At 36.9% G+C, this 62,547-nt stretch overlaps 4 protein-coding genes and 1 long non-coding RNA gene across 5 annotated transcripts; 4 read left to right on the top strand and 1 right to left on the bottom strand.

Moving 5' to 3' along the window:
• Positions 1-9,041: 9,041 nt before the first annotated feature.
• On the top strand, positions 9,042-12,940 carry LOC118312733. Its single transcript, XM_047331597.1, has 6 exons — positions 9,042-9,466; positions 10,171-10,427; positions 11,150-11,340; positions 11,624-11,717; positions 11,910-12,109; positions 12,362-12,940. The coding sequence occupies exons 1-6, from the start codon at positions 9,377-9,379 to the stop codon at positions 12,547-12,549; spliced, it is 1,020 nt and encodes a 339-aa protein (XP_047187553.1). The 5' UTR covers positions 9,042-9,376; the 3' UTR covers positions 12,550-12,940.
• A 474-nt stretch (positions 12,941-13,414) lies between these two features.
• LOC118292572 lies at positions 13,415-14,815 on the bottom strand. Its single transcript, XR_007030592.1, has 3 exons — positions 14,688-14,815; positions 13,983-14,491; positions 13,415-13,614 (listed from the first exon to the last, which is right to left on the bottom strand). It is a non-coding gene; the product is annotated as an uncharacterized LOC118292572 (long non-coding RNA).
• An 11,599-nt stretch (positions 14,816-26,414) lies between these two features.
• LOC118292573 lies at positions 26,415-29,111 on the top strand. Its single transcript, XM_047331607.1, has 5 exons — positions 26,415-26,658; positions 27,273-27,401; positions 27,596-28,104; positions 28,473-28,677; positions 28,759-29,111. Exons 3-5 carry the CDS (start codon positions 27,979-27,981, stop codon positions 29,064-29,066), a joined length of 639 nt encoding a protein of 212 aa, XP_047187563.1. The 5' UTR covers positions 26,415-26,658; positions 27,273-27,401; positions 27,596-27,978; the 3' UTR covers positions 29,067-29,111.
• An 8,456-nt stretch (positions 29,112-37,567) lies between these two features.
• LOC118312387 lies at positions 37,568-38,946 on the top strand. The gene is made up of 3 exons (XM_047331618.1): positions 37,568-37,939; positions 38,308-38,512; positions 38,594-38,946. The coding sequence occupies exons 1-3, from the start codon at positions 37,814-37,816 to the stop codon at positions 38,899-38,901; spliced, it is 639 nt and encodes a 212-aa protein (XP_047187574.1). The 5' UTR covers positions 37,568-37,813; the 3' UTR covers positions 38,902-38,946.
• Positions 38,947-47,627: 8,681 nt separating this feature from the next.
• On the top strand, positions 47,628-49,085 carry LOC118312388. The gene is made up of 3 exons (XM_035636924.2): positions 47,628-47,775; positions 48,144-48,348; positions 48,430-49,085. The coding sequence occupies exons 1-3, from the start codon at positions 47,650-47,652 to the stop codon at positions 48,735-48,737; spliced, it is 639 nt and encodes a 212-aa protein (XP_035492817.2). The 5' UTR covers positions 47,628-47,649; the 3' UTR covers positions 48,738-49,085.
• The last annotated feature ends 13,462 nt before the right edge of the window (positions 49,086-62,547 follow it).

The raw sequence follows: 62,547 nt of genomic DNA, 5'->3' as shown, positions 1-62,547 counted from the left end.
AAACGCTAGTTTTGACACAATAGGTTCAAACTGTGATACTGTGTCAAAACGAGCGTAACTCAATGAGAAAACGCTAGTTTTGACACAATAGGTGATACTGTGTCAAAACTGTCGTATTTCAATGAGAAAACGCTAGTTTTGACACAATAGGTTCAAACTGTGATACTGTGTCAAAACGAGCGTAACTCAATGAGAAAACGCTAGTTTTGACACAATAGGTGATACTGTGTCAAAACTGTCGTAACTCAATGAGAAAACGCTAGTTTTGACACAATAGGTAACTGTGATACTGTGTCAAAACGAGCGTAACTCAATGAGAAAACGCTAGTTTTGACACAATAGGTGATACTGTGTCAAAACGAGCGTAACTCAATGAGAAAACGCTAGTTTTGACACAATAGGTGATACTGTGTCAAAACAACGTAACTCAATGAGAAAACGCTAGTTTTGACACAATAGGTGATACTGTGTCAAAACTGACGTAACTCAATGAGAAAACGCTAGTTTTGACACAATAGGTGATACTGTGTCAAAACGAACGTAACTCAATGAGAAAACGCTAGTTTTGACACAATAGGTGATACTGTGTCAAAACTAGCGTAACTCAATGAGAAAACGCTAGTTTTGACACAATAGGTGATACTGTGTCAAAACTGTCGTATTTCAATGAGAAAACGCTAGTTTTGACACAATAGGTTCAAAATTGATACTGTGTCAAAACGAGCGTAACTCAATGAGAAAACGCTAGTTTTGACACAATAGGTGATACTGTGTCAAAACTGTCGTATTTCAATGAGAAAACGCTAGTTTTGACACAATAGGTGATACTGTGTCAAAACGAGCGTAACTCAATGAGAAAACGCTAGTTTTGACACAATAGGTGATACTGTGTCAAAACGAGCGTAACTCAATGAGAAAACGCTGGTTTTGACACAATAGGTGATACTGTGTCAAAACGAGCGTAACTCAATGAGAAAACGCTAGTTTTGACACAATAGGTGATACTGTGTCAAAACGAGCGTAACTCAATGAGAAAACGCTAGTTTTGACACAATAGGTGATACTGTGTCAAAACCAACGTAACTCAATGAGAAAACGCTGGTTTTGACACAATAGGTGATACTGTGTCAAAACTAGCGTAACTCAATGAGAAAACGCTAGTTTTGACACAATAGGTGATACTGTGTCAAAACGAACGTAACTCAATGAGAAAACGCTAGTTTTGACACAATAGGTGATACTGTGTCAAAACTGTCGTATTTCAATGAGAAAACGCTGGTTTTGACACAATAGGTGATACTGTGTCAAAACTGACGTAACTCAATGAGAAAACGCTGGTTTTGACACAATAGGTTCAAACTGTGATACTGTGTCAAAACTAGCGTAACTCAATGAGAAAACGCTAGTTTTGACACAATAGGTGATACTGTGTCAAAACTGTCGTATTTCAATGAGAAAACGCTAGTTTTGACACAATAGGTTCAAACCTGTGATACTGTGTCAAAACGAGCGTAACTCAATGAGAAAACGCTAGTTTTGACACAATAGGTTCAAACTGTGATACTGTGTCAAAACGAGCGTAACTCAATGAGAAAACGCTAGTTTTGACACAATAGGTGATACTGTGTCAAAACGAACGTAACTCAATGAGAAAACGCTGGTTTTGACACAATAGGTCAAACTGTGATACTGTGTCAAAACTGACGTAACTCAATGAGAAAACGCTAGTTTTGACACAATAGGTGATACTGTGTCAAAACTGCGTAACTCAATGAGAAAACGCTAGTTTTGACACAATAGGTGATACTGTGTCAAAACTGACGTAACTCAATGAGAAAACGCTAGTTTTGACACAATAGGTTCAAACTGTGATACTGTGTCAAAACTGAGCGTAACTCAATGAGAAAACGCTAGTTTTGACACAATAGGTGATACTGTGTCAAAACGAGCGTAACTCAATGAGAAAACGCTAGTTTTGACACAATAGGTGATACTGTGTCAAAACGAGCGTAACTCAATGAGAAAACGCTAGTTTTGACACAATAGGTGATACTGTGTCAAAACTGACGTATTTCAATGAGAAAACGCTAGTTTTGACACAATAGGTTCAAAACTGTGATACTGTGTCAAAACAGCGTAACTCAATGAGAAAACGCTAGTTTTGACACAATAGGTGATACTGTGTCAAAACTGTCGTATTTCAATGAGAAAACGCTAGTTTTGACACAATAGGTTCAAACTGTGATACTGTGTCAAAACGAGCGTAACTCAATGAGAAAACGCTAGTTTTGACACAATAGGTGATACTGTGTCAAAACCAACGTAACTCAATGAGAAAACGCTGGTTTTGACACAACAGGTGATACTGTGTCAAAACCAACGTAACTCAATGAGAAAACGCTGGTTTTGACACAATAGGTTCAAAACCGTGATACTGTGTCGAAACAAGCGTAACTCAATGAGAAAACGCTAGTTTTGACACAATAGGTGATACGGTGTCAAAAGCAACGTAACTCAATGAGAAAACGCTGGTTTTGACACAATAGGTTCAGAACCGTGATACTGTGTCGAAACAAGCGTAACTCAATGAGAAAACGCTGGTTTTGACACAATAGGTTCAGAACCGTGATACTGTGTCGAAACAAGCGTAACTCAATGAGAAAACGCTAGTTTTGACACAATAGGTGATACGGTGTCAAAAGCAACGTAACTCAATGAGAAAACGCTAGTTTTGACACAATAGGTGATACTGTTTCAAAACCAACGTAACTCAATGAGAAAACGCTGGTTTTGACACAATAGGTGATACTGTGTCAAAATGAGCGTAACTCAATGAGAAAACGCTGGTTTGATACTGTGTCAAAACTGTCGTATTTCAATGAGAAAACGCTAGTTTTGACACCATAGGTTCAAAACTGTGATACTGTGTCAAAACAAGCGTAACTCAATGAGAAAACACTACTTTTGACACAATAGGTGACACTGTGTCAAAAACTGTTTTATTTCAATGAGAAAACGCTAGTTTTGACACAATAGGTGATACTGTTTCAAAACTATCATATTTCAATGAGAAAACGTTAGTTTTGACACAATAGGTTCAAAACTGTGATACTGTGTCAAAACAAGCGTAACTCAATGAGAAAACGCCAGTTTTGACACAATAGGTTCAAAACTGTGATACTGTGTCAAAACAAGCGTAACTCAATGAGAAAACGCTAGTTTTGACACAATAGGTGATACTGTTTCAAAACCAACGTAACTCAATGAGAAAACGCTGGTTTTGACACAACAGGTGATACTGTGTCAAAAGCAACGTAACTCAATGAGAAAACGCTGGGTTTTGACACAATCAAAACCGTGATACTGTGTCGAAACAAGCGTAACTCAATGAGAAAAACGCTAGTTTTGACACAATAGGTGATACGGTGTCAAAAGCAACGTAACTCAATGAGAAAACGCTGGTTTTGACACAATAGGCTCAAACCTGTGAAACTGTGTCAAAACTGTCGCATTTCAATGAGAAAACGCTAGTTTTGACACAATAGGTGATACTGTTTCAAAACGAGCGTAACTCAATGAGAAAACGCTACTTTTGACACAACAGGTGATACTGTGTCAAAACTGTCGTATTTCAATGAGAAAACACTAGTTTTGACAACATAGGTTCAAACCTGTGATACTGTGTCAAAACGAGCGTAATTCAATGAGAAAACGCTACTTTTGACACAATAGGTGACACTGTGTCAAAACTGTCGTATTTCAATGAGAAAACGCTAGTTTTGACACAATAGGTGATACTGTGTCAAAACCAATATCACTCAATGAGAAAACGCTAGTTTTGACACCATAGGTTCAAACCTGTGATACTGTGTCAAAATGAGCGTAACTCAGTGATAAAACGCTGGTTTTGAAACAATAGGTGGTACTGCTTCAAAACTGTCGTATTTCAATGAGAAAACGCTACTTTTGACACAATAGGTGATACTGTTTCAAAACCAACGTAACTCAATGAGAAAACGCTGGTTTTGACACAATAGGTGACACTGTGTCAAAATGAGCGTAACTCAATGAGAAAACGCTGGTTTTGACACAAAAGGTGATACTGTGTCAAAACTGTCGTATTTCAATGAGAAAACGCTAGTTTTGACACCATAGGTTCAAAACTGTGATACTGTGTCAAAACAAGCGTAACTCAATGAGAAAACACTACTTTTGACACAATAGGTGACACTGTGTCAAAACTGTTTTATTTCAATGAGAAAACGCTAGTTTTGACACAATAGGTGATACTGTTTCAAAACTATCATATTTCAATGAGAAAACGTTAGTTTTGACACAATAGGTTCAAAACTGTGATACTGTGTCAAAACAAGCGTAACTCAATGAGAAAACGCCAGTTTTGACACAATAGGTTCAAAACTGTGATACTGTGTCAAAACAAGCGTAACTCAATGAGAAAACGCTAGTTTTGACACAATAGGTGATACTGTTTCAAAAGCAACGTAACTCAATGAGAAAACGCTGGTTTTGACACAACAGGTGATACTGTGTCAAAAGCAACGTAACTCAATGAGAAAACGCTGGTTTTGACACAATAGGTTCAAAACCGTGATACTGTGTCGAAACAAGCGTAACTCAATGAGAAAACGCTAGTTTTGACACAATAGGTGATACGGTGTCAAAAGCAACGTAACTCAATGAGAAAACGCTGGTTTTGACACAATAGGCTCAAACCTGTGAAACTGTGTCAAAACTGTCGCATTTCAATGAGAAAACGCTAGTTTTGACACAATACGTGATACTGTTTCAAAACGAGCGTAACTCAATGAGAAAACGCTACTTTTGACACAACAGGTGATACTGTGTCAAAACTGTCGTATTTCAATGAGAAAACACTAGTTTTGAAAACATAGGTTCAAACCTGTGATACTGTGTCAAAACGAGCGTAATTCAATGAGAAAACGCTACTTTTGACACAATAGGTGACACTGTGTCAAAACTGTCGTATTTCAATGAGAAAACGCTAGTTTTGACACAATAGGTGATACTGTGTCAAAACCAATATCACTCAATGAGAAAACGCTAGTTTTGACACCATAGGTTCAAACCTGTGATACTGTGTCAAAATGAGCGTAACTCAGTGATAAAACGCTGGTTTTGAAACAATAGGTGGTACTGCTTCAAAACTGTCGTATTTCAATGAGAAAACGCTACTTTTGACACAACAGGTGATACTGTGTCAAAACTGTCGTATTTCAATGAGAAAACGCTAGTTTTGACACCATAGGTTCAAAACTGTGATACTGTGTCAAAACAAGCGTAACTCAATGAGAAAACACTACTTTTGACACAATAGGTGACACTGTGTCAAAACTGTTTTATTTCAATGAGAAAACGCTAGTTTTGACACAATAGGTGATACTGTTTCAAAACTATCATATTTCAATGAGAAAACGTTAGTTTTGACACAATAGGTTCAAAACTGTGATACTGTGTCAAAACAAGCGTAACTCAATGAGAAAACGCTAGTTTTGACACAATAGGTTCAAAACTGTGATACTGTTTCAAAACGAGCGTAACTCAATGAGAAAACGCTACTTTTGACACAACAGGTGATACTGTGTCAAAACTGTCGTATTTCAATGAGAAAACACTAGTTTTGACAACATAGGTTCAAACCTGTGATACTGTGTCAAAACGAGCGTAATTCAATGAGAAAACGCTACTTTTGACACAATAGGTGACACTGTGTCAAAACTGTCGTATTTCAATGAGAAAACGCTAGTTTTGACACAATAGGTGATACTGTGTCAAAACCAATATAACTCAATGAGAAAACGCTACTTTTGACACAATAGGTGATACTGTGTTAAAACCAACGTAACTCAATGAGAAAACGCTGGTTTTGACACAACCGGTGATACTGTGTCAAAAGCAACGTAACTCAATGAGAAAACGCTGGTTTTGACACAATAGGTTCAAAACTGTGATACTGTGTCAAAACAAGCGTAACTCAATGAGAAAACGCTAGTTTTGACACAATAGGTGATACTGTTTCAAAACCAACGTAACTCAATGAGAAAACGCTAGTTTTGACACAATAGGTGATACGGTGTCAAAAGCAACGTAACTCAATGAGAAAACGCTGGTTTTGACACAATAGGCTCAAATCTGTGAAACTGTGTCAAAACTGTCGCATTTCAATGAGAAAACGCTAGTTTTGACACAATAGGTGATACTGTTTCAAAACTATCGTATTTCAATGAGAAAACTTTAGTTTTGACACAATAGGTGATACGGTGTCAAAACCAACGTCACTCAATGGGAAAACGCTGGTTTTCACACAATAGGTTCAAACTGTGATCCTGTGTCAAAACAAGCTTAACTCAATGAGAAAAACGCTAGTTTTGACACACAGGTGACATTTTGTCAAAACTGTTTTATTCAATGAGAAAACGCTAGTTTGACACAATAGGTGATACTGTTTCAAAACTATCATATTTCAATGAGAAAACGTTAGTTTTGACACAATAGGTGATACGGTGTCAAAACCAACGTAACTCAATGAGAAAACGCTGGTTTTCACACAATAGGTGATACTGTGTCAAAACCAACGTAACTCAATGGGAAAACGCTGGTTTTCACACAATAGGTTCAAAACTGTGATACTGTGTCAAAACAAGCTTAACTCAATGAGAAAACGCTAGTTTTGAAACAATAGGTGGTACTGCTTCAAAACTGTCGTATTTCAATGAGAAAACGCTACTTTTGACACAACAGGTGATACTGTGTCAAAACTGTCGTATTTCAATGAGAAAACACTAGTTTTGACAACATAGGTTCAAACCTGTGATACTGTTTCAAAACGATCGTAATTCAATGAGAAAACGCTACTTTTGACACAATAGGTGACACGGTGTCAAAACTGTCGTATTACAATGAGAAAACGCTAGTTTGACACAATAGGTGATACTGTGTCAAAAACCAATATCACTCAATGAGAAAACGCTAGGTTTGACAAACAAAGGTTCAAACCTGTGATACTGTGTCAAAATGAGCGTAACTCAGTGATAAAACGCTGGTTTTGAAACAATAGGTGGTACTGCTTCAAAACTGTCGTATTTCAATGAGAAAACGCTAGTTTTGACACAATAGGTGATACTGTGTCAAAACGAACGTAACTCAATGAGAAAACGCTACTTTTGACACAATAGGTGATACTGTGTTAAAACCAACGTAACTCAATGAGAAAACGCTACTTTTGACACAATAGGTTCAAACCTGTGATACTGTGTCAAAATGAGCGTAACTCAATGAGAACACTCTAGTTTTGACACAATAGGTGATACTGCGTCAAAATGAGCGTAACTCACTGAGAAAACGCTGGTTTTGACACAAAAGGTGATACTGTGTCAAAACTGTCGTATTTCAATGAGAAAACGCTAGTTTTGACACCATAGGTTCAAACCTGTGATACTGTGTCAAAACGAGCGTAACTCAATGAGAAAACACTACTTTTGACACAATAGGTGACACTGTGTCAAAACTGTCGTATTTCAATGAGAAAACACTAGTTTTTACACAATAGGCTCAAACCTGTGATACTGTGTCAAAACTGTCGTAACTCAACGAAAAAACGCTAGTTTTGACACAATAGGTGACGCTGTGTCAAAACTGTCGTATTTCAATGAGAAAACGCTAGTTTTGACACAATAGGTGATACTGTGTCAAAACCAATGTCACTCAATGAGAAAACGCTAGTTTTGACACCATAGGTTCAAACCTGTGATACTGTGTCAAAATGAGCGTAACTCAGTGATAAAACGCTGGTTTTGAAACAATAGGTGGTACTGCTTCAAAACTGACGTATTTCAATGAGAAAACGCTAGTTTTGACACAATAGGTGATATTGTGTCAAAACGAACGTAACTCAATGAGAAAACGCTACTTTTGACACAATAGGTGATACTGTGTTAAAACCAACGTAACTCAATGAGAAAACGCTGGTTTTGACACAACCGGTGATACTGTGTCAAAAGCAACGTAACTCAATGAGAAAACGCTGGTTTTGACACAATAGGTTCAAAACTGTGATACTGTGTCAAAACAAGCGTAACTCAATGAGAAAACGCTAGTTTTGACACAATAGGTGATACTGTTTCAAAACCAACGTAACTCAATGAGAAAACGCTAGTTTTGACACAATAGGTGATACGGTGTCAAAAGCAACGTAACTCAATGAGAAAACGCTGGTTTTGACACAATAGGCTCAAATCTGTGAAACTGTGTCAAAACTGTCGCATTTCAATGAGAAAACGCTAGTTTTGACACAATAGGTGATACTGTTTCAAAACTATCGTATTTCAATGAGAAAACTTTAGTTTTGACACAATAGGTGATACGGTGTCAAAACCAACGTCACTCAATGGGAAAACGCTGGTTTTCACACAATAGGTTCAAAACTGTGATACTGTGTCAAAACAAGCTTAACTCAATGAGAAAACGCTAGTTTTGACACAACAGGTGACATTTTGTCAAAACTGTTTTATTTCAATGAGAAAACGCTAGTTTTGACACAATAGGTGATACTGTTTCAAAACTATCATATTTCAATGAGAAAACGTTAGTTTTGACACAATAGGTGATACGGTGTCAAAACCAACGTAACTCAATGAGAAAACGCTGGTTTTCACACAATAGGTGATACTGTGTCAAAACCAACGTAACTCAATGGGAAAACGCTGGTTTTCACACAATAGGTTCAAAACTGTGATACTGTGTCAAAACAAGCTTAACTCAATGAGAAAACGCTAGTTTTGACACAACAGGTGACACTTTGTCAAAACTGTTTTATTTCAATGAGAAAACGCTAGTTTTGACACAATAGGTGATACTGTTTCAAAACTATCATATTTCAATGAGAAAACGTTAGTTTTGACACAATAGGTGATACGGTGTCAAAACCAACGTAACTCAATGAGAAAACGCTGGTTTTGACACAATAGGTGATACTGTGTCAAAACCAACGTAACTCAATGAGAAAATGCTGGTTTTGTCAAATCCTTGTATCATTCGTTCATTCGTTTTTGAAAATAAAACCAAAAATAAAAAAAATGAAAATGACTTGTTTTCCCAATATTCGTTTCCAAACCCCAATTGAAAAAACGGATAACGACTCGTTTTTCCAATTCCCTTTTTTCTGCTCAAATAAAAAAAAGGAAAAAATGGTTAGGGAGCGTTTCATCCAATTTTGGTATTTTAATTTGACGCATGTTGCGTGACCCGGAAGTGACCTGTGACCAGAAAGTACCCTTTACTCGTGGGACAACGACACGCCTAGCAACCATCACGTTGGCTAACCGTTGCATCAACACAAATGGACATTTTTGTGCTCTTCAGTGGAAGTAAGAGGGTTACTCTGAAGCCGGAAGACATGACCACAGAGAAAATATCTGTTATTTTCCAGGTATGTATTTTTTATTTAAAACAATAAAGCGATATAGACCTATGGTATTTAAAACTATACTCGTGGGAGCGCACACAGCTAAAACGCTACCTAACATTGTTATGATTTCTACAAGTCCTGCTTGCAAGTGTTCCAGTAGTCATTGCAAACAGTAATTATAATGTATCCTATGGCTATAGTTTATGAACTTTTAAAGTTATTAGAGTGTTAGCGCTGTTTGATCGCCCCCCCTTGTGGGGATTCTTCAGAACGGCATTTCATCAGACAAGAACAAGAACCACTAGCAGTGCTGCAAATTCAACAATATTTTCCTCATGAAATCCGAAAAGCGCTCTAACATCACTGTACAACATAGGTTTACATTTATGTTTTAAGGAGTTTTCAGTTTTATTGAACTGTTTAAAAAATTTGCTGGAAAAGTGATGTAATGTTAAAAGTAACATTACTTTTAACTTAACTTTCGTTTTTGTCCTTGCTCTTTGGAGGTCTTAAGGACAGGGGATGTCGCACATTGTACAGATTGTAAAGTCCCCCGAGGCAAATTGTGATTTGTGATTTTGTGCTAAACAAATAAAATTTGATTTGATATAATTTATAAACTGGCTATATATATATGTTTGTATATATGGCCAATATGTGTACGGATTTATTAATATGAATGAGAACAGTGTTTATAGCTTCTCTTCTTTATACATCTGTCATAGGTCCAAAAGGAAACTGTTTATTTGACAGACGACACCAACGTGGCCATATTTCCCCGATCCGATGGGGACTTCAATTGTTTTGACCTCATCGCCAGAGGCCATTATGAGGTGCATGGTGACAGCACCACTGTGGAAAAATCAGCAGGGGCACCTCACTCAGGCCAGCCTGTCCGTTTCTCTTTCCACCGCCCAACCAGCACAGCCACAAGCTCCTCCTGTCCAGTTCCAAGGAGCACCACAACAAGAACTTTTGTGAGGTGATGAAAGTAAACTTTTACATTTTTGCTAAAACATTATTATTTGCAGAGGTGTGACCAACTCTGTTAGCTGGTAATCCCCTATCCTGCATATTTTCATCTCTCCTGCTCCACCTACAATTTATCAGCAAAGTTAAGCTTGTTTAACCGACAGTCTCATGACACCTACATTAAGTGGTTATTGCTATCACTGTATATTAGGGTTCAACAATTAATCCAAATATTATCGCAATTGCAATATGGCCAAATGCAATATCCAAATCCCAGGAGCTGCAATTTTTTGATGAAGGTAAAATGTGTCATAACATCCCATTCTAAGTGAAGCATTGGTTATAGGAGACGCCCCCAGCCTAAAGATGTGAAGGAACATGAGCCTAACAAACACCTCATCATCATCATTTTTGTATTTTATTCAGTGAAAATTAAATTTCACTTCAATTACCATCATACCATCTTTCAATTAACCTTGGCTTATGATTTAGTGGGAATGGTGATCTCAGGGAGCAGGATTGTGCACCCCCTGCTATAGTTATATAAAAAATAACATCACTAAATAAATAAAAGCCTCACCATGTTTCATTATACAGATTAGTTACTTGTTACAGTCTTTCCTAGCATGAAAACAGTGTTTGACATTGCACCTTGCATCATATAACATATTGGTTATTTCTAATATACTTGACTTTGTATTAAAAAAAGTGTATGTTCCCATCAATATTCAGGAATGTCTTGATTGCTGAAGTCCTGAATGGAAAGCTGGAGACCAGCAAGATGGTTACAGTCCGCTTCTCCGAGTTTGAAGCTTGTGTCGCAACAATCACCAGTAAGGTGAAAGAGGCCCTTGGACAGCAGGAGTCAATGATTTTGACAGATAGTCAGGGCAACGAAATAATTGACTCTGATGGAACTCGGGGTATGTTTGAAATGATTGCTGTGTAAATGCTATTTTCTGCTCACTTTAGGAGTTTATCTGCACAAACAGTTCGCACACTTAACAACTGAATGAGGTGCATACACCTAAATATTATTCTCACATGAAAGTACATTTTGCATTCATAGCTATCTTGGGTGCTTCAGTTTTTTGTGTCCTATTTTTGAATTCTTTACCCACCTATAGGATATAAGTTATCAACAATACAGCAAATATTAGGATGAAAGATAATAAAATCATCATGTCCAATTTTCTTTAATTGCAGGGTCAGCATACTGGAAGCAAAATTCAAGAAAAGTATTTGCGGTGCCTGAACAACAGGTTGAGCTGGTACAAGTGCACAAAAGGAGGAGATCGAGGTAACTGAACTGAAGATTATTATTTTCTTACTTTTTTAATTTTTCAATTCATTTTTTTTGCACACCATTCATATGGTTTCTTTTGGACGACATGATGTCAGCAAGGCTACAATGATTCTTAATATAGCTGTGTGTGAAGTCATTATTAAGGTTTAATTAAAGGTTAAATTGTACATTTTAAATGTTTTTCAGTCGAAGAGAAGATACTGGCCTTCAAGACGTTTTAGCTGACATCGAAGAGGTTGTCGAAGCAGCCCAGGGACTCAAGGAAGTGACGAAGAAGCTCAAGGATTTGAGTGGATTTGCACTTTCCACAAAGACAACAACCCTGTCTCTTTCAGAGGCTGAAGTAGATTCCTTAAGAGTGGTCTTCGCCTGTCTTGTCTGCAAAGGTTGGTACTGTTTTACTATGGTTCAATAGGAAGAAGGAATGAGAGATCAGAGGCCCTATACACTACACTTCTCTGTATGTTTGTGTTCTAATAAATCTCAAATGCTGTGTGTTGACTTTATATTTGGTCATCTTAATACAGTTGTTGTGGGTTGGCCTATGTACAGATAGCTTCTTTACTGCTAGATCGGCCATCTACTTAACACTGAAAATAAATGATAAAGTACAAGTTTTTTTTTTTTTTAATCTACAGGTCCTGTAGATAAGCCAATGTTCGCAACCTGCTGCAGAAGCCTAATCGGGTGTAAGGCATGTATTGCGGAGTGGAACAACAGCCACAGTTACTGCCCGAAGTGTCGTGCTGTGGATTTGGGCACATACATCCACGAAGTGGCTGGACTCACCGAGGCGCTGGCAGCACTGGAAAAGTTTTTCCTTTAGTCTATTCTTCCTGCTATGGAAGCAACACATGTTTGATTAGTCAGTTCTTCATAACATTGTGCTTTATAATTTAACAATGTCAAATGTTCAATTTTAAAGCACTTTTTTCAGTATTACTGTCACATATTAAATTATTGTGGCACTCAGTACAGGGTTTACAAGATTTTGTATTTGTTATACTTGTATTTACTGCATGGTCTGATACGCATACTGTCATACCTTGCCAGTTCTTCAGAGCATTGTGTTTTGTAATGTAATAATGTATAATGATAAAGCTTAAAGCACTTTTTTTGCAGTATTACTGTCACATGTTTAGTTATTGTGGCACTCAGGGTTTACAAGGTTTTATACTTTTATATACTTGTATTTTTTGACAAAATAAATATGCAGAGTTTTGAACAAACTTGGTATTTATTCTTCTGAAATTGTGCTTACTAAATCACTTTCTCATAAAACTACTGTACAAATATATACACATGGCTAGTTTATCTTGCATGTCTCTCAGTAACATTGATCAGGTAGAACAGTGCCTCCTGAAACATACTATGGTCATTGTTGACCACTGTTCCAAAAAGAAGCGCCATGTCTGGGAACCTCTCTCGGAACAGCTGCTCAGCACGACATCGGTCTTGCTCCGACGGAAATGGGTCAGAGCCAAAGGCAGATACCCAAGTCAGGGAGGACCCAAACTCCTGCTGCCTCAGCAACATTGGGCAGCAGCTCTGTGGGAATTCTTGCTGGACAACTACCAGCTGCAAGTTGGTTTGGTATCCCTCTGCCTAAAATGGGTAGAGAATTTTTTTAGTTTTGGACAAAATTTTGTTTAAAGCTCCATACATACAAATAATATCATACCTTTCCTGGTATCCTATGGGCATTCCAGGACTGCACAACTCTGCCAAGTCCAATCTGACTCACTTGACATGCCAGGTTGGAGACACAAAATTTCGTTACATTATCTTGCATGTCGAGTAGCTCTTGATCCAGCAGGTGAACCAGGGCCTGTTTTATGGGATAGTTCACCCGATTATTGACCTCTGGCCAAATTCTTTCCACACGAAGGTTCTGTTTAAACACAAGAAAAACTTTGAGACTGATTGAAAACACTTCAGATCAGAAAACTTTTTTTTACAACCAAAAAGCAGAAAAAGTTGGTCTGGTGTGTAAAATACAGGTATTTAGGCTTTATTTACAGCAGTGATTTGTAAATATACTTTGATCTTGAATTTTGTTTCAGACAGTATGAAGTCAAGATATTTCAGCTTCAATTCCTGCCTTTCAACCATGCACCTCATCCCAAGATGTTGGGCCAGACAGGAACATTTTGTACAAGCGATGAGGTGAAGCATTGAACATTGCACAGCTGATGTTAGTTAAATTTATTTAGAAAGTTAATTATTATCTTTATATGTAATCACTATTACAAAATTTACCCTTGAAGAGGTTGTCTGCACATAAGGTAGCCTGTTAACATTATGTCTGTGATGAGACAGCTTTTCCTGCATGTACAGGGTCAAGTAAAACTCCCTGCCATGATCCACTCTGACTTGGTCCCACATGCCATTGTTAGCAACTGCTTTCCTGTAATAGAAAAATATTTAGATTATATGGATACTTATGTGGATATGATAGATACTGATTAATTTCACATTCAAATGCATGTAGCAAATACTGATTGTATTGTAATAATACTGATATTGTACATTAATTCCACATAGTGGAAGTCAAGTAACCTTGATTGGACTTGCCTGTAAACTTCCTTATAAATAACAAGGTTGTTCTTTATTGGCATTGTGGAATCAGCAACAATTTTACTGCTGAATCCATCAATAGCCAAGACGTGTGTCACTCCAAACATTCCCAGCTTCTCATTTTGGTCGAGGTGGAGTTTGTGGCCCATATACTCCGCGTGGTAAGGAACTGGGTTTAGATTACGTGCTCCCTAAAACAAGTATAATTCAATCAATGCAAAGTGCAATAACATTAAGTTAGCTAAGATGTTCAAATAATATACAAACTTAATACATGCATGGACTACTAATATGCATACTTTAAGTCTAAATTTAACATTTCATGAGGTCACTTATTTAAAAAATTAATCTTTTTGTTGTTGAATATGCTTAATGTAGGTGACTTACCTGGCGACGCAGCTCATTATATGGCTGGTGCACTTCTCTGAGAATCTTTCCCACTCGAGGTTCTCCTACCCTCACCCCCACTGATGACAGGTATCCTGTCATGAATTTCCGTCCATAAGATGGCCCTGTCTATCAAGATGGGGTGATACTGTGTCAAAACTGTCGTATTTCAATGAGAAAACACTAGTTTTGACACCATAGGTTCAAACCTGTGATACTGTGTCAAAACGAGCGTAACTCAATGAGAAAACGCTACTTTTGACACAATAGGTGATACTGTGTCAAAACTGTCGTATTTCAATGAGAAAACACTAGTTTTGACAAGATAGGTTCAAACCTGTGATACTCTGTCAAAACAAGCGTAATTCAATGAGAAAATGCTACTTTTGACACAATAGGTCATACTGTTTCAAAGCCAACGTACCTCAATGAGAAAACGCTGGTTTTGACACAATAGGCTCGAACCTGTGATACTGTGTCAAAACTGTCGTAACTCAATGAGAAAACACTAGTTTTGACACAATAGGTGATACTGTGTCAAACCAATGTCACTCAATGAGAAAACGCTAGTTTTGACACCATAGGTTCAAACCTGTGATACTGTGTCAAAACAAGCGTAATTCATTGAGTAAACGCTACTTTTGACACAATAGGTGATACTGTGTCAAAACTGTCGTATTTCAATGAGAAAACGCTAGTTTTGAAACAATAGGTGATACGGTGTCAAAAGCAACGTAACCCAATGAGAAAACACTAGTTTTGACACAATAGGTGATACTGTTTCAAAACCAACGTAACTCAATGAGAAAACGCTGGTTTTGACACAATAGGTGACACTGTGTCAAAACGAGCGTAACTCAATGAGAAAACGCTAGTTTTGACACAATAGGTGATACTGCGTCAAAATGAGCGTAACTCAATGAGAAAACGCTGGTTTTGACACAAAAGGTGATACTGTGTCAAAACTGTCGTATTTCAATGAGAAAACGCTAGTTTTGACACAATAGGTTCAAAACTGTGATACTGTGTCAAAACAAGCGTAACTCAATGAGAAAACACTACTTTTGACACAATAGGTGACACTGTGTCAAAACTGTTTTATTTCAATGAGAAAACGCTAGTTTTGACACAATAGGTGATACTGTTTCAAAACTATCATATTTCAATGAGAAAACGTTAGTTTTGACACCATAGGTTCAAACCTGTGATACTGTGTCAAAATGAGCGTAACTCAGTGATAAAACGCTGGTTTTGAAACAATAGGTGGTACTGCTTCAAAACTGTCGTATTTCAATGATAAAACGCTAGTTTTGACACAATAGGTGATACTGTGTCAAAACGAACGTAACTCAATGAGAAAACGCTACTTTTGACACAATAGGTGATACTGTGTTAAAACCAACGTAACTCAATGAGAAAACGCTGGTTTTGACAAAATAGGTTCAAAACCGTGATACTGTGTCGAAACAAGCGTAACTCAATGAGAAAACGCTAGTTTTGACACAATAGGTGATACTGTTTCAAAACCAACGTAACTCAATGAGAAAACGCTGGTTTTGACACAATAGGTGACACTGTGTCAAAACGAGCGTAACTCAATGAGAAAACGCTAGTTTTGACACAATAGGTGATACTGCGTCAAAATGAGCGTAACTCAATGAGAAAACGCTGGTTTTGACACAAAAGGTGATACTGTGTCAAAACTGTCGTATTTCAATGAGAAAACGCTAGTTTTGACACCATAGGTTCAAAACTGTGATACTGTGTCAAAACAAGCGTAACTCAATGAGAAAACACTACTTTTGACACAATAGGTGACACTGTGTCAAAACTGTTTTATTTCAATGAGAAAACGCTAGTTTTGACACAATAGGTGATACTGTTTCAAAACTATCATATTTCAATGAGAAAACGTTAGTTTTGACACCATAGGTTCAAACCTGTGATACTGTGTCAAAATGAGCGTAACTCAGTGATAAAACGCTGGTTTTGAAACAATAGGTGGTACTGCTTCAAAACTGTCGTATTTCAATGATAAAACGCTAGTTTTGACACAATAGGTGATACTGTGTCAAAACGAACGTAACTCAATGAGAAAACGCTACTTTTGACACAATAGGTGATACTGTGTTAAAACCAACGTAACTCAATGAGAAAACGCTGGTTTTGACAAAATAGGTTCAAAACCGTGATACTGTGTCGAAACAAGCGTAACTCAATGAGAAAACGCTAGTTTTGACACAATAGGTGATACGGTGTCAAAAGCAACGTAACTCAATGAGAAAACGCTAGTTTTGACACAATAGGTGATACTGTGTTAAAACCAACGTAACTCAATGAGAAAACGCTGGTTTTGACACAATAGGTTCAAAACCGTGATACTGTGTCGAAACAAGCGTAACTCAATGAGAAAACGCTAGTTTTTACACAATAGGTGATACGGTGTCAAAAGCAACGTAACTCAATGAGAAAACGCTGGTTTTGACACAATAGGCTCAAACCTGTGAAACTGTGTCAAAACTGTCGCATTTCAATGAGAAAACGCTAGTTTTGACACAATAGGTGATACTGTTTCAAAACGAGCGTAACTCAATGAGAAAACGCTACTTTTGACACAACAGGTGATACTGTGTCAAAACTGTCGTATTTCAATGAGAAAACACTAGTTTTGACACCATAGGTTCAAACCTGTGATACTGTGTCAAAACGAGAGTAACTCAATGAGAAAACGCTACTTTTGACACAATAGGTGATACTGTGTCAAAACTGTCGTATTTCAATGAGAAAACACTAGTTTTGACAAGATAGGTTCAAACCTGTGATACTCTGTCAAAACAAGCGTAATTCAATGAGAAAATGCTACTTTTGACACAATAGGTCATACTGTTTCAAAGCCAACGTACCTCAATGAGAAAACGCTGGTTTTGACAAAATAGGCTCGAACCTGTGATACTGTGTCAAAACTGTCGTAACTCAATGAGAAAACACTAGTTTTGACACAATAGGTGATACTGTGTCAAACCAATGTCACTCAATGAGAAAACGCTAGTTTTGACACCATAGGTTCAAACCTGTGATACTGTGTCAAAACAAGCGTAATTCATTGAGTAAACGCTACTTTTGACACAATAGGTGATACTGTGTCAAAACTGTCGTATTTCAATGAGAAAACGCTAGTTTTGAAACAATAGGTGATACGGTGTCAAAAGCAACGTAACTCAATGAGAAAACGCTAGTTTTGACACAATAGGTGATACTGTTTCAAAACCAACGTAACTCAATGAGAAAACGCTGGTTTTGACACAATAGGTGACACTGTGTCAAAACGAGCGTAACTCAATGAGAAAACGCTAGTTTTGACACAATAGGTGATACTGCGTCAAAATGAGCGTAACTCAATGAGAAAACGCTGGTTTTGACACAAAAGGTGATACTGTGTTAAAACCAACGTAACTCAATGAGAAAACGCTGGTTTTGACACAATAGGTTCAAAACCGTGATACTGTGTCGAAACAAGCGTAACTCAATGAGAAAACGCTAGTTTTTACACAATAGGTGATACGGTGTCAAAAGCAACGTAACTCAATGAGAAAACGCTAGTTTTGACACAATAGGTGATACTGTGTTAAAACCAACGTAACTCAATGAGAAAACGCTGGTTTTGACACAATAGGTTCAAAACCGTGATACTGTGTCGAAACAAGCGTAACTCAATGAGAAAACGCTAGTTTTTACACAATAGGTGATACGGTGTCAAAAGCAACGTAACTCAATGAGAAAACGCTGGTTTTGACACAATAGGCTCAAACCTGTGAAACTGTGTCAAAACTGTCGCATTTCAATGAGAAAACGCTAGTTTTGACACAATAGGTGATACTGTTTCAAAACGAGCGTAACTCAATGAGAAAACGCTACTTTTGACACAACAGGTGATACTGTGTCAAAACTGTCGTATTTCAATGAGAAAACACTAGTTTTGACACCATAGGTTCAAACCTGTGATACTGTGTCAAAACGAGCGTAATTCAATGAGAAAACGCTACTTTTGACACAATAGGTGATACTGTGTTAAAACCAACGTAACTCAATGAGAAAACGCTACTTTTGACACAATTGATGATACTGTGTCAAAACTGTCGTATTTCAATGACAAAACGCTAGTTTTGACACAATAGGTGATACTGTGTCAAAACGAACGTAACTCAATGAGAAAACGCTACTTTTGACACAATAGGTGATACTGTGTTAAAACCAACGTAACTCAATGAGAAAGCGCTACTTTTGACACAATAGGTTCAAACCTGTGATACTGTGTCAAAATGAGCGTAACTCAATGAGAAAACGCTAGTTTTGACACAATAGGTGATACTGCGTCAAAATGAGCGTAACTCAATGAGAAAACGCTGGTTTTGACACAAAAGGTGATACTGTGTCAAAACTGTCGTATTTCAATGAGAAAACGCTAGTTTTGACACAATAGGTGATACTGTTTCAAAACTATCATATTTCAATGAGAAAACGTTAGTTTTGACACAAAAGGTTCAAAACTGTGATACTGTGTCAAAACAAGCGTAACTCAATGAGAAAACGCTAGTTTTGACACAATAGGTGATACTGTTTCAAAACCAACGTAACTCAATGAGAAAACGCTGGTTTTGACACAACAGGTGATACTGTGTAAAAAGCAACGTAACTCAATGAGAAAACGCTGGTTTTGACACAATAGGTTCAAAACTGTGAAACTGTGTCAAAACTATCGCATTTCAATGAGAAAACGCTAGTTTTGACACAATAGGTGATACTGTTTCAAAACGAGCGTAACTCAATGAGAAAACGCTACTTTTGACACAACAGGTGATACTGTGTCAAAACTGTCGTATTTCAATGAGAAAACACTAGTTTTGACAACATAGGTTCAAACCTGTGATACTGTGTCAAAACGAGCGTAATTCAATGAGAAAACGCTACTTTTGACACAATAGGTGATACTGTGTCAAAACCAATTTCACTCAATGAGAAAACGCTAGTTTTGACACCATAGGTTCAAACCTGTGATACTGTGTCAAAATGAGCGTAACTCAGTGATAAAACGCTGGTTTTGAAACAATAGGTGGTACTGCTTCAAAACTGTCGTATTTCAATGATAAAACGCTAGTTTTGACACAATAGGTGATACTGTGTCAGAACGAACGTAACTCAATGAGAAAACGCTGGTTTTGACAAAATAGGTTCAAAACCGTGATACTGTGTCGAAACAAGCGTAACTCAATGAGAAAACGCTAGTTTTGACACAATAGGTGATACGGTGTCAAAAGCAACGTAACTCAATGAGAAAACGCTAGTTTTGACACAATAGGTGATACTGTTTCAAAACCAACGTAACTCAATGAGAAAACGCTGGTTTTGACACAATAGGTGATACGGTGTCAAAAGCAACGTAACTCAATGAGAAAACGCTGGTTTTGACACAATAGGCTCAAACCTGTGAAACTGTGTCAAAACTGCCGCATTTCAATGAGAAAACGCTAGTTGTGACACAATAGGTGATACTGTTTCAAAACGAGCGTAACTCAATGAGAAAACGCTACTTTTGACACAACAGGTGATACTGTGTCAAAACTGTCGTATTTTAATGAGAAAACACTAGTTTTGACACCATAGGTTCAAACCTGTGATACTGTGTCAAAACGAGCGTAAATCAATGAGAAAACGCTACTTTTGACACAATAGGTGATACTGTGTCAAAACCAACGTAACTCAATGAGAAAACGCTACTTTTGACACAATAGATGATACTGTGTCAAAACTGTCGTATTTCAATGAGAAAACGCTAGTTTTGACACAATAGGTGATACTGTGTCAAAACGAGCGTAATTCAATGAGAAAACGCTACTTTTGACACAATTGATGATACTGTGTCAAAACTGTCGTATTTCAATGACAAAACGCTAGTTTTGACACAATAGGTGATACTGTGTCAAAACGAACGTAACTCAATGAGAAAACGCTACTTTTGACACAATAGGTGATACTGTGTTAAAACCAACGTAACTCAATGAGAAAACGCTACTTTTGACACAATAGGTTCAAACCTGTGATACTGTGTCAAAATGAGCGTAACTCAATGAGAAAACGCTAGTTTTGACACAATAGGTGATACTGCGTCAAAATGAGCGTAACTCAATGAGAAAACGCTGGTTTTGACACAAAAGGTGATACTTTGTCAAAACTGTCGTATTTCAATGAGAAAACGCTAGTTTTGACACCATAGGTTCAAACCTGTGATACTGTGTCAAAACGAGCGTAACTCAATGAGAAAACACTACTTTTTACACAATAGGTGATACTGTGTCAAAACTGTCGTATTTCAATGACAAAACGCTACTTTTGACACAATAGGTGATACTGTGTCAAAACTGTCGTATTTCAATGACAAAACGCTACTTTTGACACAATAGGTGATACTGTGTCAAAACCAACGTAACTCAATGAGAAAACGCTACTTTTGACACAATAGGTTCAAACCTGTGATACTGCGTCAAAATGAGCGTAACTCAATGAGAAAACGCTGGTTTTGACACAAAAGGTGATACTGTGTCAAAACTGTCGTATTTCAATGAGAAAACGCTAGTTTTGACACCATAGGTTCAAACCTGTGATACTGTGTCAAAACGAGCGTAACTCAATGAGAAAACACTACTATACAATAGGTGACACTGTGTCAAAACTGTCGTATTTCAATGAGAAAACACTAGTTTTTACACAATAGGCTCAAACCTGTGATACTGTGTCAAAACTGTCGTAACTCAACGAGAAAACGCTAGTTTTGACCCAATAGGTGACGCTGTGTCAAAACTGTCGTATTTCAATGAGAAAACGCTAGTTTTGACACAATAGGTGATACTGTGTCAAAACCAATTTAACTCAATGAGAAAACGCTAGTTTTGACACCATAGGTTCAAACCTGTGATACTGTGTCAAAACGAGCGTAACTCAATGAGAAAACACTACTATTGACACAATAGGTGACACTGTGTCAAAACTGTCGTATTTCAATGAGAAAACACTAGTTTTTACACAATAGGCTCAAACCTGTGATTACTGTGTCAAAACTGTCGTAACTCAACGAGAAAACGCTAGTTTTGACCCAATAGGTGACGCTGTGTCAAAACTGTCGTATTTCAATGAGAAAACGCTAGTTTTGACACAATAGGTGATACTGTGTCAAAACCAATTTAACTCAATGAGAAAACGCTAGTTTTGACACCATAGGTTCAAACCTGTGATACTGTGTCAAAACGAGCGTAACTCAATGAGAAAACACTACTATTGACACAATAGGTGACACTGTGTCAAAACTGTCGTATTTCAATGAGAAAACACTAGTTTTTACACAATAGGCTCAAACCTGTGATACTGTGTCAAAACTGTCGTAACTCAACGAGAAAACGCTAGTTTTGACCCAATAGGTGACGCTGTGTCAAAACTGTCGTATTTCAATGAGAAAACGCTAGTTTTGACACAATAGGTGATACTGTGTCAAAACCAATTTAACTCAATGAGAAAACGCTAGTTTTGACACCATAGGTTCAAACCTGTGATACTGTGTCAAAACGAGCGTAACTCAACGAGAAAACGCTACTTTTGACACAATAGGTGATACTGTGTCAAAACCAATGTCACTCAATGAGAAAATGCTAGTTTTGACACCATAGGTTCAAACCTGTGATACTGTGTCAAAATGAGCGTAACTCAGTGATAAAACGCTGGTTTTGAAACAATAGGTGGTACTGCTTCAAAACTGTCCTATTTCAATGAGAAAACGCTAGTTTTGACACAATAGGTGATACTGTGTTAAAACCAATGTAACTCAATGAGAAAATGCTAGTTTTGACACCATAGGTTCAAACCTGTGATACTGTGTCAAAATGAGCGTAACTCAATGAGAAAACGCTACTTTTGACACAATAGGTGACACTGTGTCAAAACGAGCGTAACTCAATGAGAAAACGCTAGTTTTGACACAATAGGTGATACTGCGTCAAAATGAGCGTAACTCAATGAGAAAACGCTGGTTTTGACACAAAAGGTGATACTGTGTCAAAACTGTCGTATTTCAATGAGAAAACGCTAGTTTTGACACCATAGGTTCAAACCTGTGATACTGTGTCAAAACGAGCGTAACTCAATGAGAAAACACTACTTTTGACACAATAGGTGACACTGTGTCAAAACTGTCGTATTTCAATGAGAAAACGCTAGTTTTGACACAATAGGTGATACTGTGTCAAGCCCAATGTCACTCAATGAGAAAACGCTATTTTGACACCATAGGTTCAAACCTGTGATACTGTGTCAAAATGAGCGTAACTCAGTGATAAAACGCTGGTTTTGAAACAATAGGTGGTACTGCTTCAAAACTGTCGTATTTCAATGAGAGAACGCTAGTTTTGACACAATAGGTGATACTGTGTCAAAACGGGCGTAACTCAATGAGAAAACGCTAGTTTTGACACAATAGGTGATACTGTGTCAAAACGGGCGTAACTCAATGAGAAAACGCTAGTTTTGACACCATAGGTTCAAACCTGTGATACTGTGTCAAAACAAGCGTAATTCAATGGGAAAACGCTAGTTTTGACACAATAGGTCATACTGTGTCAAAACTGTCGTATTTCAATGAGAAAACGCTAGTTTTGACACAATAGGTGAAACTGTGTCAAAACTGTCGTATTTCATTGAGAAAACGCTAGTTTTGACACAATAGGTGACACTTTGTCAAAACCAATGTCACTCAATGAGAAAACGCTAGATTTGACACCATAGGTTCAAACCTGTGATACTGTGTCAAAATGAGCGTAACTCAATGATAAAACGCTGGTTTTGAAACAATAGGTGGTACTGCTTCAAAACTGTTGTATTTCAATGAGAAAACGCTAGTTTTGACACCATAGGTTCAAATCTGTGATACTGTGTCAAAACAAGCGTAATTCATTGAGTAAACGCTACTTTTGACACAATAGGTGATACTGTGTCAAAATGAGCGTAACTCAATGAGAAAACGTTACTTTTGACAGAACTGGTGATACTGTGTCAAAACAAGCGTAATTCAATGAGAAAACACTAGTTTTTGACACCTGAGGTTCAAACCTGATATACTGTGTCAAAACTATCGTATTTCAATAAGAAAAAACTAGTTTTGACACCATAGGTTCAAACCTGTGATACTGTGTCAAAACGAGCGTAACTCAATGAGAAAACGCTGGTTTTGACACAATAGGTTCAAAACTGTGATACTGTGTCAAAACTGTCGTATTTCAATGAGAAAATGCTAGTTTTGACACAATAAGTGATACTGTGTCAAAACGAGCGTAACTCAATGAGAAAAAGCTACTTTTGACACAATAGGTTCAAACCTTTGATACTGTGACAAAACTGTCGTATTTCTATGAGAAAACGCTATTTTTGACACAATAGGTGATACTGTGTCAAAACCAACATAACTCAATGAGAAAACGCTACTTTTGACACAATTGATGATACTGTGTCAAAACTGTCGTATTTCAATGAGAAAACGCTACTTTTGACACAATAGGTGATACTGTGTCAAAACCAACGTAACTCAATGAGAAAACACTGGTTTTGACACAATAGGTTGAAAACTGTGATACTGTGTAAAAACGAGCGTAACTCAATGAGAAAACGCTGGTTTTGACACAATAGGTTCAAACCTTTGATACTGTGAAAAAACTGTCGTATTTCAATGAAAAAACGCTGGTTTTGAAACAATAGGTTCAAAACTGTGATACTGTGTCAAAACTAGCGTAACTCAATGAAAGAATGCTGGTTTTGACACAATAGGTGATACTGTGTCAAAACTAGCGTAACTCAATGAGAAAACGCTACTTTTGACACAATAGCTGATACTGTGTCAAAACGAGCGTAGCTAAATGAGAAAACTCTACTTTTGACACAATAGGTGATATTGTGTCAAAACGATTGAAACTCAATGAGAAAACGCTGGTTTTGACACAATAGGTGATACTGTGTCAAAACCAACGTAACTCAATGAGAAAACGCTGGTTTTGACACAATAGGTTAAAAACTGTAATACTTTGTCAAAACTAGCGTAACTCAATAAGAAAACTTTAGTTTTGACACAATAGGTTCAAAACTGTGATATTGTGTCAAAACTAGCGTAACTCAATGAGAAAACGCTACTTTTGACACAATAAGTGATACTGTGTCAAAACGAGCGTAACTCAATGAGAAAACGCTACTTTTGACACAATAGGTGATACTGTGTCAAAACTGTCGTATTTCAATGAGAAAACGCTGGTTTTAACACAATAGGTTCAAACCTGTGATTCTTTGACAAGACTGTCGTATTTCAATGAGAAAATGGTAGTTTAGACACTATAGGTGATACTGTGTCAAAACCAACGTCACTCAATGAGAAAACGCTGGTTTTGACACAATAGGTTCAAAACTGTGATACTGTGTCAAAACTAGCGTTACTCAATGAGAAAACGCTACTTTTGACACAATAGGTGATACTGTGTCAAAACCAACGTAACTCAATGAGAAAACCCTGGTTTTGACACAATAGGTTCAAAACTGTGATACTGTGTCAAAACTAGCGGTACTCAATGAGAGAACGCTAGTTTTGACAAAACGGGTTCAAAACTGTGATACTGTGTAAAAACCAACTTAACTCAATGAAAAAACGCTAATTGTGACAAAATAGGTGATACTGGGTCAAAACTGTCGTATTTCAATGAAAAAACACTAGTTTTGACACAAGAGGTGATACTGTGTCAAAGCCAACGTAACTCACTCAGAAAACGCTTGTTTTGACACAATAGGTTCAAAATTGTGATACTGTGTCAAAACTAACGTAACTCAATTAGAAAACACTAGTTTTGACACATGTGATACCGTGTCAAAACTAGCGTTTTTTCATTGAGTTATGCCCGTTTTGACACAGTATCACAATATTGAGCCAATTGTGACAAAAACAGCATTTTCTCATTGAAATACGACAGTTTTGAAACAGTATCACAGATTTGAACCTATTTTGTCAAAACCAGCTTTTTCTCATTGAAATACGCTCGTTTTGACACAGTATCACAGGTTTGAACCTATTGTGTCAAAACCAGCATTTTCTCATTAAGTTACGACAGTTTCGACACAGTATCACAAGTTTGAGCCTATTGTGTAAAAAACTAGTGTTTTGTTATTGAAATACGACAGTTTTGACACAGTATCACCTATTGTGTCAAAACTAGCGTTTTCTCATCGAAATGCGACAGTTTTGACAGAGTATCACAGATTTGAACCTATTGTGACAAAACCAGCATTTTCTCATTGAGTTACGTTGGTTTTGACACAGTATCACCTACTGTGTCAAAACTAGCGTTTTCTCATTGTTACGCTCGTTTTGACACAGTATCACAATTTTGAACCTATTGTGACAAAATCCGTGTATCATTCGTTCATTCGTTTTTCAAAATAAAACCAAAAAATAAAAAAACACAAAATGACTTGTTTTCTCAATATTCGTTTCCAAAACCAAAATGAAAAAACGGATAACGATTCGTTTTTCCACTTTCCGTTTTTGTGCTCAGATGAAAAATGGAAAAAACGGATAACGAGCGTTTCATCCAATTTTGGTATTTTCATTTGACGCAAGGTGCGTGACCCGGAAGTGACCTGTGACCAGGACGCTTTAAGGGGGACTGCAAAAAAGTCATGGCCGGACTAGAGCAATGTTCAGAATATTCTGACATAATTAGGCAGCATTTTGAGGAAGGCAAAACTCATGCCGAGATTTCCACCGCGCTGCAGCAGTTAGGTGTCCAGAGATGCTCCGAAATGTCCATCAGACGATTCTGTGTTCAACACCAGCTCAGGCAGAAAAGACGTGTCAGACGCAGAACTGGAAACGGCAATCATGTCATCAATAGATCAGGTAAGTGTTCCCATTTTAACATCGAACAACACGTACGCTATTCATATTTATTTGTGTTTACATATCAATGTTTACACAATATTTTGCACCCTCACTCCTTTTCGTATCCTTGGAATATTTATTCAGTCCTGTGCGCTGTGCCAAATTTATATTTATCAATTTTATATGTATCTATCTATTTATTTATAATTTACCTTATTATGCTGAGGGTAATTTTGTAAACGATACGTTTCATGTAACTTAAATCACAGTTTTGTTATATGCGTTTGAATGTAAATCTTTATTAAGGTTGGAGTCTTAATTACACGGCTAGGCAGATTTTTTTGAGTTGCAATAGTGTCCTGGCCGCGGCCTGTAAAAATGATGTCATAGCGTCCCTCGCGACCCATAGAGCAACCGTCTACCTGCTGCTTCTCAACTGATGCCCGAGGAAGCAATTACGAGCAGTGTAATGTTTACGGCTTTGTTGCAAAACTTACAATCATACTGTAATCAAGCTTCATATGTGGATTTTTTTTAATCCAAGACTACTAATTAGTGAACAATTAAAAAAATTAGATATCAAATTGAATTATCGTTTAAATGAATTGATTACATATGTTATGTCTTGATAGACAGGGCCATCTTATGGACGGAAATTCATGACAGGATACCTGTCATCAGTGGGGGTGAGGGTAGGAGAACCTCGAGTGGGAAAGATTCTCAGAGAAGTGCACCAGCCATATAATGAGCTGCGTCGCCAGGTAAGTCACCTACATTAAGCATATTCAACAACAAAAAGATTAATTTTTTAAATGTGACCTCATGAAATGTTAAATTTAGACTTAAAGTATGCATATTAGTAGTCCATGCATGTATTAAGTTTGTATATTATTTGAACATCTTAGCTAACTTAATGTTATTGCACTTTGCATTGATTGAATTATACTTGTTTTAGGGAGCACGTAATCTAAACCCAGTTCCTTACCACGCAGAGTATATGGGCCACAAACTCCACCTCGACCAAAATGAGAAGCTGGGAATGTTTGGAGTGACACACGTCTTGGCTATTGATGGATTCAGCAGTAAAATTGTTGCTGATTCCACAATGCCAATAAAGAACAACCTTGTTATTTATAAGGAAGTTTACAGGCAAGTCCAATCAAGGTTACTTGACTTCCACTATGTGGAATTAATGTACAATATCAGTATTATTACAATACAATCAGTATTTGCTACATGCATTTGAATGTGAAATTAATCAGTATCTATCATATCCACATAAGTATCCATATAATCTAAATATTTTTCTATTACAGGAAAGCAGTTGCTAACAATGGCATGTGGGACCAAGTCAGAGTGGATCATGGCAGGGAGTTTTACTTGACCCTGTACATGCAGGAAAAGCTGTCTCATCACAGACATAATGTTAACAGGCTACCTTATGTGCAGACAACCTCTTCAAGGGTAAATTTTGTAATAGTGATTACATATAAAGATAATAATTAACTTTCTAAATAAATTTAACTAACATCAGCTGTGCAATGTTCAATGCTTCACCTCATCGCTTGTACAAAATGTTCCTGTCTGGCCCAACATCTTGGGATGAGGTGCATGGTTAAGAGGCAGGAATTGAAGCTGAAATATCTTGACTTCATACTGTCTGAAACAAAATTCAAGATCAAAGTATATTTACAAATCACTGCTGTAAATAAAGCCTAAATACCTGTATTTTACACACCAGACCAACTTTTTCTGCTTTTTGGTTGTAAAAAAAAGTTTTCTGATCTGAAGTGTTTTCAATCAGTCTCAAAGTTTTTCTTGTGTTTAAACAGAACCTTCGTGTGGAAAGAATTTGGCCAGAGGTCAATAATCGGGTGAACTATCCCATAAAACAGGCCCTGGTTCACCTGCTGGATCAAGAGCTACTCGACATGCAAGATAATGTAACGAAATTTTGTGTCTCCAACCTGGCATGTCAAGTGAGTCAGATTGGACTTGGCAGAGTTGTGCAGTCCTGGAATGCCCATAGGATACCAGGTAAGGTATGATATTATTTGTATGTATGGAGCTTTAAACAAAATTTTGTCCAAAACTAAAAAAATTCTCTACCCATTTTAGGCAGAGGGATACCAAACCAACTTGCAGCTGGTAGTTGTCCAGCAAGAATTCCCACAGAGCTGCTGCCCAATGCTGCTGAGGCAGCACACATGTATGAGCAGGAATTTGGGTCCTCCCTGACTTGGGTATCTGCCTTTGGCTCTGACCCATTTCCGTCAGAGCAAGACCAATGTCGTGCTGAGCAGCTGTTCGGAGAGAGGTTCCCAGACATGGCGCTTCTTTTTGGAACAGTGGTCAACAATGACCATAGTATGTTTCAGGAGGCACTGTTCTACCTGATCAATGTTACTGAGAGACATGCAAGATAAACTAGCCATGTGTATATATTTGTACAGTAGTTTTATGAGAAAGTAATTTAGTAAGCACAATTTCAGAAGAATAAATACCAAGTTTGTTCAGAACTCTGCATATGTATTTTGTCAAAAAATACAAGTATATAAAAGTATAAAACCTTGTAAACCCTGAGTGCCACAATAACTAAACATGTGACAGTAATACTGCAAAAAAAGTGCTTTAAGCTTTATCATTATACATTATTACATTACAAAACACAATGCTCTGAAGAACTGGCAAGGTATGACAGTATGCGTTTCAGACCATGCAGTAAATACAAGTATAACAAATACAAAATCTTGTAAACCCTGTACTGAGTGCCACAATAATTTAACATGTGACAGTAATACTGAAAAAAGTGCTTTAAAATTGAACATTTGACATTGTTCAATTATAAAGCACAATGTTATGAAGAACTGTATAATCAAACATGTGTTGCTTCCAAAGCAGAAAGAATAGACTAAAGGAAAAACTTTTCCAGTGCTGCCAGCGCCTCGGTGAGTCCAGCCACTTCTTGGATGTATGTGCCCAAATCCACAGCACGACACTTTGGGCAGTAACTGTGGCTGTTGTTCCACTCCGCAATACATGCCTTACACCCGATTAGGCTTCTGCAGCAGGTTGCGAACATTGGCTTATCTACAGGACCTGTAGATTAAAAAAAAAAACAACTTGTACTTTATCATTTATTTTCAGTGTTAAGTAGATGGCCGATCTAGCAGTAAAGAAGCTATCTGTACATAGGCCAACCCACAACAACTGTATTAAGATGACCAAATATAAAGTCAACACACAGCATTTGAGATTTATTAGAACACAAACATACAGAGAAGTGTAGTGTATAGGGCCTCTGATCTCTCATTCCTTCTTCCTATTGAACCATAGTAAAACAGTACCAACCTTTGCAGACAAGACAGGCGAAGACCACTCTTAAGGAATCTACTTCAGCCTCTGAAAGAGACAGGGTTGTTGTCTTTGTGGAAAGTGCAAATCCACTCAAATCCTTGAGCTTCTTCGTCACTTCCTTGAGTCCCTGGGCTGCTTCGACAACCTCTTCGATGTCAGCTAAAACGTCTTGAAAGCCAGTATCTTCTCTTCGACTGAAAAACATTTAAAATGTACAATTTAACCTTTAATTAAACCTTAATAATGACTTCACACAGCTATATTAAGAATCATTGTAGCCTTGCTGACATCATGTCGTCCAAAAGAAACCATATGAATGGTGTGCAAAAAAAATGAATTGAAAAATTAAAAAAGTAAGAAAATAATAATCTTCAGTTCAGTTACCTCGATCTCCTCCTTTTGTGCACTTGTACCAGCTCAACCTGTTGATCAGGCACCGCAGATACTTTTCTTGAATTTTGCTTCCAGTATGCTGACCCTGCAATTAAAGAAAATTGGACATGTAGATTTTATTATCTTTCATCCTAATATTTGCTGTATTGTTGATAACTTATATCCTATAGGTGGGTAAAGAATTCAAAAATAGGACACAAAAAACTGAAGCACCCAAGATAGCTATGAATGCAAAATGTACTTTCATGTGAGAATAATATTTAGGTGTATGCACCTCATTCAGTTGTTAAGTGTGCGAACTGTTTGTGCAGATAAACTCCTAAAGTGAGCAGAAAATAGCATTTACACAGCAATCATTTCAAACATACCCCGAGTTCCATCAGAGTCAATTATTTCGTTGCCCTGACTATCTGTCAAAATCATTGACTCCTGCTGTCCAAGGGCCTCTTTCACCTTACTGGTGATTGTTGCGACACAAGCTTCAAACTCGGAGAAGCGGACTGTAACCATCTTGCTGGTCTCCAGCTTTCCATTCAGGACTTCAGCAATCAAGACATTCCTGAATATTGATGGGAACATACACTTTTTTTAATACAAAGTCAAGTATATTAGAAATAACCAATATGTTATATGATGCAAGGTGCAATGTCGAACACTGTTTTCATGCTAGGAAAGACTGTAACAAGTAACTAATCTGTATAATGAAACATGGTGAGGCTTTTATTTATTTAGTGATGTTATTTTTTATATAACTATAGCAGGGGGTGCACAATCCTGCTCCCTGAGATCACCATTCCCACTAAAATCATAAGCCAAGGTTAATTGAAAGATGGTATGATGGTAATTGAAGTGAAATTTAATTTTCACTGAATAAAATACAAAAATGATGATGATGAGGTGTTTGTTAGGCTCATGTTCCTTCACATCTTTAGGCTGGGGGCGTCTCCTATAACCAATGCTTCACTTAGAATGGGATGTTATGACACATTTTACCTTCATCAAAAAATTGCAGCTCCTGGGATTTGGATATTGCATTTGGCCATATTGCAATTGCGATAATATTTGGATTAATTGTTGAACCCTAATATACAGTGATAGCAATAACCACTTAATGTAGGTGTCATGAGACTGTCGGTTAAACAAGCTTAACTTTGCTGATAAATTGTAGGTGGAGCAGGAGAGATGAAAATATGCAGGATAGGGGATAACCAGCTAACAGAGTTGGTCACACCTCTGCAAATAATAATGTTTTAGCAAAAATGTAAAAGTTTACTTTCATCACCTCACAAAAGTTCTTGTTGTGGTGCTCCTTGGAACTGGACAGGAGGAGCTTGTGGCTGTGCTGGTTGGGCGGTGGAAAGAGAAACGGACAGGCTGGCCTGAGTGAGGTGCCCCTGCTGATTTTTCCACAGTGGTGCTGTCACCATGCACCTCATAATGGCCTCTGGCGATGAGGTCAAAACAATTGAAGTCCCCATCGGATCGGGGAAATATGGCCACGTTGGTGTCGTCTGTCAAATAAACAGTTTCCTTTTGGACCTATGACAGATGTATAAAGAAGAGAAGCTATAAACACTGTTCTCATTCATATTAATAAATCTGTACACATATTGGCCATATATACAAGCACATATATATAGCCAGTTTATAAATTATATCAAATCAAATTTTATTTGTTTAGCACAAAATCACAAATCACAATTTGCCTCGGGGGACTTTACAATCTGTACAATGTGCGACATCCCCTGTCCTTAAGACCTCCAAAGAGCAAGGACAAAAACGAAAGTTAAGTTAAAAGTAATGTTACTTTTAACATTACATCACTTTTCCAGCAAATTTATAAACAGTTCAATAAAACTGAAAACTCCTTAAAACCTAAATGTAAACCTATGTTGTACAGTGATGTTAGAGCGCTTTTCGGATTTCATGAGGAAAATATTGTTGAATTTGTAGCGCTGCTAGTGGTTCTTGTTCTTGTCTGATGAAATGCCGTTCTGAAGAATCCCCACAAGGGGGGCGATCAAACAGCGCTAACACTCTAATAACTTTAAAAGTTCATAAACTATAGCCATAGGATACATTATAATTACTGTTTGCAATGACTACTGGAACACTTGCAAGCAGGACTTGTAGAAATCATAACAATGTTAGGTAGCGTTTTGGCTGTGTGCGCTCCCACGAGTATAGTTTTAAATACCATAGGTCTATATCGCTTTATTGTTTTAAATAAAAAATACATACCTGGAAAATAACAGATATTTTCTCTGTGGTCATGTCTTCCGGCTTCAGAGTAACCCTCTTGCTTCCACTGAAGTTTTTTCCGTTTTTTCATTTGGGGTTTGGAAACGAATATTGGGAAAACAAGTCATTTTCATTTTTTTTTATTTTTGGTTTTATTTTGAAAAACGAATGAACGAATGATACAAGGATTTGACAAAACCAGCATTTTCTCATTGAGTTACGTTGGTTTTGACACAGTGTCACCTATTGTGTCAAAACCAGCGTTTTCTCATTGAGTTACGTTGATTTTGACACCGTATCACCTATTGTGTCAAAACTAAAGTTTTCTCATTGAAATACGATAGTTTTGAAACAGTATCACCTATTGTGTCAAAACCAGCGTTTTCTCATTGAGTTACGTTGGTTTTGACACCGTATCACCTATTGTGTCAAAACTAGCGTTTTCTCATTGAAATAAAACAGTTTCAACAAAGTATCACCTGTTGTGTCAAAACTAGCGTTTTCTCATTGAGTTACGTTGGTTTTGACACAGTATCACCTATTGTGTCAAAACTAACGTTTTCTCATTGAAATACGATAGTTTTGAAACAGTATCACCTATTGTGTCAAAACTGGGGTTTTCTCATTGAGTTACGCTTGTTTTGACACAGTATCACAGTTTTGAACCTATTGTGTGAAAACCAGCGTTTTCACATTGAGTTACGTTGGTTTTGACACAGTATCACAGGTTTGAACCTATGGTGTCAAAACTAATGTTTTCTCATTGAAATACGACAGTTTTGACATAGTATCAACTATATTGTCAAAACTAGTGTTTTCTCATTGAGTTACGCTCGTTTTGACACAGTATCACCTATGGTGTCAAAACTAGCGTTTTCTCATTGAAATACGACAGTTTTGACACAGTATCATCAATTGTGTCAAAAGTAGCGTTTTCTCATTGAGTTACGTTGGTTTTAACACAGTATCACCTATTGTGTCAAAAGTAGCGTTTTCTCATTGAGTTACGCTCGTTTTGACACAGTATCACCTATTGTGTCAAAACTAGCGTTTTCTCATTGAAATACGACAGTTTTGACACAGTATCACCTATTTTGTCAAAAGTAGCGTTTACTCAATGAATTACGCTTGTTTTGACACAGTACCACAGGTTTGAACCTATGGTGTCAAAACTAGCCTTTTCTCATTGAAATACGACAGTTTTGAAGCAGTACCACCTATTGTTTCAAAACCAGCGTTTTATCATTGAGTTACGCTCATTTTGACAAAGTATCACAGGTTTGAACCTATGGTGTCAAAACTAATGTTTTCTCATTGAAATACGACAGTTTTGACATAGTATCAACTATATTGTCAAAACTAGCGTTTTCTCATTGAGTGACATTGGTTTTGACACAGTATCACCTATTGTGTCAAAACTAGCGTTTCCTCATTGAAATACGACAGTTAAGACACAGTTTCACCTATTGTGTCAAAACTAGCTTTTTCTCATTGAAATACGACAGTTAAGACACAGTGTCACCTATTGTGTCAAAACTACTGTTTTCTCATTGAGTTACGACAGTTTTGACACAGTATCACAGGTTTGAGCCTATTGTGTCAAAACTAGCGTTTTCTCATTGAAATACGACTGTTTTGAAACAGTATGACCTTATGTGTCAAAAGTAGCGTTTTCTCATCTAGTTACGCTCGTTTTGACACAGTATCACAGGTTTGAACCTATGGTGTCAAAACTAGCGTTTTCTCATTGAAAAACGACAGTTTTGACACAGTATCACCTATTGTGTCAAAAGTAGCGTTTACTCAATGAATTACGCTTGTTTTGACACAGTATCACCTATGGTGTCAAAACTAGCGTTTTCTCATTGAAATACGACAGTTTTGACACAGTATCACCTATTGTGTCAAAACTAGCGTTTTCTCATTGAAATACGACAGTTTTGACACAGTATCACCTATTGTGTCAAAACTAGCGTTTTCTCATTGAGTTACGACAGTTTTGACACAGTATCACAGGTTTGAGCCTATTGTGTCAAAACCAGCGTTTTCTCATTGAAATACGACTGTTTTGAAACAGTATCACCTATTGTGTCAAAACTAGCGTTTTCTCATTGAAATACGACAGTTTTGACACAGTATCACCTATTGTGTCAAAAGTAGCGTTTACTCAATGAATAACGCTTGTTTTGACACCGTATCACAAGTTTGAACCTGTGGTGTCAAAACTAGCGTTTTCTCATTGAAATACAACAGTTTTGACACAGTGTCACCTCTTGTGTCAAAACTAGCGTTTTCTCATTGAAATTCGACAGTTTTGACACAGTGTCACCTATTGTGTCAAAACTAGCGTTTTCTCATTGAGTTACGACAGTTTTGACACAGTATCACAGGTTTGAGCCTATTGTGTCAAAACCAGCGTTTTCTCATTGAAATACGACTGTTTTGAAACAGTATCACCTATTGTGTCAAAACTAGCGTTTTCCCATTGAATTACGCTTGTTTTGACACAGTATCACAGGTTTGAACCTATGGTGTCAAAACTAGCGTTTTCTCATTGAAATACGACAGTTTTGACACAGTATCACCTATTGTGTCAAAACTAGCGTTTTCTCATTGAAATACGACAGTTTTGACACAGTATCACCTATTGTGTCAAAAGTAGCGTTTACTCAATGAATTACGCTTGTTTTGACACAGTATCACCTATTGTGTCAAAAGTAGCGTTTTCTCATTGAGTTACGCTCGTTTTGACACAGTATCACCTATTGTGTCAAAACTAGCGTTTTCTCATTGAAATACGACAGTTTTGACACAGTATCACCTATTGTGTCAAAACTAGCGTTTTCTCATTGAAATACGACAGTTTTGTCACAGTATCACAGGTTTGAACCTATTGTGTCAAAACCAGCGTTTTCTCATTGAGTTACATTGGTTTTGACAGTGTCACCTATTGTGTCAAAACTAGCGTTTTTTCATTGAGTTACGCTCGTTTTGACACAGTATCACAATTTTGAACCTATTGTGACAAAACCAGCATTTTCTCATTGTTACGTTAGTTTTGACACAGTATCACCTATTGTGTCAAAACTAGCGTTTTCTCATTGAAATACGATAGTTTTGACACAGTATCACCAATTGTGTCAAAACCAGCATTTTCTCATTGAAATACGATAGTTTTGAAACAGTATCACCTATTGTGTCAAAAATAGCGTTTTCTCATTGAGTTACGTTGGTTTTGACACAGTATCACCTATGGTGTCAAAACTAGTGTTTTGTCATTGAAATACGACAGTTTTGACAAAGTATCACCTGTTGTGTCAAAAGAGCGTTTTCTCATTGTTACGCTCGTTTTGACACAGTATCACAATTTTGAACCTATTGTGACAAAATCCGTGTATCATTCTAACTAAAAAATAAAATAACACAAAATGACCTGTTTTCTCAATATTCGTTTCCAAAACCAAAATGAAAAAACGGATAACGATTCGTTTTTCCACTTTCCGTTTTTGTGCTCAGGTGAAAAATGGAAAAAACGGATAACGAGCGTTTCATCCAATTTTGGTATTTTCATTTGACGCAAGGTGCGTGACCCGGAAGTGACCTGTGACCAGGACGCTTTAAGGGGGACTGCAAAAAAGTCATGGCCGGACTAGAGCAATGTTCAGAATATTCGGACATAATTAGGCAGCATTTTGAGGAAGGCAAAACTCATGCCGAGATTTCCACCGCGCTGCAGCGGTTAGGTGTCCAGAGATGCTCCGAAATGTCCATCAGACGATTCTGTGTTCAACACCAGCTCAGGCAGAAAAGACGTGTCAGACGCAGAACTGGAAACGGCAATCATGTCATCAATAGATCAGGTAAGTGTTCCCATTTTAACATCGAACAACACGTACGCTTTTCATATTTATTTGTGTTTACATATCAATGTTTACACAATATTTTGCACCCTCACTCCTTTTCGTATCCTTGGAATATTTATTCAGTCCTGTGCGCTGTGCCAAATTTATATTTATCAATTTTATATGTATCTATCTATTTATTTATAATTTACCTTATTATGCTGAGGGTAATTTTGTAAACGATACGTTTCATGTAACTTAAATCACAGTTTTGTTATATGCGTTTGAATGCAAATCTTTATTAAGGTTGGAGTCTTAATTACACGGCTAGGCAGATTTTTTTTGAGTTGCAATAGTGTCCTGGCCGCGGCCTGTAAAAATGATGTCATAGCGTCCCTCGCGACCCATATAGCAACCGTCTACCTGCTGCTTCTCAACTGATGCCCGAGGAAGCAATTACGAGCAGTGTAATGTTTACGGCTTTGTTGCAAAACTTACAATCATACTGTAATCAAGCTTCATATGTGGATTTTTTTTAATCCAAGACTACTAATTAGTGAACAATTAAAAAAATTAGATATCAAATTGAATTATCGTTTAAATGAATTGATTACATATCTTATGTCTTGATAGACAGGGCCATCTTATGGATGGAAATTCATGACAGGATACCTGTCATCAGTGGGGGTGAGGGTAGGAGAACCTCGAGTGGGAAAGATTCTCAGAGAAGTGCACCAGCCATATAATGAGCTGCGTCGCCAGGTAAGTCACCTACATCAAGCATATTCAACAACAAAAGATTAATTTTTTAAATAAGTGACCTCATGAAATGTTAAATTTAGACTTAAAGTCTGCATATTAGTAGTCCATGCATGTATTAAGTTTGTATATTATTTGAACATTTTAGCTAACTTAATGTTATTGCACTTTGCATTGATTGAATTATACTTGTTTTAGGGAGCACGTAATCTAAACCCAGTTCCTTACCACGCAGAGTATATGGGCCACAAACTCCACCTCGACCAAAATGAGAAGCTGGGAATGTTTGGAGTGACGCACGTCTTGGCTATTGATGTATGTAGCAGTAAAATTGTTGCTGATTCCACAATGCCAATAAAGAACAACCTTGTTATTTATAAGGAAGTTTACAGGCAAGTCCAATCAAGGTTACTTGACTTCCACTATGTGGAATTAATGTACAATATCAGTATTATTACAATACAATCAGTATTTGCTACATGCATTTGAATGTGAAATTAATCAGTATCTATCATATCCACATAAGTATCCATATAATCTAAATATTTTTCTATTACAGGAAAGCAGTTGCTAACAATGGCATGTGGGACCAAGTCAGAGTGGATCATGGCAGGGAGTTTTACTTGACCCTGTACATGCAGGAAAAGCTGTCTCATCACAGACATAATGTTAACAGGCTACCTTATGTGCAGACAACCTCTTCAAGGGTAAATTTTGTAATAGTGATTACATATAAAGATAATAATTAACTTTCTAAATAAATTTAACTAACATCAGCTGTGCAATGTTCAATGCTTCACCTCATCGCTTGTACAAAATGTTCCTGTCTGGCCCAACATCTTGGGATGAGGTGCATGGTTAAGAGGCAGGAATTGAAGCTGAAATATCTTGACTTCATACTGTCTGAAACAAAATTCAAGATCAAAGTATATTTACAAATCACTGCTGTAAATAAAGCCTAAATACCTGTATTTTACACACCAGACCAACTTTTTCTGCTTTTTGGTTGTAAAAAAAAGTTTTCTGATCTGAAGTGTTTTCAATCAGTCTCAAAGTTTTTCTTGTGTTTAAACAGAACCTTCGTGTGGAAAGAATTTGGCCAGAGGTCAATAATCGGGTGAACTATCCCATAAAACAGGCCCTGGTTCACCTGCTGGATCAAGAGCTACTCGACATGCAAGATAATGTAACGAAATTTTGTGTCTCCAACCTGGCATGTCAAGTGAGTCAGATTGGACTTGGCAGAGTTGTGCAGTCCTGGAATGCCCATAGGATACCAGGTAAGGTATGATATTATTTGTATGTATGGAGCTTTAAACAAAATTTTGTCCAAAACTAAAAAAATTCTCTACCCATTTTAGGCAGAGGGATACCAAACCAACTTGCAGCTGGTAGTTGTCCAGCAAGAATTCCCACAGAGCTGCTGCCCAATGCTGCTGAGGCAGCACACATGTATGAGCAGGAATTTGGGTCCTCCCTGACTTGGGTATCTGCCTTTGGCTCTGACCCATTTCCGTCAGAGCAAGACCAATGTCGTGCTGAGCAGCTGTTCGGAGAGAGGTTCCCAGACATGGCGCTTCTTTTTGGAACAGTGGTCAACAATGACCATAGTATGTTTCAGGAGGCACTGTTCTACCTGATCAATGTTACTGAGAGACATGCAAGATAAACTAGCCATGTGTATATATTTGTACAGTAGTTTTATGAGAAAGTAATTTAGTAAGCACAATTTCAGAAGAATAAATACCAAGTTTGTTCAGACTCTGCATATGTATTTTGTCAAAAAATACAAGTATATAAAAGTATAAAACCTTGTAAACCCTGAGTGCCACAATAACTAAACATGTGACAGTAATACTGCAAAAAAAGTGCTTTAAGCTTTATCATTATACATTATTACATTACAAAACACAATGCTCTGAAGAACTGGCAAGGTATGACAGTATGCGTTTCAGACCATGCAGTAAATACAAGTATAACAAATACAAAATCTTGTAAACCCTGTACTGAGTGCCACAATAATTTAACATGTGACAGTAATACTGAAAAAAGTGCTTTAAAATTGAACATTTGACATTGTTCAATTATAAAGCACAATGTTATGAAGAACTGTATAATCAAACATGTGTTGCTTCCAAAGCAGAAAGAATAGACTAAAGGAAAAACTTTTCCAGTGCTGCCAGCGCCTCGGTGAGTCCAGCCACTTCTTGGATGTATGTGCCCAAATCCACAGCACGACACTTTGGGCAGTAACTGTGGCTGTTGTTCCACTCCGCAATACATGCCTTACACCCGATTAGGCTTCTGCAGCAGGTTGCGAACATTGGCTTATCTACAGGACCTGTAGATTAAAAAAAAAAACAACTTGTACTTTATCATTTATTTTCAGTGTTAAGTAGATGGCCGATCTAGCAGTAAAGAAGCTATCTGTACATAGGCCAACCCACAACAACTGTATTAAGATGACCAAATATAAAGTCAACACACAGCATTTGAGATTTATTAGAACACAAACATACAGAGAAGTGTAGTGTATAGGGCCTCTGATCTCTCATTCCTTCTTCCTATTGAACCATAGTAAAACAGTACCAACCTTTGCAGACAAGACAGGCGAAGACCACTCTTAAGGAATCTACTTCAGCCTCTGAAAGAGACAGGGTTGTTGTCTTTGTGGAAAGTGCAAATCCACTCAAATCCTTGAGCTTCTTCGTCACTTCCTTGAGTCCCTGGGCTGCTTCGACAACCTCTTCGATGTCAGCTAAAACGTCTTGAAAGCCAGTATCTTCTCTTCGACTGAAAAACATTTAAAATGTACAATTTAACCTTTAATTAAACCTTAATAATGACTTCACACAGCTATATTAAGAATCATTGTAGCCTTGCTGACATCATGTCGTCCAAAAGAAACCATATGAATGGTGTGCAAAAAAAATGAATTGAAAAATTAAAAAAGTAAGAAAATAATAATCTTCAGTTCAGTTACCTCGATCTCCTCCTTTTGTGCACTTGTACCAGCTCAACCTGTTGATCAGGCACCGCAGATACTTTTCTTGAATTTTGCTTCCAGTATGCTGACCCTGCAATTAAAGAAAATTGGACATGTAGATTTTATTATCTTTCATCCTAATATTTGCTGTATTGTTGATAACTTATATCCTATAGGTGGGTAAAGAATTCAAAAATAGGACACAAAAAACTGAAGCACCCAAGATAGCTATGAATGCAAAATGTACTTTCATGTGAGAATAATATTTAGGTGTATGCACCTCATTCAGTTGTTAAGTGTGCGAACTGTTTGTGCAGATAAACTCCTAAAGTGAGCAGAAAATAGCATTTACACAGCAATCATTTCAAACATACCCCGAGTTCCATCAGAGTCAATTATTTCGTTGCCCTGACTATCTGTCAAAATCATTGACTCCTGCTGTCCAAGGGCCTCTTTCACCTTACTGGTGATTGTTGCGACACAAGCTTCAAACTCGGAGAAGCGGACTGTAACCATCTTGCTGGTCTCCAGCTTTCCATTCAGGACTTCAGCAATCAAGACATTCCTGAATATTGATGGGAACATACACTTTTTTTAATACAAAGTCAAGTATATTAGAAATAACCAATATGTTATATGATGCAAGGTGCAATGTCGAACACTGTTTTCATGCTAGGAAAGACTGTAACAAGTAACTAATCTGTATAATGAAACATGGTGAGGCTTTTATTTATTTAGTGATGTTATTTTTTATATAACTATAGCAGGGGGTGCACAATCCTGCTCCCTGAGATCACCATTCCCACTAAAATCATAAGCCAAGGTTAATTGAAAGATGGTATGATGGTAATTGAAGTGAAATTTAATTTTCACTGAATAAAATACAAAAATGATGATGATGAGGTGTTTGTTAGGCTCATGTTCCTTCACATCTTTAGGCTGGGGGCGTCTCCTATAACCAATGCTTCACTTAGAATGGGATGTTATGACACATTTTACCTTCATCAAAAAATTGCAGCTCCTGGGATTTGGATATTGCATTTGGCCATATTGCAATTGCGATAATATTTGGATTAATTGTTGAACCCTAATATACAGTGATAGCAATAACCACTTAATGTAGGTGTCATGAGACTGTCGGTTAAACAAGCTTAACTTTGCTGATAAATTGTAGGTGGAGCAGGAGAGATGAAAATATGCAGGATAGGGGATAACCAGCTAACAGAGTTGGTCACACCTCTGCAAATAATAATGTTTTAGCAAAAATGTAAAAGTTTACTTTCATCACCTCACAAAAGTTCTTGTTGTGGTGCTCCTTGGAACTGGACAGGAGGAGCTTGTGGCTGTGCTGGTTGGGCGGTGGAAAGAGAAACGGACAGGCTGGCCTGAGTGAGGTGCCCCTGCTGATTTTTCCACAGTGGTGCTGTCACCATGCACCTCATAATGGCCTCTGGCGATGAGGTCAAAACAATTGAAGTCCCCATCGGATCGGGGAAATATGGCCACGTTGGTGTCGTCTGTCAAATAAACAGTTTCCTTTTGGACCTATGACAGATGTATAAAGAAGAGAAGCTATAAACACTGTTCTCATTCATATTAATAAATCTGTACACATATTGGCCATATATACAAGCACATATATATAGCCAGTTTATAAATTATATCAAATCAAATTTTATTTGTTTAGCACAAAATCACAAATCACAATTTGCCTCGGGGGACTTTACAATCTGTACAATGTGCGACATCCCCTGTCCTTAAGACCTCCAAAGAGCAAGGACAAAAACGAAAGTTAAGTTAAAAGTAATGTTACTTTTAACATTACATCACTTTTCCAGCAAATTTATAAACAGTTCAATAAAACTGAAAACTCCTTAAAACCTAAATGTAAACCTATGTTGTACAGTGATGTTAGAGCGCTTTTCGGATTTCATGAGGAAAATATTGTTGAATTTGTAGCGCTGCTAGTGGTTCTTGTTCTTGTCTGATGAAATGCCGTTCTGAAGAATCCCCACAAGGGGGGCGATCAAACAGCGCTAACACTCTAATAACTTTAAAAGTTCATAAACTATAGCCATAGGATACATTATAATTACTGTTTGCAATGACTACTGGAACACTTGCAAGCAGGACTTGTAGAAATCATAACAATGTTAGGTAGCGTTTTGGCTGTGTGCGCTCCCACGAGTATAGTTTTAAATACCATAGGTCTATATCGCTTTATTGTTTTAAATAAAAAATACATACCTGGAAAATAACAGATATTTTCTCTGTGGTCATGTCTTCCGGCTTCAGAGTAACCCTCTTGCTTCCACTGAAGTTTTTTCCGTTTTTTCATTTGGGGTTTGGAAACGAATATTGGGAAAACAAGTCATTTTCATTTTTTTTTATTTTTGGTTTTATTTTGAAAAACGAATGAACGAATGATACAAGGATTTGACAAAACCAGCATTTTCTCATTGAGTTACGTTGGTTTTGACACAGTGTCACCTATTGTGTCAAAACCAGCGTTTTCTCATTGAGTTACGTTGATTTTGACACCGTATCACCTATTGTGTCAAAACTAAAGTTTTCTCATTGAAATACGATAGTTTTGAAACAGTATCACCTATTGTGTCAAAACCAGCGTTTTCTCATTGAGTTACGTTGGTTTTGACACCGTATCACCTATTGTGTCAAAACTAGCGTTTTCTCATTGAAATAAAACAGTTTCAACAAAGTATCACCTGTTGTGTCAAAACTAGCGTTTTCTCATTGAGTTACGTTGGTTTTGACACAGTATCACCTATTGTGTCAAAACTAACGTTTTCTCATTGAAATACGATAGTTTTGAAACAGTATCACCTATTGTGTCAAAACTGGGGTTTTCTCATTGAGTTACGCTTGTTTTGACACAGTATCACAGTTTTGAACCTATTGTGTGAAAACCAGCGTTTTCACATTGAGTTACGTTGGTTTTGACACAGTATCACAGGTTTGAACCTATGGTGTCAAAACTAATGTTTTCTCATTGAAATACGACAGTTTTGACATAGTATCAACTATATTGTCAAAACTAGTGTTTTCTCATTGAGTTACGCTCGTTTTGACACAGTATCACCTATGGTGTCAAAACTAGCGTTTTCTCATTGAAATACGACAGTTTTGACACAGTATCATCAATTGTGTCAAAAGTAGCGTTTTCTCATTGAGTTACGTTGGTTTTAACACAGTATCACCTATTGTGTCAAAAGTAGCGTTTTCTCATTGAGTTACGCTCGTTTTGACACAGTATCACCTATTGTGTCAAAACTAGCGTTTTCTCATTGAAATACGACAGTTTTGACACAGTATCACCTATTTTGTCAAAAGTAGCGTTTACTCAATGAATTACGCTTGTTTTGACACAGTACCACAGGTTTGAACCTATGGTGTCAAAACTAGCCTTTTCTCATTGAAATACGACAGTTTTGAAGCAGTACCACCTATTGTTTCAAAACCAGCGTTTTATCATTGAGTTACGCTCATTTTGACAAAGTATCACAGGTTTGAACCTATGGTGTCAAAACTAATGTTTTCTCATTGAAATACGACAGTTTTGACATAGTATCAACTATATTGTCAAAACTAGCGTTTTCTCATTGAGTGACATTGGTTTTGACACAGTATCACCTATTGTGTCAAAACTAGCGTTTCCTCATTGAAATACGACAGTTAAGACACAGTTTCACCTATTGTGTCAAAACTAGCTTTTTCTCATTGAAATACGACAGTTAAGACACAGTGTCACCTATTGTGTCAAAACTACTGTTTTCTCATTGAGTTACGACAGTTTTGACACAGTATCACAGGTTTGAGCCTATTGTGTCAAAACTAGCGTTTTCTCATTGAAATACGACTGTTTTGAAACAGTATGACCTTATGTGTCAAAAGTAGCGTTTTCTCATCTAGTTACGCTCGTTTTGACACAGTATCACAGGTTTGAACCTATGGTGTCAAAACTAGCGTTTTCTCATTGAAAAACGACAGTTTTGACACAGTATCACCTATTGTGTCAAAAGTAGCGTTTACTCAATGAATTACGCTTGTTTTGACACAGTATCACCTATGGTGTCAAAACTAGCGTTTTCTCATTGAAATACGACAGTTTTGACACAGTATCACCTATTGTGTCAAAACTAGCGTTTTCTCATTGAAATACGACAGTTTTGACACAGTATCACCTATTGTGTCAAAACTAGCGTTTTCTCATTGAGTTACGACAGTTTTGACACAGTATCACAGGTTTGAGCCTATTGTGTCAAAACCAGCGTTTTCTCATTGAAATACGACTGTTTTGAAACAGTATCACCTATTGTGTCAAAACTAGCGTTTTCTCATTGAAATACGACAGTTTTGACACAGTATCACCTATTGTGTCAAAAGTAGCGTTTACTCAATGAATAACGCTTGTTTTGACACCGTATCACAAGTTTGAACCTGTGGTGTCAAAACTAGCGTTTTCTCATTGAAATACAACAGTTTTGACACAGTGTCACCTCTTGTGTCAAAACTAGCGTTTTCTCATTGAAATTCGACAGTTTTGACACAGTGTCACCTATTGTGTCAAAACTAGCGTTTTCTCATTGAGTTACGACAGTTTTGACACAGTATCACAGGTTTGAGCCTATTGTGTCAAAACCAGCGTTTTCTCATTGAAATACGACTGTTTTGAAACAGTATCACCTATTGTGTCAAAACTAGCGTTTTCCCATTGAATTACGCTTGTTTTGACACAGTATCACAGGTTTGAACCTATGGTGTCAAAACTAGCGTTTTCTCATTGAAATACGACAGTTTTGACACAGTATCACCTATTGTGTCAAAACTAGCGTTTTCTCATTGAAATACGACAGTTTTGACACAGTATCACCTATTGTGTCAAAAGTAGCGTTTACTCAATGAATTACGCTTGTTTTGACACAGTATCACCTATTGTGTCAAAAGTAGCGTTTTCTCATTGAGTTACGCTCGTTTTGACACAGTATCACCTATTGTGTCAAAACTAGCGTTTTCTCATTGAAATACGACAGTTTTGACACAGTATCACCTATTGTGTCAAAACTAGCGTTTTCTCATTGAAATACGACAGTTTTGTCACAGTATCACAGGTTTGAACCTATTGTGTCAAAACAAGCGTTTTCTGATTGAGTTACATTGGTTTTGACAGTGTCACCTATTGTGTCAAAACTAGCGTTTTTTCATTGAGTTACGCTCGTTTTGACACAGTATCACAATTTTGAACCTATTGTGACAAAACCAGCATTTTCTCATTGAGTTACGCTCGTTTTTACACAGTATCACCTATTGTGTCAAAACTAGCGTTTTCTCATTGAAATACGACAGTTTTGACACAGTATCACCAATTGTGTCAAAACCAGCATTTTCTCATTGAAATACGATAGTTTTGAAACAGTATCACCTATTGTGTCAAAAATAGCGTTTTCTCATTGAGTTACGTTGGTTTTGACACAGTATCACCTATGGTGTCAAAACTAGTGTTTTGTCATTGAAATACGACAGTTTTGACAAAGTATCACCTGTTGTGTCAAAAGAGCGTTTTCTCATTGTTACGCTCGTTTTGACACAGTATCACAATTTTGAACCTATTGTGACAAAATCCGTGTATCATTCTAACTAAAAAATAAAATAACACAAAATGACCTGTTTTCTCAATATTCGTTTCCAAAACCAAAATGAAAAAACGGATAACGATTCGTTTTTCCACTTTCCGTTTTTGTGCTCAGGTGAAAAATGGAAAAAACGGATAACGAGCGTTTCATCCAATTTTGGTATTTTCATTTGACGCAAGGTGCGTGACCCGGAAGTGACCTGTGACCAGGACGCTTTAAGGGGGACTGCAAAAAAGTCATGGCCGGACTAGAGCAATGTTCAGAATATTCGGACATAATTAGGCAGCATTTTGAGGAAGGCAAAACTCATGCCGAGATTTCCACCGCGCTGCAGCGGTTAGGTGTCCAGAGATGCTCCGAAATGTCCATCAGACGATTCTGTGTTCAACACCAGCTCAGGCAGAAAAGACGTGTCAGACGCAGAACTGGAAACGGCAATCATGTCATCAATAGATCAGGTAAGTGTTCCCATTTTAACATCGAACAACACGTACGCTTTTCATATTTATTTGTGTTTACATATCAATGTTTACACAATATTTTGCACCCTCACTCCTTTTCGTATCCTTGGAATATTTATTCAGTCCTGTGCGCTGTGCCAAATTTATATTTATCAATTTTATATGTATCTATCTATTTATTTATAATTTACCTTATTATGCTGAGGGTAATTTTGTAAACGATACGTTTCATGTAACTTAAATCACAGTTTTGTTATATGCGTTTGAATGCAAATCTTTATTAAGGTTGGAGTCTTAATTACACGGCTAGGCAGATTTTTTTTGAGTTGCAATAGTGTCCTGGCCGCGGCCTGTAAAAATGATGTCATAGCGTCCCTCGCGACCCATATAGCAACCGTCTACCTGCTGCTTCTCAACTGATGCCCGAGGAAGCAATTACGAGCAGTGTAATGTTTACGGCTTTGTTGCAAAACTTACAATCATACTGTAATCAAGCTTCATATGTGGATTTTTTTTAATCCAAGACTACTAATTAGTGAACAATTAAAAAAATTAGATATCAAATTGAATTATCGTTTAAATGAATTGATTACATATCTTATGTCTTGATAGACAGGGCCATCTTATGGATGGAAATTCATGACAGGATACCTGTCATCAGTGGGGGTGAGGGTAGGAGAACCTCGAGTGGGAAAGATTCTCAGAGAAGTGCACCAGCCATATAATGAGCTGCGTCGCCAGGTAAGTCACCTACATCAAGCATATTCAACAACAAAAGATTAATTTTTTAAATAAGTGACCTCATGAAATGTTAAATTTAGACTTAAAGTCTGCATATTAGTAGTCCATGCATGTATTAAGTTTGTATATTATTTGAACATTTTAGCTAACTTAATGTTATTGCACTTTGCATTGATTGAATTATACTTGTTTTAGGGAGCACGTAATCTAAACCCAGTTCCTTACCACGCAGAGTATATGGGCCACAAACTCCACCTCGACCAAAATGAGAAGCTGGGAATGTTTGGAGTGACGCACGTCTTGGCTATTGATGGATTCAGCAGTAAAATTGTTGCTGATTCCACAATGCCAATAAAGAACAACCTTGTTATTTATAAGGAAGTTTACAGGCAAGTCCAATCAAGGTTACTTGACTTCCACTATGTGGAATTAATGTACAATATCAGTATTATTACAATACAATCAGTATTTGCTACATGCATTTGAATGTGAAATTAATCAGTATCTATCATATCCACATAAGTATCCATAAAATCTAAATATTTTTCTATTACAGGAAAGCAGTTGCTAACAATGGCATGTGGGACCAAGTCAGAGTGGATCATGGCAGGGAGTTTTACTTGACCCTGTACATGCAGGAAAAGCTGTCTCATCACAGACATAATGTTAACAGGCTACCTTATGTGCAGACAACCTCTTCAAGGGTAAATTTTGTAATAGTGATTACATATAAAGATAATAATTAACTTTCTAAATAAATTTAACTAACATCAGCTGTGCAATGTTCAATGCTTCACCTCATCGCTTGTACAAAATGTTCCTGTCTGGCCCAACATCTTGGGATGAGGTGCATGGTTAAGAGGCAGGAATTGAAGCTGAAATATCTTGACTTCATACTGTCTGAAACAAAATTCAAGATCAAAGTATATTTACAAATCACTGCTGTAAATAAAGCCTAAATACCTGTATTTTACACACCAGACCAACTTTTTCTGCTTTTTGGTTGTAAAAAAAAGTTTTCTGATCTGAAGTGTTTTCAATCAGTCTCAAAGTTTTTCTTGTGTTTAAACAGAACCTTCGTGTGGAAAGAATTTGGCCAGAGGTCAATAATCGGGTGAACTATCCCATAAAACAGGCCCTGGTTCACCTGCTGGATCAAGAGCTACTCGACATGCAAGATAATGTAACGAAATTTTGTGTCTCCAACCTGGCATGTCAAGTGAGTCAGATTGGACTTGGCAGAGTTGTGCAGTCCTGGAATGCCCATAGGATACCAGGTAAGGTATGATATTATTTGTATGTATGGAGCTTTAAACAAAATTTTGTCCAAAACTAAAAAAATTCTCTACCCATTTTAGGCAGAGGGATACCAAACCAACTTGCAGCAGGTAGTTGTCCAGCAAGAATTCCCACAGAGCTGCTGCCCAATGCTGCTGAGGCAGCACACATGTATGAGCAGGAATTTGGGTCCTCCCTGACTTGGGTATCTGCCTTTGGCTCTGACCCATTTCCGTCAGAGCAAGACCAATGTCGTGCTGAGCAGCTGTTCGGAGAGAGGTTCCCAGACATGGCGCTTCTTTTTGGAACAGTGGTCAACAATGACCATAGTATGTTTCAGGAGGCACTGTTCTACCTGATCAATGTTACTGAGAGACATGCAAGATAAACTAGCCATGTGTATATATTTGTACAGTAGTTTTATGAGAAAGTAATTTAGTAAGCACAATTTCAGAAGAATAAATACCAAGTTTGTTCGGACTCTGCATATGTATTTTGTCAAAAAATACAAGTATATAAAAGTATAAAACCTTGTAAACCCTGAGTGCCACAATAACTAAACATGTGACAGTAATACTGCAAAAAAAGTGCTTTAAGCTTTATCATTATACATTATTACATTACAAAACACAATGCTCTGAAGAACTGGCAAGGTATGACAGTATGCGTTTCAGACCATGCAGTAAATACAAGTATAACAAATACAAAATCTTGTAAACCCTGTACTGAGTGCCACAATAATTTAACATGTGACAGTAATACTGAAAAAAGTGCTTTAAAATTGAACATTTGACATTGTTCAATTATAACGCACAATGTTATGAAGAACTGTATAATCAAACATGTGTTGCTTCCAAAGCAGAAAGAATAGACTAAAGGAAAAACTTTTCCAGTGCTGCCAGCGCCTCGGTGAGTCCAGCCACTTCTTGGATGTATGTGCCCAAATCCACAGCACGACACTTTGGGCAGTAACTGTGGCTGTTGTTCCACTCCGCAATACATGCCTTACACCCGATTAGGCTTCTGCAGCAGGTTGCGAACATTGGCTTATCTACAGGACCTGTAGATTAAAAAAAACAAAAAACTTGTACTTTATCATTTATTTTCAGTGTTAAGTAGATGGCCGATCTAGCAGTAAAGAAGCTATCTGTACATAGGCCAACCCACAACAACTGTATTAAGATGACCAAATATAAAGTCAACACACAGCATTTGAGATTTATTAGAACACAAACATACAGAGAAGTGTAGTGTATAGGGCCTCTGATCTCTCATTCCTTCTTCCTATTGAACCATAGTAAAACAGTACCAACCTTTGCAGACAAGACAGGCGAAGACCACTCTTAAGGAATCTACTTCAGCCTCTGAAAGAGACAGGGTTGTTGTCTTTGTGGAAAGTGCAAATCCACTCAAATCCTTGAGCTTCTTCGTCACTTCCTTGAGTCCCTGGGCTGCTTCGACAACCTCTTCGATGTCAGCTAAAACGTCTTGAAAGCCAGTATCTTCTCTTCGACTGAAAAACATTTAAAATGTACAATTTAACCTTTAATTAAACCTTAATAATGACTTCACACAGCTATATTAAGAATCATTGTAGCCTTGCTGACATCATGTCGTCCAAAAGAAACCATATGAATGGTGTGCAAAAAAAATGAATTGAAAAATTAAAAAAGTAAGAAAATAATAATCTTCAGTTCAGTTACCTCGATCTCCTCCTTTTGTGCACTTGCACTCCAGTATGCTGACCCTGCAATTAAAGAAAATTGGACATGATGATTTTATTATCTTTCATCCTAATATTTGCTGTATTGTTGATAACTTATATCCTATAGGTGGGTAAAGAATTCAAAAATAGGACACAAAAAACTGAAGCACCCAAGATAGCTATGAATGCAAAATGTACTTTCATGTGAGAATAATATTTAGGTGTATGCACCTCATTCAGTTGTTAAGTGTGCGAACTGTTTGTGCAGATAAACTCCTAAAGTGAGCAGAAAATAGCATTTACACAGCAATCATTTCAAACATACCCCGAGTTCCATCAGAGTCAATTATTTCGTTGCCCTGACTATCTGTCAAAATCATTGACTCCTGCTGTCCAAGGGCCTCTTTCACCTTACTGGTGATTGTTGCGACACAAGCTTCAAACTCGGAGAAGCGGACTGTAACCATCTTGCTGGTCTCCAGCTTTCCATTCAGGACTTCAGCAATCAAGACATTCCTGAATATTGATGGGAACATACACTTTTTTTAATACAAAGTCAAGTATATTAGAAATAACCAATATGTTATATGATGCAAGGTGCAATGTCAAACACTGTTTTCATGCTAGGAAAGACTGTAACAAGTAACTAATCTGTATAATGAAACATGGTGAGGCTTTTATTTATTTAGTGATGTTATTTTTTATATAACTATAGCAGGGGGTGCACAATCCTGCTCCCTGAGATCACCATTCCCACTAAAATCATAAGCCAAGGTTAATTGAAAGATGGTATGATGGTAATTGAAGTGAAATTTAATTTTCACTGAATAAAATACAAAAATGATGATGATGAGGTGTTTGTTAGGCTCATGTTCCTTCACATCTTTAGGCTGGGGGCGTCTCCTATAACCAATGCTTCACTTAGAATGGGATGTTATGACACATTTTACCTTCATCAAAAAATTGCAGCTCCTGGGATTTGGATATTGCATTTGGCCATATTGCAATTGCGATAATATTTGGATTAATTGTTGAACCCTAATATACAGTGATAGCAATAACCACTTAATGTAGGTGTCATGAGACTGTCGGTTAAACAAGCTTAACTTTGCTGATAAATTGTAGGTGGAGCAGGAGAGATGAAAATATGCAGGATAGGGGATAACCAGCTAACAGAGTTGGTCACACCTCTGCAAATAATAATGTTTTAGCAAAAATGTAAAAGTTTACTTTCATCACCTCACAAAAGTTCTTGTTGTGGTGCTCCTTGGAACTGGACAGGAGGAGCTTGTGGCTGTGCTGGTTGGGCGGTGGAAAGAGAAACGGACAGGCTGGCCTGAGTGAGGTGCCCCTGCTGATTTTTCCACAGTGGTGCTGTCACCATGCACCTCATAATGGCCTCTGGCGATGAGGTCAAAACAATTGAAGTCCCCATCGGATCGGGGAAATATGGCCACGTTGGTGTCGTCTGTCAAATAAACAGTTTCCTTTTGGACCTATGACAGATGTATAAAGAAGAGAAGCTATAAACACTGTTCTCATTCATATTAATAAATCTGTACACATATTGGCCATATATACAAGCACATATATATAGCCAGTTTATAAATTATATCAAATCAAATTTTATTTGTTTAGCACAAAATCACAAATCACAATTTGCCTCGGGGGACTTTACAATCTGTACAATGTGCGACATCCCCTGTCCTTAAGACCTCCAAAGAGCAAGGACAAAAACGAAAGTTAAGTTAAAAGTAATGTTACTTTTAACATTACATCACTTTTCCAGCAAATTTATAAACAGTTCAATAAAACTGAAAACTCCTTAAAACCTAAATGTAAACCTATGTTGTACAGTGATGTTAGAGCGCTTTTCGGATTTCATGAGGAAAATATTGTTGAATTTGTAGCGCTGCTAGTGGTTCTTGTTCTTGTCTGATGAAATGCCGTTCTGAAGAATCCCCACAAGGGGGGCGATCAAACAGCGCTAACACTCTAATAACTTTAAAAGTTCATAAACTATAGCCATAGGATACATTATAATTACTGTTTGCAATGACTACTGGAACACTTGCAAGCAGGACTTGTAGAAATCATAACAATGTTAGGTAGCGTTTTGGCTGTGTGCGCTCCCACGAGTATAGTTTTAAATACCATAGGTCTATATCGCTTTATTGTTTTAAATAAAAAATACATACCTGGAAAATAACAGATATTTTCTCTGTGGTCATGTCTTCCGGCTTCAGAGTAACCCTCTTGCTTCCACTGAAGTTTTTTCCGTTTTTTCATTTGGGGTTTGGAAACGAATATTGGGAAAACAAGTCATTTTCATTTTTTTTTATTTTTGGTTTTATTTTGAAAAACGAATGAACGAATGATACAAGGATTTGACAAAACCAGCATTTTCTCATTGAGTTACGTTGGTTTTGACACAGTGTCACCTATTGTGTCAAAACCAGCGTTTTCTCATTGAGTTACGTTGATTTTGACACCGTATCACCTATTGTGTCAAAACTAAAGTTTTCTCATTGAAATACGATAGTTTTGAAACAGTATCACCTATTGTGTCAAAACCAGCGTTTTCTCATTGAGTTACGTTGGTTTTGACACCGTATCACCTATTGTGTCAAAACTAGCGTTTTCTCATTGAAATAAAACAGTTTCAACAAAGTATCACCTGTTGTGTCAAAACTAGCGTTTTCTCATTGAGTTACGTTGGTTTTGACACAGTATCACCTATTGTGTCAAAACTAACGTTTTCTCATTGAAATACGATAGTTTTGAAACAGTATCACCTATTGTGTCAAAACTGGGGTTTTCTCATTGAGTTACGCTTGTTTTGACACAGTATCACAGTTTTGAACCTATTGTGTGAAAACCAGCGTTTTCACATTGAGTTACGTTGGTTTTGACACAGTATCACAGGTTTGAACCTATGGTGTCAAAACTAATGTTTTCTCATTGAAATACGACAGTTTTGACATAGTATCAACTATATTGTCAAAACTAGTGTTTTCTCATTGAGTTACGCTCGTTTTGACACAGTATCACCTATGGTGTCAAAACTAGCGTTTTCTCATTGAAATACGACAGTTTTGACACAGTATCATCAATTGTGTCAAAAGTAGCGTTTTCTCATTGAGTTACGTTGGTTTTAACACAGTATCACCTATTGTGTCAAAAGTAGCGTTTCTCATTGAGGTACGCTCGTTTTGACACAGTATCACCTATTGTGTCAAAACTAGCGTTTTCTCATTGAAATACGACAGTTTTGACACAGTATCACCTATTTTGTCAAAAGTAGCGTTTACTCAATGAATTACGCTTGTTTTGACACAGTACCACAGGTTTGAACCTATGGTGTCAAAACTAGCCTTTTCTCATTGAAATACGACAGTTTTGAAGCAGTACCACCTATTGTTTCAAAACCAGCGTTTTATCATTGAGTTACGCTCATTTTGACAAAGTATCACAGGTTTGAACCTATGGTGTCAAAACTAATGTTTTCTCATTGAAATACGACAGTTTTGACATAGTATCAACTATATTGTCAAAACTAGCGTTTTCTCATTGAGTGACATTGGTTTTGACACAGTATCACCTATTGTGTCAAAACTAGCGTTTCCTCATTGAAATACGACAGTTAAGACACAGTTTCACCTATTGTGTCAAAACTAGCTTTTTCTCATTGAAATACGACAGTTAAGACACAGTGTCACCTATTGTGTCAAAACTACTGTTTTCTCATTGAGTTACGACAGTTTTGACACAGTATCACAGGTTTGAGCCTATTGTGTCAAAACTAGCGTTTTCTCATTGAAATACGACAGTTTTGACACAGTATCACCTTATGTGTCAAAAGTAGCGTTTTCTCATCTAGTTACGCTCGTTTTGACACAGTATCACAGGTTTGAACCTATGGTGTCAAAACTAGCGTTTTCTCATTGAAAAACGACAGTTTTGACACAGTATCACCTATTGTGTCAAAAGTAGCGTTTACTCAATGAATTACGCTTGTTTTGACACAGTATCACCTATGGTGTCAAAACTAGCGTTTTCTCATTGAAATACGACAGTTTTGACACAGTATCACCTATTGTGTCAAAACTAGCGTTTTCTCATTGAAATACGACAGTTTTGACACAGTGTCACCTATTGTGTCAAAACTAGCGTTTTCTCATTGAGTTACGACAGTTTTGACACAGTATCACAGGTTTGAGCCTATTGTGTCAAAACCAGCGTTTTCTCATTGAAATACGACTGTTTTGAAACAGTATCACCTATTGTGTCAAAACTAGCGTTTTCTCATTGAAATACGACAGTTTTGACACAGTATCACCTATTGTGTCAAAAGTAGCGTTTACTCAATGAATAACGCTTGTTTTGACACCGTATCACAAGTTTGAACCTGTGGTGTCAAAACTAGCGTTTTCTCATTGAAATACAACAGTTTTGACACAGTGTCACCTCTTGTGTCAAAACTAGCGTTTTCTCATTGAAATTCGACAGTTTTGACACAGTGTCACCTATTGTGTCAAAACTAGCGTTTTCTCATTGAGTTACGACAGTTTTGACACAGTATCACAGGTTTGAGCCTATTGTGTCAAAACCAGCGTTTTCTCATTGAAATACGACTGTTTTGAAACAGTATCACCTATTGTGTCAAAACTAGCGTTTTCCCATTGAATTACGCTTGTTTTGACACAGTATCACAGGTTTGAACCTATGGTGTCAAAACTAGCGTTTTCTCATTGAAATACGACAGTTTTGACACAGTATCACCTATTGTGTCAAAACTAGCGTTTTCTCATTGAAATACGACAGTTTTGACACAGTATCACCTATTGTGTCAAAAGTAGCGTTTACTCAATGAATTACGCTTGTTTTGACACAGTATCACCTATTGTGTCAAAAGTAGCGTTTTCTCATTGAGTTACGCTCGTTTGACACAGTATCACCTATTGTGTCAAAACTAGCGTTTTCTCATTGAAATACGACAGTTTTGACACAGTATCACCTATTGTGTCAAAACTAGCGTTTTCTCATTGAAATACGACAGTTTTGTCACAGTATCACAGGTTTGAACCTATTGTGTCAAAACAAGCGTTTTCTGATTGAGTTACATTGGTTTTGACAGTGTCACCTATTGTGTCAAAACTAGCGTTTTTTCATTGAGTTACGCTCGTTTTGACACAGTATCACAATTTTGAACCTATTGTGACAAAACCAGCATTTTCTCATTGTTACGTTAGTTTTGACACAGTATCACCTATTGTGTCAAAACTAGCGTTTTCTCATTGAAATACGATAGTTTTGACACAGTATCACCAATTGTGTCAAAACCAGCATTTTCTCATTGAAATACGATAGTTTTGAAACAGTATCACCTATTGTGTCAAAAATAGCGTTTTCTCATTGAGTTACGTTGGTTTTGACACAGTATCACCTATGGTGTCAAAACTAGTGTTTTGTCATTGAAATACGACAGTTTTGACAAAGTATCACCTGTTGTGTCAAAAGAGCGTTTTCTCATTGTTACGCTCGTTTTGACACAGTATCACAATTTTGAACCTATTGTGACAAAATCCGTGTATCATTCTAACTAAAAAATAAAATAACACAAAATGACCTGTTTTCTCAATATTCGTTTCCAAAACCAAAATGAAAAAACGGATAACGATTCGTTTTTCCACTTTCCGTTTTTGTGCTCAGGTGAAAAATGGAAAAAACGGATAACGAGCGTTTCATCCAATTTTGGTATTTTCATTTGACGCAAGGTGCGTGACCCGGAAGTGACCTGTGACCAGGACGCTTTAAGGGGGACTGCAAAAAAGTCATGGCCGGACTAGAGCAATGTTCAGAATATTCGGACATAATTAGGCAGCATTTTGAGGAAGGCAAAACTCATGCCGAGATTTCCACCGCGCTGCAGCGGTTAGGTGTCCAGAGATGCTCCGAAATGTCCATCAGACGATTCTGTGTTCAACACCAGCTCAGGCAGAAAAGACATGTGTCAGACGCAGAACTGGAAACGGCAATCATGTCATCAATAGATCAGGTAAGTGTTCCCATTTTAACATCGAACACGTACGCTTTTCATATTTATTCGTGTTTACATATCAATGTTTACACAATATTTTGCACCCTCACTCCTTTTCGTATCCTTGGAATATTTATTCAGTCCTGTGCGCTGTGCCAAATTTATATTTATCAATTTTATATGTATCTATCTATTTATTTATAATTTACCTTATTATGCTGAGGGTAATTTTGTAAACGATACGTTTCATGTAACTTAAATCACAGTTTTGTTATATGCGTTTGAATGCAAATCTTTATTAAGGTTGGAGTCTTAATTACACGGCTAGGCAGATTTTTTTTGAGTTGCAATAGTGTCCTGGCCGCGGCCTGTAAAAATGATGTCATAGCGTCCCTCGCGACCCATATAGCAACTACCTGCTGCTTCTCAACTGATGCCCGAGGAAGCAATTACGAGCAGTGTAATGTTTACGGCTTTGTTGCAAAACTTACAATCATACTGTAATCAAGCTTCATATGTGGATTTTTTTAATCCAAGACTACTAATTAGTGAACAATTAAAAAAATTAGATATCAAATTGAATTATCGTTTAAATGAATTGATTACATATGTTATGTCTTGATAGACAGGGCCATCTTATGGACGGAAATTCATGACAGGATACCTGTCATCAGTGGGGGTGAGGGTAGGAGAACCTCGAGTGGGAAAGATTCTCAGAGAAGTGCACCAGCCATATAATGAGCTGCGTCGCCAGGTAAGTCACCTACATCAAGCATATTCAACAACAAAAAGATTAATTTTTTAAATAAGTGACCTCATGAAATGTTAAATTTAGACTTAAAGTCTGCATATTAGTAGTCCATGCATGTATTAAGTTTGTATATTATTTGAACATTTTAGCTAACTTAATGTTATTGCACTTTGCATTGATTGAATTATACTTGTTTTAGGGAGCACGTAATCTAAACCCAGTTCCTTACCACGCAGAGTATATGGGCCACAAACTCCACCTCGACCAAAATGAGAAGCTGGGAATGTTTGGAGTGACGCACGTCTTGGCTATTGATGGATTCAGCAGTAAAATTGTTGCTGATTCCACAATGCCAATAAAGAACAACCTTGTTATTTATAAGGAAGTTTACAGGCAAGTCCAATCAAGGTTACTTGACTTCCACTATGTGGAATTAATGTACAATATCAGTATTATTACAATACAATCAGTATTTGCTACATGCATTTGAATGTGAAATTAATCAGTATCTATCATATCCACATAAGTATCCATATAATCTAAATATTTTTCTATTACAGGAAAGCAGTTGCTAACAATGGCATGTGGGACCAAGTCAGAGTGGATCATGGCAGGGAGTTTTACTTGACCCTGTACATGCAGGAAAAGCTGTCTCATCACAGACATAATGTTAACAGGCTACCTTATGTGCAGACAACCTCTTCAAGGGTAAATTTTGTAATAGTGATTACATATAAAGATAATAATTAACTTTCTAAATAAATTAACTAACATCAGCTGTGCAATGTTCAATGCTTCACCTCATCGCTTGTACAAAATGTTCCTGTCTGGCCCAACCTTCTTGGGATGAGGTGCATGGTTAAGAGGCAGGAATTGAAGCTGAAATATCTTGACTTCATACTGTCTGAAACAAAATTCAAGATCAAAGTATTTTACAAATCACTGCTGTAAATAAAGCCTAAATACCTGTATTTTACACACCAGACCAACTTTTTCTGCTTTTTGGTTGGATAAAAAAAGTTTTCTGATCTGAAGTGTTTTCAATCAGTCTCAAAGTTTTTCTTGTGTTTAAACAGAACCTTCGTGTGGAAAGAATTTGGCCAGAGGTCAATAATCGGGTGAACTATCCCATAAAACAGGGCCCTGGTTCACCTGCTGGATCAACAAAACTGACGTATTTCAATGAGAAAACGCTGGTTTTGATACAATAGGTTCAAAACTATGATACTGTGTCAAAACTGTCGTATTTCAATGAGAAAACGCTGGTTTTGACACAATAGGTTCAAAACTATGATACTGTGTCAAAACTGTCGTATTTCAATGAGAAAACGCTGGTTTTGACACAATAAGTTAAAAACTGACGTATTTCAATGAGAAAACGCTGGTTTTGACACAATAGGTTCAAAACTATGATACTGTGTCAAAACTGTCGTATTTCAATGAGAAAATGCTGGTTTTGACACAATAGGTTCAACCTATGATGCTGTGTCAAAACTGATGTATTTCAATGAGAAAACGCTGGTTTTGATACAATAGGTTCAAAACTATGATACTGTGTCAAAACTGTGTATTTCAATGAGAAAACGCTGGTTTTGACACAATAAGTTAAAAACTTGCGTATTTCAATGAAAAAACGATGGTTTTGACACAATAGGTTCAAAACTATGATACTGTGTCAAAACTGACGTATTTCAATGAGAAAACGCTGGTTTTGATACAATAGGTTCAAAACTATGATACTGTGTCAAAACTGTCGTATTTCAATGAGAAAACGCTGGTTTTGACACATAGGTTCAAAACTGACGTATTTCAATGAGAAAACGCTGGTTTTGACACAATAGTTCAAAACTATGATACTGTGTCAAAACTGACGTATTTCAATGAGAAAACGCTGGTTTTGACACAATAGGTTCAAAACTATGATACTGTGTCAAAAATGTTGTATGTCAATGAAAAAACGCTGGTTTTGACACAATAGGTTCAAAACTATGATACTGTGTCAAAACTGACGTATTTCAATGAGAAAACGCTGGTTTTGATACAATAGGTTCAAAACTATGATACTGTGTCAAAACTGTTGTATTTCAATGAGAAAACGCTGGTTTTGACACAATAAGTTAAAAACTTGCGTATTTCAATGAAAAAACGATGGTTTTGACACAATAGGTTCAAAACTATGATACTGTGTCAAAACTGACGTATTTCAATGAGAAAACGCTGGTTTTGACACAATAGGTTCAAAACTGACGTATTTCAATGAGAAAACGCTGGTTTTGACACAATAGTTCAAAACTATGATACTGTGTCAAAACTGTCGTATTTCAATGAGAAAACGCTGGTTTTGACACAATAGGTTCAAAACTGTCGTATTTCAATGAGAAAACGCTGGTTTTGACACAATAGGTTCAAAACTATGATACTGTGTCAAAACTGAAGTAACAATGACAAAACGCTGGTTTTGACATAAGTTCAAAACTATGATACTGTGTCAAAACTGTCGTATTTCAATGAGAAAACGCTGGTTTTGACATAAGTTCAAAACTATGATACTGTGTCAAAACTGACGTATTTCAATGAGAAAACGCTGGTTTTGACACAATAGGTTCAAAACTATGATACTGTGTCAAACGTATTTCAATGAGAAAACGCTGGTTTTGACACAATAGGTTCAAAACTATGATACTGTGTCAAAACTGTTGTATTTCAATGAGAAAACGCTGGTTTTGACACAATAAGTTAAAAACTTGCGTATTTCAATGAAAAAACGCTGGTTTTGACACAATAGGTTCAAAACTATGATACTGTGTCAAAACTGACGTATTTCAATGAGAAAACGCTGGTTTTGACACAATAGTTCAAAACTATGATACTGTGTCAAAACTGACGTATTTCAATGAGAAAACGCTGGTTTTGACACAATAGGTTCAAAACTATGATACTGTGTCAAAACTGTTGTATTTCAATGAGAAAACGCTGGTTTTGACACAATAAGTTAAAAACTGACGTATTTCAATGAGAAAACGCTGGTTTTGACACAATAGGTTCAAAACTATGATACTGTGTCAAAACTGTTGTATTTCAATGAGAAAACGCTGGTTTTGACATAAGTTCAAAACTATGATACTGTGTCAAAACTGACGTATTTCAATGAGAAAACGCTGGTTTTGACACAATAGGTTCAAAACTATGATACTGTGTCAAAACTGTCGTATTTCAATGAGAAAACGCTGGTTTTGACACAGTAAGTTCAGAACTGACGTATTTCAATGAAAAACGCTGGTTTTGACACAATAGGTTCAAAACTATGATACTGTGTCAAAACTGACGTATTTCAATGAGAAAACGCTGGTTTTGACAATAGGTTCAAAACTATGATACTGTGTCAAAACTGACGTATTTCAATGAGAAAACGCTGGTTTTGACAAAAGTTCAAAACTATGATACTGTGTCAAAACTGACGTATTTCAATGAGAAAACGCTGGTTTTGACACAATAGGTTCAAAACTATGATACTGTGTCAAAACTGATGTATTTCAATGAGAAAACGCTGGTTTTGACACAATAAGTTAAAAACTTGCGTATTTCAATGAAAAAACGCTGGTTTTGACACAATAGTTCAAAACTATGATACTGTGTCAAAACTGACGTATTTCAATGAGAAAACGCTGGTTTTGATACAATAGGTTCAAAACTATGATACTGTGTCAAAACTGAAGTAACAAAATGACAAAACGCTGGTTTTGACATAAGTTCAAAACTATGATACTGTGTCAAAACTGACGTATTTCAATGAGAAAACGCTGGTTTTGACACAATAGGTTCAAAACTATGATACTGTGTCAAAACTGACGTATTTCAATGAGAAAACGCTGGTTTTGACATAATAAGTTCAAAACTGCGTATTTCAATGAAAAACGTGGTTTTGACACAATAGGTTCAAAACTGTACGTATTTCAATGAGAAAACGCTGGTTTTGACACAATAGGTTCAAAACTGACGTATTTCAATGAGAAAACGCTGGTTTTGACACAATAGGTTCAAAACTGACGTATTTCAATGAGAAAACGCTGGTTTTGATACAATAGGTTCAAAACTATGATACTGTGTCAAAACTGACGTATTTCAATGAGAAAACGCTGGTTTTGACACAATAAGTTCAAAACTATGATACTGTGTCAAAACTGATGTATTTCAATGAGAAAACGCTGGTTTTGACACAATAGGTTCAAAACTATGATACTGTGTCAAAACTGACGTATTTCAATGAGAAAACGCTGGTTTTGACACAATAGGTTCAAAACTATGATACTGTGTCAAAACTGTTGTATTTCAATGAGAAAACGCTGGTTTTGACACAATAAGTTAAAAACTAGCGTATTTCAATGAAAAAACACTGTTTTTGACACAATAGGTTCAAAACTATCGTATTTCAATGAGAAAACGCTGGTTTTGACACAATAGTTTCAAAACTATGATACTGTGTCAAAACTGACGTATTTCAATGAGAAAACGCTGGTTTTGACACAATAAGTTAAAAACTGACGTATTTCAATGAAAAAACGCTGGTTTTGACATAAGTTCAAAACTATGATACTGTGTCAAAACTGACGTATTTCAATGAGAAAACGCTGGTTTTGATACAATAGGTTCAAAACTATGATACTGTGTCAAAACTGTTGTATTTCAATGAGAAAACGCTGGTTTTGACACAATAAGTTAAAAACTTGCGTATTTCAATGAAAAAACGATGGTTTTGACACAATAGGTTCAAAACTGACGTATTTCAATGAGAAAACGCTGGTTTTGACACAATAGGTTCAAAACTGTCGTATTTCAATGAGAAAACGCTGGTTTTGACACAATAAGTTCAAAACTGACGTATTTCAATGAGAAAACGCTGGTTTTGACACAATAGGTTCAAAACTATGATACTGTGTCAAAACTGACGTATTTCAATGAGAAAACGCTGGTTTTGACACAATAGGTTCAAAACTATGATACTGTGTCAAAACTGACGTATTTCAATGAGAAAACGCTGGTTTTGACACAATAGTTCAAAACTGCGTATTTCAATGAAAACGCTGGTTTTGACACAATAGGTTCAAAACTGTCGTATTTCAATGAGAAAACGCTGGTTTTGACACAATAGGTTCAAAACTATGATACTGTGTCAAAACTGACGTATTTCAATGAGAAAACGCTGGTTTTGACACAATAGGTTCAAAACTGACGTATTTCAATGAGAAAACGCTGGTTTTGACACAATAGGTTCAAAACTGACGTATTTCAATGAGAAAACGCTGGTTTTGACACAATAGGTTCAAAACTATGATACTGTGTCAAAACTGACGTATTTCAATGAGAAAACGCTGGTTTTGACACAATAGGTTCAAAACTTGCGTATTTCAATGAAAAACGCTGGTTTTGACACAATAAGTTAAAAACTGACGTATTTCAATGAAAAAACGCTGGTTTTGACATAAGTTCAAAACTATGATACTGTGTCAAAACTGACGTATTTCAATGAGAAAACGCTGGTTTTGATACAATAGGTTCAAAACTATGATACTGTGTCAAAACTGTTGTATTTCAATGAGAAAACGCTGGTTTTGACACAATAAGTTCAAAACTGACGTATTTCAATGAGAAAACGCTGGTTTTGACACAATAGGTTCAAAACTATGATACTGTGTCAAAACTGA

This window comes from Scophthalmus maximus, chromosome 4 (assembly GCF_022379125.1).
Source record: "Scophthalmus maximus strain ysfricsl-2021 chromosome 4, ASM2237912v1, whole genome shotgun sequence".
Taxonomy (NCBI): Eukaryota; Metazoa; Chordata; class Actinopteri; order Pleuronectiformes; family Scophthalmidae; genus Scophthalmus; species Scophthalmus maximus.
This window is presented reverse-complemented; position numbering and strand designations above follow the sequence as displayed.

Coding starts and splice junctions, on each gene's coding strand:
- LOC118312733 (XM_047331597.1), top strand. CDS start 9,377: ATGGACATTTTTGTGCTCTTCAGTGGAAGTAAGAGGGTTACTCTGAAG. Junction 10,428..11,149: donor ACAACAAGAACTTTTGTGAG/GTGATGAAAGTA, acceptor ATCAATATTCAG/GAATGTCTTGATTGCTGAAG. Junction 11,341..11,623: donor TGACTCTGATGGAACTCGGG/GTATGTTTGAAA, acceptor CTTTAATTGCAG/GGTCAGCATACTGGAAGCAA.
- LOC118292573 (XM_047331607.1), top strand. CDS start 27,979: ATGTGGGACCAAGTCAGAGTGGATCATGGCAGGGAGTTTTACTTGACC. Junction 28,105..28,472: donor TGCAGACAACCTCTTCAAGG/GTAAATTTTGTA, acceptor GTGTTTAAACAG/AACCTTCGTGTGGAAAGAAT. Junction 28,678..28,758: donor GAATGCCCATAGGATACCAG/GTAAGGTATGAT, acceptor TACCCATTTTAG/GCAGAGGGATACCAAACCAA.
- LOC118312387 (XM_047331618.1), top strand. CDS start 37,814: ATGTGGGACCAAGTCAGAGTGGATCATGGCAGGGAGTTTTACTTGACC. Junction 37,940..38,307: donor TGCAGACAACCTCTTCAAGG/GTAAATTTTGTA, acceptor GTGTTTAAACAG/AACCTTCGTGTGGAAAGAAT. Junction 38,513..38,593: donor GAATGCCCATAGGATACCAG/GTAAGGTATGAT, acceptor TACCCATTTTAG/GCAGAGGGATACCAAACCAA.
- LOC118312388 (XM_035636924.2), top strand. CDS start 47,650: ATGTGGGACCAAGTCAGAGTGGATCATGGCAGGGAGTTTTACTTGACC. Junction 47,776..48,143: donor TGCAGACAACCTCTTCAAGG/GTAAATTTTGTA, acceptor GTGTTTAAACAG/AACCTTCGTGTGGAAAGAAT. Junction 48,349..48,429: donor GAATGCCCATAGGATACCAG/GTAAGGTATGAT, acceptor TACCCATTTTAG/GCAGAGGGATACCAAACCAA.